The sequence below is a fragment of the Dioscorea cayenensis genome, chromosome 5 (genome assembly GCF_009730915.1).
Source record: "Dioscorea cayenensis subsp. rotundata cultivar TDr96_F1 chromosome 5, TDr96_F1_v2_PseudoChromosome.rev07_lg8_w22 25.fasta, whole genome shotgun sequence".
In the NCBI taxonomy this organism is placed as follows: domain Eukaryota; kingdom Viridiplantae; phylum Streptophyta; class Magnoliopsida; order Dioscoreales; family Dioscoreaceae; genus Dioscorea; species Dioscorea cayenensis.
The window spans coordinates 32,259,623-32,326,142 of NC_052475.1; the positions used below are offsets into that span (position 1 = coordinate 32,259,623).

At 43.6% G+C, this 66,520-nt stretch overlaps 2 long non-coding RNA genes and 1 pseudogene across 2 annotated transcripts; 2 read left to right on the forward strand and 1 right to left on the reverse strand.

The window, feature by feature from the left end:
• The first annotated feature begins 20,044 nt into the window (after window positions 1-20,044).
• LOC120260755 lies at window positions 20,045-29,386 on the forward strand. Its single transcript, XR_005536488.1, has 4 exons — window positions 20,045-20,200; window positions 21,041-21,111; window positions 21,357-21,415; window positions 29,330-29,386. It is a non-coding gene; the product is annotated as an uncharacterized LOC120260755 (long non-coding RNA).
• Window positions 29,387-37,389: 8,003 nt separating this feature from the next.
• Window positions 37,390-42,364, forward strand: LOC120262003. The gene is made up of 2 exons (XR_005536681.1): window positions 37,390-37,661; window positions 41,970-42,364. It is a non-coding gene; the product is annotated as an uncharacterized LOC120262003 (long non-coding RNA).
• A 4,467-nt stretch (window positions 42,365-46,831) lies between these two features.
• Window positions 46,832-48,302, reverse strand: LOC120262264 (annotated as a pseudogene).
• Window positions 48,303-66,520: the final 18,218 nt, after the last annotated feature.

A 66,520-nucleotide genomic window follows, 5' to 3' on the forward strand; every position in this document is an offset into this window, starting at 1 on the left:
CTGGGCCCTGGGCCTGGGCCTGGGCCTGGGCCCTGGGCCTGGGCCTGGGCCTGGGCTGGGCCTGGGCCCTGGGCCCTGGGCCCTGGGCCTGGGCCTGGGCCTGGGCCTGGGCCCTGGGCCTGGGCTGGGCCCTGGGCCTGGGCCTGGGCCTGGGCCCTGGGCCTGGGCCTGGGCCTGGGCCTGGGCCTGGGCCTGGGCCCTGGGCCTGGGCCTGGGCCTGGGCCTGGGCCTGGGCCCTGGGCCGGGCCTGGGCCTGGGCCTGGGCCCTGGGCCTGGGCCTGGGCCTGGGCCTGGGCCTGGGCCTGGGCCTGGGCCTGGGCCTGGGCCTGGGCCTGGGCCTGGGCCTGGGCCTGGGCCTGGGCCTGGGCCCTGGGCCTGGGCCCTGGGCCTGGGCCTGGGCCTGGGCCTGGGCCCTGGGCCCTGGGCCTGGGCCGGCTGGGCCTGGGCCTGGGCCCTGGGCCTGGGCCCTGGGCCTGGGCCTGGGCCTGGGCCTGGGCCTGGGCCTGGGCCTGGGCCTGGGCCACTGGGCCTGGGCCTGGGCCTGGGCCTGGGCCTGGGCCTGGGCCTGGGCCTGGGCCTGGGCCTGGGCCCTGGGCCCTGGGCCTGGGCCTGGGCCTGGGCCTGGGCCTGGGCCTGGGCCCTGGGCCTGGGCCTGGGCCTGGGCCTGGGCCTGGGCCTGGGCCTGGGCCTGAGGCTGGGCCTGGGCCTGGGCCTGGGCCCTGGGCCTGGGCCCTGGGCCTGGGCCCTGGGCCTGGGCCTGGGCCTGGGGCCTGGGCCCTGGGCCTGGGCCTGGGCCTGGGCCCTGGGCCTGGGCCCTGGGCCCTGGGCCTGGGCCCTGGGCCTGGGCCTGGGCCTGGGCCTGGGCCTGGGCCTGGGCCTGGGCCTGGGCCTGGGCCCTGGGCCTGGGCCCTGGGCCTGGGCCTGGGCCTGGGCCACTGGGCCTGGGCCTGGGCCTGGGCCTGGGCCTGGGCCCTGGGCCCTAGGGCCTGGGCCTGGGCCTGGGCCCTGGGCCTGGGCCCTGGGCCTGGGCCCTGGGCCCTGGGCCTGGCCTGGGCCCTGGGCCTGGGCCTGGGCCTGGGCCTGGGCCCTGGGCCTGGGCCCTGGGCCTGGGCCTGGGCCTGGGCCTGCAGGCCTGGGCCTGGGCCCTGGGCCCTGGGCCTGGGCCTGGGCCCTGGGCCTGGGCCCTGGGCCTGGGCCTGGGCCCTGGGCCTGGGCCTGGGCCTGGGCCCTGGGCCTGGGCCCTGGGCCTGGGCCTGGGCCTGGGCCTGGGCCTGGGCCTGGGCCTGGGCCCTGGGCCCTGGGCCTGGGCCTGGGCCTGGGCCCTGGGCCCTGGGCCTGGGCCCTGGGCCTGGGCCCTGGGCCTGGGCCCTGGGCCCTGGGCCTGGGCCTGGGCCTGGGCCTGGGCCTGGGCCCTGGGCCCTGGGCCCAGGGCCTGGGCCCTGGGCCTGGGCCCTGGGCCCTGGGCCTGGGCCTGGGCCTGGGCCTGGGCCTGGGCCCTGGGCCTGGGCCTGGGCCTGGGCCTGGGCCTGGGCCCGCTGGGCCTGGGCCTGGGCCCTGGCCTAGGGCCCTGGGCCTAGGCCCTGGGCCTGGGCCCTGGGCCTGGGCCTGGGCCTGGGCCTGGGCCTGGGCCTGGGCCTGGGCCTGGGCCTGGGCCCTGGGCCTGGGCCCAGGGCCTGGGCCCTGGGCCTGGGCCCTGGGCCCTGGGCCCTAGGGCCCTGGGCGGCCCTGGGCCTGGGCCCTGGGCCTGGGCCTGGGCCTGGGCTGGGCCTGGGCTGGGCCTGGGCCTGGGCCCTGGGCCTGGGCCTGGGCCTGGGCCTGGGCTGGGCCTGGGCCTGGGCCTAGGGCCTGGGCCCTGGGCCTGGGCCTGGGCCTGGGCCTGGGCCTGGGCCTGGGCCTGGGCCCTGGGCCTGGGCCTGGGCCTGGGCCTGGGCCTGGGCCTGGGCCTGGGCCTGGGCCTAGGCCTGGGCCTGGGCCCTGGGCCTGGGCCTGGGCCTGGGCCTGGGCCTGGGCCTAGGCCCTGGGCCTGGGCCTGGGCCTGGGCCCTGGGCCCTGGGCCCTGGGCCTGGGCCTGGGCCTGGGCCTGGGCCTGGGCCCTGGGCCTGGGCCTGGGCCTGGGCCTGGGCCTGGGCCCTGGGCTGGGCCTGGGCCCTGGGCCTGGGCCCTGGGCCTGGGCCTGGGCCTGGGCCTGGGCCCTGGGCCTGGGCCCTGGGCCTGGGCCTGGGCCTGGGCCTGGGCCTGGGCCTGGGCCCTGGGCCTGGGCCTGGGCCTGGGCCCTGGGCCTGGGCCTGGGCCTGGGCCTGGGCCTGGGCCCTGGGCCTGGGCCTGGGCCTGGGCCCCTGGGCCCTGGGCCTGGGCCCTGGGCCTGGGCCAGGGCCTGGGCCTGGGCCCTGGGCCTGGGCCCTGGGCCTGGGCCCTGGGCCTGGGCCCTGGGCCTGGGCCTGGGCCTGGGCCTGGGCCCTGGGCCCTGGGCCCTGGGCCCTGGGCCCTGGGCCTGAGGCCTGGGCCTGGGCCCTGGGCCTGGGCCTGGGCCCTGGGCCCTGGGCCCTGGGCCCTGGGCCCTGGGCCTGGGCCTGGGCCTGGGCCTGGGCCTGGGCCTGGGCCTGGGCCTGGGCCCTGGGCCCTGGGCCCTGGGCCTGGGCCTGGGCCTGGGCCCTGGGCTGGGCCTGGGCCTGGGCCTGGGCCTGGGCCTGGGCCTGGGCCCTGGGCCCTGGGCCTGGGCCTGGGCCTGGGCCTGGGCCTGGGCCTGGGCCTGGGCCTGGGCCTGGGCCTGGGCCCTGGGCCTGGGCCTGGGCCCTGGGCCTAGGGCCTGGGCCTGGGCCTGGGCCCTGGGCCTGGGCCTGGGCCTGGGCCCTGGGCCCTGGGCCTGGGCCTGGGCCCTGGGCCCTGGGCCTGGGCCTGGGCCCTGGGCCTGGGCCTGGGCCTGGGCCTGGGCCTGGGCCTGGGCCTGGGCCTGGGCCTGGGCCTGGGCCTGGGCCCTGGGCCCTGGGCCTGGGCCCTGGGCCCTGGGCCTGGGCCCTGGGCCTGGGCCTGGGCCCTGGGCCTGGGCCTGGGCCTGGGCCTGGGCCTGGGCTGGGCCTGGGCCTGGGCCTGGGCCCTGGGCCTGGGCCTGGGCCCTGGGCCTGGGCCTGGGCCTGGGCCTGGGCCTGGGCCTGGGCCCTGGGCCTGGGCCTAGGCCTGGGCCCTGGGCCTGGGCCCTGGGCCTGGGCCTGGGCCTGGGCCTGGGCCTGGGCCTGGGCCTGGGCCTGGGCCCTGGGCCTGGGCCTGGGCCTGGGCCTGGGCCCTGGGCCTGGGCCTGGGCCTGGGCCCTGGGCCTGGGCCTGGGCCTGGGCCTGGGCCCTGGGCCTGGGCCTGGGCCTGGGCCTGGGCCTGGGCCTGGGCCTGGGCCTGGGCCCTGGGCCTGGGCCTGGGCCTGGGCCCTGGGCCTGGGCCTGGGCCTGGGCCTGGGCCCTGGGCCTGGGCCCTGGGCCTGGGCCTGGGCCACAGGGCCTGGGCCTGGGCCTGGGCCTGGGCCTGGGCCTGGGCCTGGGCCTGGGCCTGGGCCCTGGGCCTGGGCCCTGGGCCCTGGGCCTGGGCCTGGGCCTGGGCCCTGGGCCTGGGCCTGGGCCTGGGCCTGGGCCTGGGCCTGGGCCCTGGGCCTGGGCCCTGGGCCCTGGGCCTGGGCCTGGGCCCTGGGCCTGGGCCTGGGCCCTGGGCCCTGGGCCCTGGGCCTGGGCCTGGGCCCTGGGCCTGGGCCCTGGGCCTGGGCCTGGGCCTGGGCCTGGGCCTGGGCCTGGGCCTGGGCCTGGGCCTGGGCCTGGGCCTGGGCCCTGGGCCTGGGCCTGGGCCTGGGCCTGGGCCTGGGCCTGGGCCTGGGCCCTGGGCCTGGGCCTGGGCCTGGGCCTGGGCCTGGGCCTGGGCCTGGGCCTGGGCCCTGGGCCTGGGCCTGGGCCTGGGCCTGGGCCCTGGGCCTGGGCCTGGGCCTGGGCCCTGGGCCTGGGCCCTGGGCCTGGGCCTGGGCCTGGGCCTGGGCCTGGGCCTGGGCCTGGGCCTGGGCCTGGGCCTGGGCCTGGGCCTGGGCCTGGGCCCTGGGCCTGGGCCTGGGCCTGGGCCTGGGCCTGGGCCTGGGCCTGGGCCCTGGGCCCTGGGCCTGGGCCTGGGCCTGGGCCTGGGCCTGGGCCTGGGCCTGGGCCCTGGGCCTGGGCCTGGGCCTGGGCCTGGGCCTGGGCCTGGGCCTGGGCCTGGGCCTGGGCCTGGGCCCTGGGCCTGGGCCTGGGCCTGGGCCTGGGCCTGGGCCTGGGCCTGGGCCCTGGGCCCTGGGCCTGGGCCTGGGCCTGGGCCTGGGCCCTGGGCCTGGGCCCTGGGCCTGGGCCTGGGCCCTGGGCCTGGGCCTGGGCCTGGGCCTGGGCCCTGGGCCCTGGGCCTGGGCCTGGGCCCTGGGCCTGGGCCTGGGCCTGGGCCCTGGGCCCTGGGCCTGGGCCTGGGCCTGGGCCTGGGCCTGGGCCAGGCCTGGGCAGGCCTGGGCCTGGGCCTGGGCCCTGGGCCTGGGCCTGGGCCTGGGCCCTGGGCCCTGGGCCCTGGGCCTGGGCCTGGGCCTGGGCCTGGGCCTGGGCCCTGGGCCTGGGCCTGGGCCTGGGCCTGGGCCTGGGCCTGGGCCTGGGCCCTGGGCCTGGGCCTGGGCCTGGGCCTGGGCCTGGGCCTGGGCCTGGGCCCTGGGCCTGGGCCTGGGCCCTGGGCCCTGGGCCTGGGCCTGGGCCTGGGCCTGGGCCTGGGCCTGGGCCCTGGGCCCTGGGCCTGGGCCCTGGGCCTGGGCCTGGGCCTGGGCCTGGGCCCTGGGCCTGGGCCTGGGCCTGGGCCTGGGCCCTGGGCCCTGGGCCCTGGGCCTGGGCCCTGGGCCTGGGCCTGGGCCTGGGCCCTGGGCCTGGGCCTGGGCCTGGGCCTGGGCCTGGGCCTGGGCCTGGGCCTGGGCCTGGGCCTGGGCCCTGGGCCTGGGCCCTGGGCCTGGGCCTGGGCCTGGGCCCTGGGCCTGGGCCTGGGCCCTGGGCCTGGGCCTGGGCCTGGGCCCTGGGCCCTGGGCCTGGGCCTGGGCCCTGGGCCTGGGCCTGGGCCCTGGGCCTGGGCCTGGGCCCTGGGCCTGGGCCTGGGCCTGGGCCCTGGGCCTGGGCCCTGGGCCTGGGCCTGGGCCTGGGGCCTGGGCCTGGGCCCTGGGCCTGGGCCCTGGGCCCTGGGCCTGGGCCTGGGCCTGGGCCCTGGGCCACAGGCCTGGGCCTGGGCCCTGGGCCTGGGCCTGGGCCTGGGCCTGGGCCTGGGCCTGGGCCCTGGGCCTGGGCCCTGGGCCTGGGCCTGGGCCTGGGCCTGGGCCTGGGCCTGGGCCTGGGCCTGGGCCTGGGCCTGGGCCCTGGGCCTGGGCCTGGGCCTGGGCCTGGGCCCCAGGGCTGGGCCTGGGCCTGGGCCTGGGCCCTGGGCCTGGGCCTGGGCCTGGGCCTGGGCCTGGGCCCTGGGCCTGGGCCTGGGCCTGGGCCTGGGCCTGGGCCTGGGCCTGGGCCTGGGCCCTGGGCCTGGGCCTGGGCCTGGGCCTGGGCCTGGGCCTGGGCCTGGGCCTGGGCCCTGGGCCTGGGCCCTGGGCCCTGGGCCTGGGCCCTGGGCCTGGGCCTGGGCCTGGGCCTGGGCCTGGGCCTGGGCCCACTGGGCCTGGGCCTGGGCCTGGGCCTGGGCCTGGGCCTGGGCCTGGGCCCTGGGCCTGGGCCTGGGCCTGGGCCTGGGCCCTGGGCCTGGGCCTGGGCCTGGGCCCTGGGCCCTGGGCCTGGGCCTGGGCCTGGGCCCTGGGCCTGGGCCTGGGCCTGGGCCTGGGCCTGGGCCTGGGCCTGGGCCTGGGCCTGGGCCTGGGCCTGGGCCCTGGGCCTAGGCCTGGGCCCTGGGCCCTGGGCCTGGGCCCTGGGCCCTGGGCCTGGGCCTGGGCCTGGGCCTGGGCCTGGGCCTGGGCCCTGGGCCTGGGCCTGGGCCTGGGCCTGGGCCCTGGGCCTGGGCCTGGGCCCTGGGCCTGGGCCTGGGCCTGGGCCTGGGCCTGGGCCCTGGGCCTGGGCCTGGGCCTGGGCCTGGGCCTGGGCCTGGGCCTGGGCCTGGGCCCTGGGCCTGGGCCTGGGCCTGGGCCTGGGCCTGGGCCTGAGGCCTGGGCCTGGGCCTGGGCCTGGGCCTGGGCCTGGGCCTGGGCCTGGGCCCTGGGCCTGGGCCTGGGCCTGGGCCTGGGCCTGGGCCTGGGCCCTGGGCCTGGGCCTGGGCCTGAGGCCTGGGCCTGGGCCTGGGCCTGGGCCCTGGGCCTGGGCCCTGGGCCTGGGCCTGGGCCCTGGGCCCTGGGCCTGGGCCTGGGCCCTGGGCCTGGGCCTGGGCCTGGGCCTGGGCCTGGGCCTGGGCCTGGGCCTGGGCCTGGGCCCTGGGCCTGGGCCTGGGCCTGGGCCTGGGCCTGGGCCCTGGGCCTGGGCCTGGGCCTGGGCCTGGGCCTGGGCCCTGGGCCTGGGCCTGGGCCTGGGCCCTGGGCCTGGGCCCTGGGCCTGGGCCTGGGCCTGGGCCTGGGCCTGGGCCCTGGGCCTGGGCCTGGGCCTGGGCCTGGGCCTGGGCCTGGGCCTGGGCCTGGGCCTGGGCCTGGGCTGAGCCCTGGGCCTGGGCCTGGGCCTGGGCCTGGGCCTGAGGCCTGGGCCTGGGCCTGGGCCTGGGCCTGGGCCTGGGCCTGGGCCTGGGCCTGGGCCCAGGGCCTGGGCCTGGGCCTGGGCCTGGGCCTGGGCTGGGCCTGGGCCTGGGCCTGGGCCTGGGCCCTGGGCCTGGGCCTGGGCCTGGGCCCTGGGCCTGGGCCTGGGCCCTGGGCCTGGGCCTGGGCCTGGGCCTGGGCCCTGGGCCTGGGCCTGGGCCTGGGCCCACTGGGCCCTGGGCCTGGGCCCTGGGCCTGGGCCCTGGGCCCTGGGCCTGGGCCCTGGGCCTGGGCCTGGGCGGGCCTGGGCCCTGGGCCTGGGCCTGGGCCCTGGGCCTGGGCCTGGGCCCTGGGCCTGGGCCTGGGCCTGGGCCCTGGGCCTGGGCCTGGGCCTGGGCCTGGGCCCAGGCCTGGGCCTGGGCCTGGGCCCTGGGCCTGGGCCTGGGCCTGGGCCTGGGCCTGGGCCTGGGCCTGGGCCTGGGCCCTGGGCCTGGGCCTGGGCCCTGGGCCCTGGGCCCTGGGCCTGGGCCTGGGCCCTAGGGCCTGGGCCCTGGGCCCTGGGCCTGGGCCTGGGCCTGGGCCTGGGCCTGGGCCTGGGCCCTGGGCCTGGGCCCTGGGCCCTGGGCCTGGGCCTGGGCCTGGGCCTGGGCCTGGGCCCTGGGCCTGGGCCTGGGCCTAGGGCCTGGGCCTGGGCCTGGGCTGGGCCTGGGCCTGGGCCTGAGGCCTGGGCTGGGCCCTGGGCCTGGGCCTGGGCCTGGGCCTGGGCCTGGGCCCTGGGCCCTGGGCCTGGGCCTGGGCTGGGCCTGGGCCTGGGCCTAGGCCTGAGCCTGGGCCACTGGGCCTGGGCCCTGGGCCTGGGCCCTGGGCCTGGGCCTGGGCCTGGGCCTGGGCCCTGGGCCTGGGCCTGGGCCCTAGGGCCATGGGCCCTGGGCCTGGGCCTGGGCCCTGGGCCTGGGCCCTGGGCCTGGGCCTGGGCCCTGGGCCTGGGCCTGAGCCTGGGCCTGGGCCTGGGCCTGGGCCTGGGCCTGGGCCCTGGGCCCTGGGCCTGGGCCTGGGCCTGGGCCTGGGCCTGGGCCCTGGGCCTGGGCCCTGGGCCCTGGGCCCTGGGCCTGGGCCTGGGCCCTGGGCCTGGGCCCTGGGCCTGGGCCCTGGGCCTGGGCCTGGGCCCTGGGCCTGGGCCCTGGGCCTGGGCCCTGGGCCCTGGGCCCTGGGCCCACTGGGCCCTGGGCCTGGGCCACAGGCCCTGGGCCCTGGGCCTGGGCCTGGGCCCTGGGCCTGGGCCTGGGCCTGGGCCCTGGGCCTGGGCCTAGGCCTGGGGCCCTGAGCCCTGGGCCTGGGCCTGGGCCCTGGGCCCTGGGCCCTGGGCCTGGGCCTGGGCCTGGGCCTGGGCCCTGGGCCTGGGCCTGGGCCCTGGGCCTGGGCCTGGGCCTGGGCCCTGGGCCCTGGGCCTAGGGCCCTGGGCCTGGGCCCTGGGCCCTGGGCCCTGGGCCTGGGCCTGGGCCTGGGCCTGGGCCCTGGGCCCTGGGCCCTGGGCCTGGGCCCTGGGCCCTGGGCCCTGAGCCCTGGGCCTGGGCCCTGGGCCTGGGCCTGGGCCTGGGCGGGCTGGGCCTGGGCCTGGGCCTGGGCCTGGGCCCTGGGCCTGGGCCTGGGCCTGGGCCCTGGGCCTGAGCCCTGGGCCCTGGGCCTGGGCCTGGGCCCTGGGCTGGGCCTGGGCCTAGGGCCCTGGGCCTAGGCCCTGAGCCTGGGCCCTGGGCCCTGGGCCTGGGCCCTGGGCCTGGGCCTGGGCCTGGGCCTGGGCCTGGGCCTGGGCCTGGGCCTGGGCCCTGGGCCTGGGCCTGGGCCTGGGCCTGGGCCTGGGCCCTGGGCCTGGGCCTGGGCCTGGGCCTGGGCCCTGGGCCTGGGCCTGGGCCTGGGCCTGGGCCTGGGCCTGGGCCTGGGCCTGGGCCCTGGGCCTGGGCCCTGGGCCTGGGCCTGGGCCCTGGCCCTGGGCCTGGGCCTGGGCCTGGGCCCTGGGCCTGGGCCTGGGCCTGGGCCTGGGCCTGGGCCTGGGCCTGGGCCTGGGCCCTGGGCCTGGGCCTGGGCCTGGGCCTGGGGCCTGGGCCCTGGGCCCTGGGCCTGGGCCTGGGCCTGGGCCCTGGGCCCTGGGCCTAGGCCTAGGGCCTGGGCCCTGGCCCTGGGCCCTGGGCCTGGGCCTGGGCCCTGGGCCTGGGCCCCAGGCTGGGCCTGGGCCCTGGGCCCTGGGCCTGGGCCCTAGGGCCCTGGGCCCTGGGCCTGGGCCCTAAGGCCCTGGGCCTGGGCCCTGGGCCTGAGGCCCTGGGCCCTGAGCCTGAGGCCCTGGAGCCTGGGCCCTGGGCCTGAGCCTGAGCCTAGGCCCTAGCACTGGGCCTGGGCCTAGGCCCTGAGGCCTAGCCCTAGGGCCTGGGCCCTAGCCCTAAAGCCCTAGGCCCTGAAAACCCTAAAAGACCCTAGGCCCTGAGCCCTGAGACCCCCATAAATGATGTTGATTGAATAGCAAGTGCTTCTCCAATTTTTGTAAAATTTTAATTAAAGCTTAAGCATATTAATCTTGAAACGTAATGTCTTTGGTTATCCTGCTAAAGTTTTAACACATTATGATTTAATCTTTATTACATTTTAATTGAAAACAAATATTTTTTTAAAATTTTGATTAATACCATGCTTACTGAATTACCATTGTTTCTAATAAAAACATAAGTTAAATGGATATTTGAAAATTAATTTTTATTGTTATTACTTTGTATTTTATGATCTGTTTATGCATATAATAATAAAAAACCCTAATTATCCTCTCTCTCTCTCTCTCTCTCTCTCTCTCTCTCTCGCTTTGTCGGCGCAGGAGCTGCGGTCACCGCCTCCTCTCTCTTCTTCCTTCTCTCTCACTTGCTCGCCGCTGCCTCTTCTGTTCGAGAAAGGAGTCACCACCACCTCCTCATCTTCTAACGGGCATCACCTCTGCGACGAGGAAGGCGCGCGCTCTTGTGGATTGTGGAGATCTGGGTGGCGATGATGAGCAACAGTTCATCCCAGCACCAACCTTTTGGAGTGAGTAACAAGAACTTCTTTGATTCCCAGATAGCCTTTGTTTTCTTAATTTAGGGTTCTTGCTTGAATTCATGCTTCTAGATCTTCGTTTTTGATCCATCGGTTTCAAGAAAGATCTCGTAGACAGGGGTTTTATATTCCAATCTTGGTTCCATAGTTGATTGGTTCTTGTTTTCATGGTTTGATTGTGATTTAACCTATGAATTATGTGTTTTTTTCTTAGGGTTTGACATTAACCCTTGTATCTCCTCATTGCCTTTTCTCTCTCTCTCTCTTCTGTATTCGCTTTTGTTGTTCTCATGCCTGGATCTACATCATAATCTTTAATCCATATTATCATGGAACTGAGCCTAATCTTGGTTCCATTGCCTCTGTTGGTATGAGATTGGTTCTTATTTGTAGGGTTGGGGTTGTACATTAAGGCTTCTGTTCTTATGTCTGGATTTAGATCTGACTCTTGATCCATTTATTGAGAAATATAGCAATGGGGTATTAGATTGCGTTTTATTTAGAAGGTGCTGTGAATTTGTGTACAAAACTCTATAAACCATGACCCATTATATTGATTGTTAGTGTTTTTATGTTATCCTTTCCTTTTCTTGATTAGGGTTTTGTTGTGTGTCTTGATCTTGATTGCAGAGGCTTGATCCATTATCTCAAGGTAGAGCAAAGGGGTATTGGACATTGTTCTTGTTTGTAGGGTTTACACGGTCGATCTTGATTCTATTTGTTGAGTATACCCTCTTAACCTTCCTTTTTCTTGTCTAGGATTTGTGTTAACATGCCTGGATTATCCATTCTCTCAAGAACAGTTTTATAAAATAGACATTAGATATTGTTTTTGCTTTTAGGGTTTGGAGCACCTATAACTCATGATTCCATTTGTTGTTCTATCCTACCCTTAAAGCTCCTATTTTATATCTTCATTATTGCATGCCTTTTGAAATACTTTGTTTGTATGTCGAGTTATATCATCTGAAAGTCAACTGTAGAAAACCCCAATATTAATGATTTATTACTATGTTTGTTGAGGTTTTTAGTCTGTCTGTGTCATGTGTTTAATCTTTCACCAATTGTTTGTTTTGATAAATTTTGCCTATGTCTGATTGATTGTCCTTCTTTAACTAGACAATTGAATAAGTTAACTACAGGCTAGACAATGTTTACGTATAGTTTAGCAATTTAGAGAACACTGGATATGTCCTTTATTGATTACAAAACATTCATATCCAAAATTTCTTGGGTCTTTATGAAGTTTTAAATTCTTAATAGCTTTCAAGATGCCACAATCATTTATGCTCATGGGATATATCCTGTAAGTTGCACTTGTTTCTCACATGATTGTTTGATCAAATCAGGTCAGGTTCCATAGTTATTTCCTTATTTGGCTCAAGAGCAAGAACTAATCTCTTTAGCATAGTTTTATATAAGATTGCTTGACAGAATTCGGGAAATACAAAGTACTATAAACTTAAAATTTGTGCAATATATATATATATATATATATTTTTGTGGGTTGGAGCATAAATTGCCACCCAATCTTGCATGCTGATTTTTCATTTTCTTCCTATTGGGCCACAAAAAAAAAGTTGTATTTATCCAATAGTATGCCATATTTTTCTTTTTTCGTCCCCATATATGCACATAGATCCACATAGCCGGCCGAGTAAAGAGGCGCCTGAACCTATTTATTTGACCCCAACTTCAGACAAGTGAAAAAAGAACAATGGTGAACATAAGGCATTTAGGTTTACCTTGAATATTGTATGGAACAAGTTCGTATCTGACTTTCTTATTTGTTGTTTTGTGCTAATTGATAGCGGATATAGTACTTCAGTTTTTAGTGGACTTACTTTGCCTTTTAATCCAAATAAATATCTCCAGTTTTTAGTTGTAATCACCGATTTTGGTACTTAAAATCTACTATATAAGATCACCTTCAATACACAGTTTTAATCTTCGGTTTTGACACTTTAAATTTACTATTCTTAGAAAAACCTTCAGTTTTTAGTATTACCCATGCGTTTTTTGTACTTTAAATTTACTATTCATATATCACCTTCAGTTTTTACTTTTGTTTTTTGATTTTTCCTGTATCCGCTTATTATTTGACGAACTTGTTCAAATTCGTATATTGTCAAACAAACGTCAAACTTTATATGCAATATATATATAACTATCATTCATTCAACATACAATGACAGTGGTCAAAAAACAAAAGAAATGGGTATAAAACACATGGTTAGTGTGCGTTTACTTCATTACATGTAGCCCTGTTATGCCCAACTTTGTGGCATCGACTACAATGTAAGTCACGAACACCAAATCCTTGTGATTCAATCCTCTTTTTTCTTGGTCGTCCGGGTCCCTTCTTTGAGATATGTGGACGAATACAAAGATGTCGATCCTCATCCATCGGTTTGTCGTGATCCGGCACAGGGAATATTGGACTCTAATAAGCTTCTTTGTACAATGCCATTGTGTGGTAACCTTCCACGGAACGGTGAATGTTTACATTGGTTTGTAAGATTGTACAGCAAGCATGGTTACAAGGAGACCATACACCTCCCACCAACGACAAGAACAGGATCTATGACGTAAATCGACATAGTTGACCTACTTGTCCATGACTTCAAAAATATCACCATCAGATCGGCCTATTACTAAGCATCTGCTTTCTTCAATAGTTTTTTCAATATTCTTGTAAATCTTCGGGCAAAGATAGGTTTCCCATTTCATGCTATTCTCGCACCACTTGTACATTAGGTTCATCATCTTGAACCTACATTGGTGGGAAGTACACATGAGAGAATAAACACTACTACTGCGAATATAACAAAAAACCATGCCAAAGCCACAATATTAAACACTATGCATAAATAAGGAACACTAAAATAACTATTGTCTGCAAGAAATACAAAAAAGGAACAACCTTAAAACTATACACCAAAAGCAAATACAAAATAACAAAAGTGCAAAGTACTCATTACGGTTTAAAACCACATGGTGAAGCCAAAAATCAAACATTTAATATAGATACTACATGAGAATGTTTGAAAGTAAATATATTCAGCTGAAATAGAACGATAATTGTGCACAGTATTCTAATTGAATTATTTCTATACATACCTTATCGCGTCGACCATGTTACAGACATGTAGATGTCGTGCCTCCTTAATCCACACATTGAAAGACTCTGCTACATTCGAATACATCTCGCCTTAATGTTGTTCTCTAAACAAGTAATTACACCAATGCATCATGTCCGACTTTTGAGATAACCAATTTTGGCCTGTGTTGATGCCGCTGACAGCGCACCCACAGTTGCATCATACTCTGAGGATGTACATGCATATGCAATCTTAACAATCAAGCTCCAACACTCATCTTTTAATCCTTTCCTTAGGCAGCCATTAGCCTTCAAAAAGTTTGCTTAGAGATGTCGCAAACAGTACCCATGTGGGGCAGAGAGGAAGACTTTGGCAATAGCATTAACATGTCCCTTATAATGGTCTGAAATGAATGTAATGATTTTGTGGTAGTCATCTTGATCATATATTGTATCACCCAGAATGGAAATGAACCACGTCCAGTTATCGTTAGTTTTCATCATCAACAATAGCAAAAGCTAGATGAAATAGACCTTCATTACGGTCCTTTGTGGTTGCACCTAGTAGGATGCCACCATATTTACCTAGCAAATGGGTGCCATCGAGGAATAGCATAGGTCTACAACCACACTTAAAACCTTGAAGAGATGTATGAAAGCAAAACCCACGCTTAAAGCGTTCTCCATCCCTCTCAATGATAACGATGCTACCTGGGTTGGTCTCGGAAACCTTACCTACATACCATATCAACAGATCATAACTTGCAACGTCACTTCCATAGAGAATTCCCTTTGCTACCTCTTTACCCATCCAGGCATGTTTGTATGGTAGCCGAACGCCATGGTCACGCAATATATCACGTTGTATGTCTACAGCCGGTATAGAGAACAATCTCGTAATTTTCTCATTACTTACATACTAACCCATTTTTTAGAAGCCCTCGGATGAGATGTTGTGTCGATACCCCCACCACATGTATGACTATTTTGGGTTGTTTTGATTCTAAATGTGGGAAGATTGCTATCTTTTGAGGCGTGGACACGCCATTGACATAACTCGGCAGCACATGTGACAGTAACTCTATCTTTATCATTTTTTATAAACCTGAAGTTGAAATTGCGGTTGATGGCTAAGTCACATAATGCATCCTTGAATTCTTGTGCATTTTCGAAGAGTTGCCCAACCATGAAAATTTGAGCTTCTGATCTTGTGAAGAATTACTTATAGTTATGGCTCCTCCATGTGTCACTATTAGTGTATTTTGCGATATTGGTGCCCTTGTTATATGCATTCGGTAAACAGTTAGTAAAATAAATAAACAACAACAATTTAAAACTGAATAGTTATGGCAAATAAGCTTCAACAATAACAAAAACTAATGGCTACAAAATAAAACTAATACCAAACAAACGATACTATACCCAAACACATATTAATGACCACATATGCGAAAACGAAACATAATGCAAATCCTTGCCACATTATACAAAAATGAGTGCAAAACCAAAAAGAATAAGATATTTGGTGAAGTAGAGATGGCCTCCGTTGTTTCATTCACAGTGCTCTACGATCATGTTCACCATGGTCTTTTTGAATATATGATGAACATTATAGATGTTCTGAAAGTCATCCTCTGAGCTAATGGAGCACATTGTCTTGTGTTCGTCTGGGATTATATACTTTACTCGCACTGTAGGAGGTTCGAGAGCCCAATATGTGCATATCTCCTCAAATAATATCTGTCATCCAGTAAAGACATTGAAATCTAACACATAGTTATCCCTTTTATACTTTGCAACTATTTGCACAACCGCAAGCGCACGGTTTTGCCAAGTAGTAAATAAGTATCGATCCCACGAGGACCAAGTATGATTACCAACCTATTGCAACAAGGGGTTATCTAGACAATTAAAAAGGTGGGAATTGGGAACCACAAGAAGCAGGAAATAAAACATAATCAAGGCTGCAGAAACACAGGGTTGTGGATTACACTTCAGGTTAAAATAGACTTAGGTTTGGGAACCCACCACAAGATGTAACATGAATAATGTGTTTGATCAAGACTAGATTTGGGTAGATATCTTGAAGGGCATTAATCCTAAGTTACTTGTCACTCTCTTTCAAGAGATAACAAGTTAGGTCTTGGTAGGGCCATCTCCTACTTTCGTGGTAGATAAACCCTTTCAAAACCTGAATAAGTATGGTGATTAAGCAAAAGACCCTCAAGAATTACCTTTCAGTAAGTTCAAGGTGATTAATGAGGTTCCAAGGCCTAGGTTACCCTTTCAGTTAACCTAGATCTCTAAGATAGGCAATTAATGCTTTCACAATTACAAGCTATGCACTTAATCAGAAAAATCAACTCAAGAAATCTACCATTATGCATAAAAGATCCATACAAAAAAAGTATCAACACATCACACACTCAACACCTTGGGCTAATCCCAAACCTAAGTAAAGTTCTACACACACATTGTCTTAGTTACAAAAGAAAGATAGAAAGAATGGAAGTTCTGCAGGAAACAACATAACAAGGTTGAGAGGACTCCCTATGACGTCTACAGGGGTATGATCTTCAATTTCCAGCTCTCCTCTCCTTCTCCAGCCTTCTCAAAGTCTTCAGAGCTTCTTTTCTTCTTTTTCAGCCGCCAGCTCCTTTTTCTCCTTACTTTCTTCTTACCCTAAAGCCCATTTTCTGGTCCTTTTATAGCCAAAGATGGAAGCTGGGCCCCAGTCACTTTACAGACCACAGATAGGTTGTGTTTCTTCCCAGTCTCCAGGGTTTCTCAACCAATTCTTGCTTTCTGAAATCAAAACAACTAGAGAGAGAGAGTAGTTTGTACAAAAAGAGAGGAGAAATCACTATGAAAACTAGGAAAAATGCATGATATTTAGCTAAATGCATGAGATAACAATGAAATTTGTAAGTGCAACAGCAACACTGTAAAACATGTCCATGAAGGCCCTACATTAAGAAAAACCACTATAGATGAAGGATCGATGAACGTGATACCATGAACGTTATCGTTAGTAAAACATATTAATAAGACCAAGATATGCACCTTGATGGGGATCTAAAAGATACATTCACATGTTCTTTGGGATAGAGCTTTATCAAGTTAGGTCACCGCCGAAGAACAGATGAATAAAGATAGGTGATAAAAGAGAAGGACCACTCCAAAGCCAAGGCCAAGGTGGAAAAAAAAAATGAAATGAAAAAGATGCAAGCTTCTCCAGCAAAACAAAAGATAAGGAAGAAGACTTTTGAGGCATGTCAAAGTACAAGCAACATGCTGCCTTGACAAGACATGGCGGCAGATTTCCCTCCCAAAAACAAAGGGTAAAGTGGGGTTTTTCAAAAATATAAACAGGCAAAGATGACAGAAGGGACGAAATGAAAATGATTGTAAAAAGGAGAGACTGCAGGGTACACTATTTGGTCAAAGGGATTTATTGGGATAAGCAAAAAATTTCAGGGATTAATAAGTAATTTTCTCTAAAACTTATTTTAAATTTAACCGGTCACTTACAATCAATCAATATTTTTTTAATAAATCAATCAATATATATCAATTATTTAAAAAAAATCATGATATTTTTAAACTTGAATAATATCTTAACTCCATTCACCTCAACAGGGCAGATTCATAATTGAATAGCAATTTTTAAGTAAAATCTCGCCGTACATTATTCATCTCTATCGCGATGGAGGGTCCAAATTGAATCCTTTTTGCTTCATAGGCAGTCCTTCGCGAATCGCAATTCAAACACCTTCCGCTTCCGCGCTCTCTCCATGCCTTAATAGCTTGCTTCTCAAGCCAGAAGTAATCAAACGGCTCTGGTTCGTGATTAAACGACAGCTGTTGGATAATATCTAACCGTCCATTATTCATCTTTTGGGCGGTTCAAATTGTATTCCTCTCGGCTTCAAACACACGCGTCCGTTAACGCGTCCGTTATTCATCCCTCCTCACCATCTCCATGTTGAGGAGCAGCGAAGCGTAATGGAGTAAATCGCAGAGAGGGAAGTCGAATCTCTAGTGAAGTTCTCCGAAATCTCTCTTCTTTTCCTCTACATTAGCTTCGCTATCTTCCTATCGTTTTGTCTCCAATCAGTGTTTTGGGTTGTTCTAATTTTTATCGGAAATCAGAAGACATAGAAACCCTAATCTGACCTCCTTTCTTGCCATCTTCATTATAGATCAATTGCATATGATCTTGAACGACCTCTAGAATGCAGTTTTCTGGTAGATGTTGGCTTGTTTTTGGATAGTAACCAAGCTATTTTGCAAAAGATGTGATGGATTTCAAGGCTTCTTTCTCATTTGATCGCGTAAATAAAACTTCAACATGAAATCTTGGATGGTTTTCATTATTTTTGTTCTTAAATTATATAAGTTATGGTATTTGCTTACATTTTTTCTTCTTATTATTATGGTTCCATGAGTCCATTTGATGATTGCTGTCTTTCCATGGTCCCAATTGTGGTATTTTAATTTCTTAATATATGTGGAAAATTTTCATACAATTTACTCATTCTTTTGAGAAAAAAACATGTTATTAAATGTATTGCTTGGCTAGTACTGTATAACAATATCTGCATTCTTTTCATAATCCACAAATGGTTTTTCTGGTTTTAGATCAGCATATATTTCTGGTGCATATTGGGTTTTGAAATTAACACTTTCTCTGTGAGATAATAATTTTGTTTTCAGTTTTTACTGAAATTAATCTTTGATTTCCAAATTGTGTCAAGTTTCTATTATGTCAGATGCTAAAATAGAACCTGTTTGTGTAATAATTCTTGTACCATGCTAGGGTTAATTATGTTTTAGTTGTTGCAATATTTATATCATCTATACAATCTTTTTTTTTTTAGTGTAGTGGACTGTTACTCATTTCAGGAGCATGGACTTGATTGCTTTGCATGGTTCACTAATTTCTGATCCTTTACAAGTGTACATAGCATGCATCATCATGCAAGCTCATAGGTAGGAATATTTCCATCAACTATGCCGTACCTTTATGAGCTATATTTATCATTGTCTGTAACCAGGTTCAGTTTGTGTCTGTCATTACTAGTCTTTTTTCTAGCATATGATTTATTCAAAATCCTTTGTGAATTTATAGTTGGAATGGCATAATATGACTCCAGTGCTTGTCAACTATTTGTTATGGAAGCTTGGGAAGATGGACATGGTGACTTACCTTTAGTTGAACTTGATTTGTGTCTTTTAGCAATCACCATTATAATACTGATAATCTATACATATTTCTCTGTAGTTCATGTAATTATTATTCCTCTTCTTGACTTCATGTCTGCTACTTAACTTGATTTACTGCCATGTTAAATCTATATTACTCTTCTTTTTAAAGCTATCTACATCATATTGGAGAGATATAGATTTGCTTTGCATGCATCAACTTTTACTGAAGTATCAAGCAAAGCCCTTTGTCATATATGCAAGCACTAAAGCTGAATAATCTCTGCTGTCTGCTTTACAACAAGGAGGTTTGTACCTAAGGACCTGATTTGCACCAAAACTCAGATATGTATGTGGTTGTTATCTCAAAATGGAGCAGGTGGAATTGAGACCAGTGAAACTTATTTGAAGCTCGATATTTAGCTATGAACAAGCAGGGCATAGGTATAGTGTGTCTAGTGATTATTGAGTAGAGCATTGTTGTTCGTATCCAATACCAAACTTGATTTAAAATTAATATAACATTCTGATTAGTATCTACTTGCATGATACCACTGTTAGATATACTTGCAGAAGTGGTTGCTCACAATTTTCCTTTCATTGCTGCTTTGAAATTCTTTTTTGATGTAGGTTGTTATATCTAAGAGTTGCCAGGATGGATGATGGACTGAATGTCAGGAAGAGAATTTGCTTTGTAGTGGAAAACTAGTCCTAATAAATCATGTCTATTTAGTAACTTATGCTTATTAAATCCATGTAATCTTAATACAAACATATTTAAGAAGAAAACATACTGTAATTGTTAATATATATTCTCTCTATATCAAAATCCTGAAAGGTCTTGATTTTAATGGGAAATAAATTAATGTTGCCTGCCTCGTTCTATAGACCAGGATGTGCGCAATGTCCTCGGTCTCTGATTGTGCTGCAAACCCAGAGATGTTAATATATTCTTTTTATATCAAAATCTCGAAAGGTCTTGATTTCAATTGGCAATAAATTAATCTTGCCTGCCTCGTTCGACACTCCAGGATGTCTGCATTGTCCTTGGCCTCTAATTGTACTGCAAACCCAAAGATATTATTACTACCAAAGATAAACAAAGATCAAAAGTTCTGTGCATGCACTTCTCAGAAAATAGCAATGGGAAAGGAGATGGAAAAGCTAATAAAGTGAATGAGAGAGAGGGAAGTGATTGAAGTCACACAAGTCTGCTTTGTGTGACTGCGATTGAGCGAATGTTTGCGTTGTATCTGCTATTTCTGGATTTGATTTGATTTGGTAAAAAACTGTTTCTTGCAATGCTTTATGTCTCTTTCATAGCTTAACTCTATGGTGAATTTAGGAAGTGAGGTTCATTTATGTGCCGGTGAGGGGCTTCTTGTATGCTGGAAAACAAGAGGCTTGTTGAACTTTTGAACAAAAGGAATGTGGTGACACATCAATCACCATCGAGGGTATTATGTAGATCTTACTGATACTTCTGCTACTTCTCTACTTTGTTTGTAACATCTGTTACTCGCTGGATCCTCTATTTGAAACTTTGCATTTCTGACATCTGCGCATGAAGGCAAATTTCTTAAGGTTGATGTCGCTGCTCATGTGGCCTTGCAGGTTTTTCAGATTGACAAGCACCCAACTCATATGGGAATTGGCTGGGAAAAGGAACAGTTTGTTACCTAACAAAATATGCTATATACTCAGATAATTATTGAATTAACTAATTTGAATATACATTGCAGGTTCTCAGTTTTTGAAATATTTAATAAGGTATGGAAGTTTAATAGGGATCTAGTTAGTGAATTCAGTATAATGGAATAAACTTGTTTCTATAATATAATGCGTCACACCAATCAGAAGGCAGCCCTTGGAATTTGTTCAGCGTTCAAGGAGTTCTGTTTTCCTGATCAGGTTGTATTTGATACCAAACAAAATCTTCTATATACTCTGATAATTTATTGAATTAGCTAATTTGAATAGAAATTGCAGGTTCTCAGTTTTTGTAATGTTCAAGGTATGGAAGCTTAATATCATTTGGTTAGTGAATTCAGTATTATGGAATAAACTTGTTTCTGTAATTTAATGCATCACACCAATGGGAAGGCGGATCCTGAAGTCAGCCCTTGGAATTTGTACAGCAGTCAAGGGTTTAGTTTCCTGATCAGGTTGTGGTTCTTGCCCTATTCTTGAATTTTTATCTTCTCATTATGGTATCTTTTTGGCATCTCCATTATTTCAGTCTTATATTACTGAATAGTATTCTTTCCTTTTCCAAGTGTTCAGATATCTTTCTTCCTTTGCTTTGAAGAAGTTATGTCAGCTTTACGTGAGACTTTGAAGTCTGCATTAGTATTCTTTCCTTTTGGCATCTCCATTAGGTTTTAGAAGATGGGGATGACAATAGGGTTTTCTATCAAACTTCAAAGATGACAAACTTCTTCGTGATATTTATCATTAATTTTCTGGTCTTTTCTAGTCTTTATTTCTGCATCACCCTTTGAAATCTATCTTGCTTTAATTTTTCAAAAATTAAATTGGAAGGAAAATTTTAACTTGAGTGGACTAAATTAATACTAACTGAACTTAACATTTTATTTCCTTATTATTAATATTTATTAATTTTGATGAAAACTAATTATATTTAAAATGAATTTATTTAATAATAAAAATTTTTGGTAAATTGATTGGAGGTCTGGTTAGTGATTGAAAACAAAGCAAATGCCCTAGTGCTTCGAAATTTATTTTTCATCTATATGCTTTTAATTATTTTTTTTTTTACTTTCTTAGTCAGTTCTAGTTTAAATTCTTTTTCAATTTTATATAGTTGCCAACATCATAATGCAACGCTATAGTCTCAGTGGAATTAATTACGATTTTTGGAAATAAAATTGTTTATTTATTGGTGTTTTAAATTCTTCTTGCTGGCTTTAAGAATTATTATACCTACCTTGAGAGGGGAATTGGTAATGATTTTATAATTATCATTTTTAAATTCCTTTTTGCAGATAGGAAGAGGGCAATTATTGGGGATTTGGTGACTTATGTGCTTCAATTTTCTCCCTAGCTAATTAAGATGGTAAATTTTGTAGCATAATTTGATTTGGTTAATGCACTATGATTAGCATTTTTCCATATAAATTTATTTTGTTATTCGTGCCATCATTTTGTTGCACAATTTTGTGTTGTGGTTGTCAAGTGTTTTGAGTGTCATCTTATTCAATATGCTCTTGATAGCTTTTTGTCATTATCACCAGTTGCTCTTCGTAAGAGCTATGTGAGACACATTCTGACCGAGGACTCACAGCTTAATATAAATGGCAGGTCAGTATTGCTGCCAGTGGACACTTATGATGCGAATGTCAGAAAAATCCTCAATCATGGTAAGGGTTTTTTTTAAAAAAATAAATTAAAATTTTTATAATTAACCCACAAAATAGGGTATATTTACACAAACATGTTGTATTTCTCAAGCTGCATAAACATCATAACTGGTCCTAAATTTCAGGGAAAAGTATCAATGTTAAACAAGTTGAATTGTTTTATCATTTTAGAACATATTTAGTGATATTTTCCTTTCTAAAGGCTTAAACAAGATTTGCTTTGCATTGTCTGAAGATGATTTAAATTTCCTTCTGTTAGAAGTAGAGAGAATGAGAAAAGTGGAACAAGTCTATCACTAGAACCCATTACATGAGTGACCCTTTGGGTCTACATATAGAACATGATAAGTATAAATATACATCTATACATACATATACATGCATACATACATATACAATACAACAATACATCTAACACCCCCCTCAAACTCAAGGCGGATCGTGCGTCTTGAGTTTGGATAACATGAATAGATGGTGATCACGTGTCTGTGCCTTGGTGAAAAAATCAGCCACCTGGACCTCTGTACGAAGATAGTGAAGTGATACAGTCTGGGCACGTACATGGCATCGTGTGAAGTGTGCATCAACACCAATATGTTTGGTCAGCTCATGCTTGACCGGATCTGCAGCAATCTGAAGGGCACCAGTACTGTCACAGTGAATAGGAATGGGAGATGTGATCGGTACACCAAAGTCCTCGAGAATCGAACGCAGCCCAAAGCACCTCCCTGGACTGTGAGAAGCTAACGCACGAACTTCAAACCTCAGAGACTAGACTTAGCAACAAGAGGGTCGCTTTCTTGGTCTTCCAAACAACAAGAGAAGAGCCAAGAAAGATACAAGAATCAAACGATGTGAGACCCGATCATCGTGACAACTCGCCCAAGTAGCATCGTAATAGGCTCGCAATGAAGAGTGGATCGACGTGAGTAGAATGGACTCACTGAGATACAAGATTACCTGAAGATATCGCAGTACCCGAATAAGATGAGCATAATGAACAGAAGTGGGTGCTGCAACGAACTGACTGAGGATGTGAACTGCATGGGAAATGTCTAGACGAGTAACGGCTAAGTAGACCAAACTGCCAACCAGATGTCGATAGCGGGAAGGGTCAGATAAGGGAATCCCATCAGAGGCATGAAGCTGCAAATATAACTCCATCGGTGTAGCAGCAATACGGGTATCAGTCAAACCAGAGCGAGCAAGTAGGTTGTGAGTATAACTGCCGAGAGAGACGGTAACCATCCTGGATGAGAAGTAATCTCGATACCCAAGAAGTAACGGCGGACCCTAAATCAGCCATCAAGAAGGTCTCACATAACTTCGCTTCACAAAAGTAATGTGAGCGAGTCATCACCGTGAAGTATCATATCATCGACATATAGAAGAAGAATGGTCTGTCCACGAGAGGAAGAGTGAATAAAGACTGCCGGGTCATGTATGCTCGGAGTGAAACCAGTAGCCTCAACTACTATACTGAACCGCTCAAACCATGGCCCTGGGAGCCTGTCTGAGACCATAAAGAGCGCGGCGAAGACGACAAACAGACCCCGAAGGCACCCGAAGGCCAGGGGGAGGAGTCATGTAAACCTCCTCCTTCAAGTCCCCATGAAGGAACGCGTTCTTCACATCAAGCTGATGAAGAACCCAACCACGAACAGTAGAAACAACAACCAAAGTACGCACAGTGTGCATGTGGGCTACTGGGGCAAAAGTCTCCTCATAGTCACGGCCATACTCCTGTTGAAAGCCACGAGCAACCAAACGCGCTTTATAGCGCTCGAGAGACCCGTCAGAACGAGTCTTCACACGGTAGATCCAACGACAGGTGATGGGAACGGCATGAGAAGGAAGGGGAACAAGATCCCACGTATGAGTCCGAGTCAAAGCTTCAAGCTCCTCTGCCATGGCAGTCCTCCACTCAGGTAGTCAAACTGCTTCTCGGTAGGTACCTGGCTCAAAGACATCTGAAACATTGGTGCTAGTAGAAGCATAACGGGCAAGGGGATGTAAAGTAGAGTGATCGCGTAAAGAATAAGTGTGAGAATGTACCTCAGGAGCTGGATCGATAGTAGGAGAGGTGTCAGAAATAACCGGCCGAGATGGAGGCTCTGCGGGATCCCGACGGTGGTATGTGAAACGAACAGGTGGGTGAGCAAGTGGAAGCGAGGGAGGAGGGGAAGACACTGTAGGAGACTCAACAGATAAAGGAGGGGAAGAAACTGCAGGAGACTCAGTAGATAAAGGAGGAGAGGGGTCAAGGGAGGAGTGAGAAAGAAACTCAGCTGGAGGGTTGAATGATGAAGGAGAGGAAGACACAGGAGAAATATGCTCAGCCGAAAGGGTAGGAAAAAGGAAGGATAGAGGGACAGAGGGAGATGGGGACTCAGTGGAAGAAGGAGAAGCATAGAAAGGTGTGGATTCATCAAACGTGACATCACGGGAGATGCGAATACGACGAGTGACGGGATCATAACAACGATAACCTTTATGCTCAAGGCTATATCCCAGAAAAACACATGAAACAGACTGGGATGTTAGCTTTGTTCTCTCCCGAGATGAAAGCAAAACAAAGCAGCGACAACCAAAAACACGAAGATGATCATATTGTGGAGGTGTCCCATGAAGACACTCACCTGGACTACGACCATTAAGGTGAGAGGAAGGTTGTAGGTTAATAAGGTAAACAGCAGTGTTGACAGCTTCAGCCCAAAAATGAGGGGGAAGAAAAGCACCTAGAAGAAGAGCACGTGTCGTCTCTAAGATGTGACGATGCTTACGTTCAGCAACCCCATTCTGAGGATGAGCCCCAGGACAAGATAACTGAGGCAAGGTACCTTCAGAAGACAAAAAGGCACGAAAGGCGTGAGAGGTGTACTCACCGGCAGAGTCAGATCGAAAGGTCTTAATAGAGGCAGAGAACTGGGTGTGGATCATAGCAGAAAAAGTGCGATAAATAGACAATAACTGGCTACGGTGAGGCATAAGATAAAGCCAGGTGAATCGAGTGTAATCATCTATAAAAAGAACATAATAGCGATGACCACCTTTAGAGACAAAGGGTGCGGGACCCCAAACATCAGAGTGAATAAGTTCAAAAGGAGCAGTAGTCTGAGATACACTCAAAGGATAAGGACGTTGGAGTTGCTTACCAAGTTTACAGCCAAGACAAACTACATCAGAAGGAGGAGAGACAGCTCCTAAAACGCCATGACGAACAAGGGACGACATACGAGACGGACATAAGTGGCCAAGACGATGATGCCACTTATGATGAGACTGAACGGTAGTATAACAGTGATGAACTGGTTCAGGTGAAGATGGAAGACGAAGGAAATCCAATGCATAAACTCCATTTTGACGACGGTCAGTTCCAATCACCGTCCACTGCGATCCTGCACACGACATGAGGTACGATCAAAGATGATCTGGCAATCATGATCAGTAAGCTGGCTAACAGATATAAGATTCATGGATAAACGAGGAACATGAGAGACTGAAGGAATCGAGAAATCACTAGAAGAGAAATGACCAGTAGAGGAAATAGGAAGAAGTGTGCCATCAGCAGTGCGAACACGGGTGACGTGAGATGGTGAATGGGAATGGTGCAGATGAGTGGCATCAGGGGTCATGTGAAGAGAAGCACCAGAGTCAAGAAGCCAGAGAGGACAGAAACTACCTGAAGCAGATGGAACAATCTGAGTGGAACTCGCATGTCCAGTAGAGGATGTAGAGTCTGCTAGATAGAACTGCTGGAACTGCCGAAACATAGCTAAAAACTGCTGATCAGTAGGAGACAATGCAGTAGGAGAAGCTCGTGTAGAGTGAGGTGTTGGAAGAAGAGGTGGAGTCGGTGAAGAAACAACAGTGTGAGCGACGTGCGGAAGCATAGAAGAAAATCGGGAGTCAACGAGAGTACTGACCCCCCCTGTGGAGGAACCCCGAATGTGGATTCCTCTAGTATGAGCAACAACAGATCCATAAACATCCATTTTTGTTTTGTTTTTTTTTGTTTTTTGTTTTTTTGTTTTTAAATCGCTATCAATGTTTTGTCATGTGAGGACAAAACTTCACATGAGTACAGTAATTGCCATAATAAATATATAGTATAATATAATTACTATGATTAAATATAATATAAAAAATATAAAGGAGATGATGGTGGGGTTGGCAGATGAATATATATATATATATATATATATATCAATCACAGCCAGCCACTATGCACCAAAAGAGAATTCTTGGGAATTGAATGGCCATGTGATGATGCTGAGATAACGCTCAGTAGTTGTTGAGAAGAAGATAAAACACATTGTGCGAGATCCAATGCAGGGATTTGAAATGTCACTTAAACCAAGGCTAAAATAATGCAAGAGAGGGATTTGTTGGCCCTTGAGATGTGGAGGAGGTTTGGTGGTCTGTGTGGAAGAGGAAGTCGGTGGTCTGTGAGGAAGAGGAAGTCGGTAATGCAAGTCGTGGATTTTTACAAGGAACAACGAAGCAAGAGGAAAGAAAGGGATGGGGTCGGCGACGGTGGTCGGTGGCGGTGGTCAGAGGATGGAGAACAATTATGACAATATATTGACAAGGGGAGGCTCGGGGTGAGAAGAAGGCCGGCAAGAGGGAGGGAGAGATAGCCGACTGTGCATGCAGTGTGAAAGAGAGAAGGTGGTGGCGGCCGGCGGTAGCCGGAGGAATCTAGGCATCTGATACCATGTTAGAAGTAGAGAGAATGAGAAAGTGGAACAAGTCTATCACTAGAACCCATTACATGAGTGACCCTTTGGGTCTACATATAGAACATGATAAGTATAAATATACATCTATACATACATATACATGCATACATACATATACAATACAACAATACATCTAACACCTTCCACATGTGAACAATTGTTGTATATGTTTTATTTCTCTAAATTATACCCTATTAGAGGGTGGATCATTTCTTATTATAACCAAAAATGCGTAACATTTTTATATTATAGTTGAATATTATTTGATTATTGTTGGTTTTTGAATTATAGTTTAAGCTAGGTTTTTTAAATAATAGATCCATTTATGCTCTTCAGCTAGATAAACCAAATATGAGAAAACTTTCAATTGCAAGTTTCAAGGACTTAATGATACGGTATATAACCTCAGCAATCACACCTAGAAAATCTAAACAGTCACAACTAGAAGAAGGCATTAAGCTAAGGAAACTGATTCATTAATTAACTAAATTTGGCATACGTTTGCTATTCACAATGTGAAATTACCAAACTACCCCTGACATTATAAATTCATGAAAATACAATTTTAATTCTTAGACTATTTCTAAATCTATACTATGTCAAATAATAGTGTCAGACCTTGTTCTCACTTTATTACTATTGTCATTACTAATAGGTGTAAATATTAATGTTGTGTTAGTGTTTCCAATTAAATGGTTTCAAGTGGCTTTGATTGTTTCGTTATCTCAGGCTGCAGCTTTTGTGTCGGTAATTGTGGCTATTATGGGGATGACCAATAGTATAGTTGTGCAAAGTTATAGAACATTCATAAAACATGTTTTCTTGATGTTATTTTATCAATTCATGATTAGATACTATGGTAGGATATTTTGTGCAACAAGAACCAAGTTCATGGCTGCAGAACAGTCAACATTCATGATTGGTTTTCATCAAGTAGTGCCGATGCTTTTGTAAGGGCGTGTTTGGTTCATGGAAGTGAGCTTAGAAGTGATGGAAGTGTGTTGCACAACCGCAAGCTCACGCCTTTGCCAAGTAGTAATAAAGTATCGATCCCACGAGAACTAAGTATGATTACCAATCTATTGCAACAATGGGTTATATAGACAATTAAAGGGTGGAAAGTAGAAACTACAAGTAGCAGGAAATAAAACACAATCAAAGAGCACAGGAATGCAGGGCTGTGGATTAAGAATTAGATTAAAATAAACTTAGGTTCGGGAACACACCACAAAGTGTGAATGAATGATGTGTTGGATCTAGACTAGATTTGGGTAGATCTCTTGAATGGGTAGTTATCTTTAGCTACTTGTTACTCTCTTTCAAAAGATAACAAGTTGGTTTTGATAGGGCCATCTCCTACTTTTGTGGTAGATAAACTCTTCTCAAAACCTTAATAAGAACAGTGATTAAGTGATGAACCCTCAAGAATCACCTTTCAGTAAATTCAGGGTGATTTAAAAAGTTCCAAGACCCAGGTTATCCTTTCAGTTAACCTAGATCTCTAAGATAAGCAAGCAATGCTTTCACAATCACAAGCTGTGTAACTTAAATCAGAAATCAACTCAAGAAATCTACCTTTAGGCACAAAAGATCCTTACAAAAAGTATCAACACATTAAACAAACGCTACCTTGGGTTAATTCCAAAACTTAAGAAAGGTTTTACACACACATTGTCTCAATTACAAAGAAAAATAGAAAGAATAAGAGTTTTGCAAGATGCAGCACAACAGGGCTGAGAGCTCCCTATAATGTCTACAAGGATCTAATCTTCAGTTTCCCGGCTTTCTTCTCCTTCTTCCGCCTCTTTCAAAGCCTCAGAACTTCCTTTTTTTCTTTTCCAGCCGCCAGCCCATTTCTCCCTTCTTTCTTTCCCTAAGACCCTTTTTTCTGGTCCTTTTTTATAGCCAGAGATAGGAGCTGGGCCCCAGATAGCTTTACTGACCACATGTACTTTTCGCAGACCACAGACGAGTTGTGTATCTTCTGAAAGGCTGATTCATAGTCTCCAGGGTTTCTCAGTCAATTTCAGCTTTCTACAATCAAAACAACTAAAAAGAGTAGTTTGTACAAAAAAAAGGAAAAATCATTATGAAAACTAGGGAAAAATGCATGATCATTAGCTAAATGCATGATGATAACAATACAATCTGTTATGTACAACAAAGTGGCTCACTTCCGGACACTTCCATGGTTTAGTTGGTGGAAGTGAGATTAGAAGTGGGAAGGTCCACTTCTAAAAATTGTCACTTCTGGGTTTTGACTTCTGGGAAAAATTTCCGGAAGCCCGAAAGTCCAACTTCCGTGATTTTTTAAATTTTTTTAAATATTTATTAAAGTGACACCAAAACTCCCACTTCCGCAATATACGTTGTTGTGATGACCCTCCCCATCCGAAAACCCTAATCTCGCTGTTATACTTCTTCGTCTCCTTTTTGCTGCCTTTTTCTCCTCATCTTCTCATAGTTTCTCAAGGGTTAGATCTACCTTCAAACCACCATTAAAGTTTTAGATCATGTACATATTTCATGTTTATGAGGGTTTTTATGATTATTGTTTAATTATATGGATATTTCATTTGTTTCAATAGATCTCATCAGATCTCATTAGATCTGAAGGTTTTTTTTATTCCGTGTTGATGTTTTTTTTTATTTTTAAATAATGTTATTGGATATGATAGTGGTTGTTAGATGCTTAGATATTTCATTTGTGATTCTCTCAATGGATTTTCATTAAATCTTAAGTTATATGTTCATTTGTTTAATAGATAATGTTGTGATGATTTCGTATATTAATATTGATGTTGTTGATGTTTCCGCATTTTTAATAAAATTTTAGGTATGGGATGGTAACCTCACCACTATGAGAAAGTGGTGATTTTATACCTACTGTCATGCCAACCAAACACATGGAAGTCTTGAACTGAGAGTTCCAAGCTTTCACTTTTATAAACCAAACATTGAAAGTGCGACAGAAGTGCATGACTTCAGTGTGCAACCAATTAGCAGAAAGTTACACTTCCATGTAGAAGTGGGACTTCTACCAAAGTGGGAGTTCCTAACTTTCTGACTTCCATTCCACTTCTATAAACCTAACACCCCCTAAATATCAACCTGCTCCTTTCTTTCAGTGCTGTTATTTTTATCAACTAAACTTTGATGGTGGACTTTACAGGCAGGCAATTTCACATTTCTTGTGTTACTTGCACGAATTTGGGAAGGCATTTATACAGGTCTTATTTTTAACAGCAACCCATCTGTGTTATTTACTCATCAATTTCAACTATAAAACATCTTAAGCAGTTCTAACCTTTCCAGCATTAGTTACACAGCGGACAGTGCTAGGCTACTGGGAGGAGCCATAAATCATTTTTTTAGCTATGAACATCCTTCAAAGGTTTGGTGGAATCTTAAAGTGCTTTTATTGTGTTGGTCATGAATTTCATATTAAATTCTTTTCACTCTATATATTACTAGCCGCATGTGTTCCATATACCCTATAATCTACACTAATCATTATGACCTTGATTTCATGATAATTTCCTCATTCCTTTTAAGTAATTGGTAGTATAATGTTTGAACAAGCATTCTCTGCTATATAAAACAAATAGATATCATATTTTTGTCTCTCCAGCAACTGCTCTGTGTGGGATTTCATAGATCTGCATATGATATATTTAATTATAGGTTGAAGACTTGACTAATTACCAATTTAGTTAGTAGTAGACAATTTTGCCTACTATGTTTTTCTGGCGCATAGCCACTGATCCCAACTTTCCATTATCTTGGAAGCATTTAAATGTAAATTATGAAAATAACCACTAGATTAGACACTATTGAAGTAGTAAAAACAAAATACATTTGCTAATTATTCTGTTCACAGTGATTTATTGTTGATAACACTGTCTATTGATTGTATTCTTTTCTCATTTATTCAATTATTATAACAGTTTCAATCGTAATGAAAATAAAATTGAGTTGGAGATGCTAATAAATAATTAGGCGGTTATGAATTTGGTCTGGAGTCTGGGGCTCTAAGAAATTCGTTGGTAGAGTATTTTCCACAATTTGTAAGGTACCACTGAATGCCTGCCATATAGTTAATCCAGCTATCCAGTACCCTTGTTCACAATTTCACATATGCCATGTCAAAATTTGAAAATGATGATAGTGGATAGAATAATTAAGATCATAGCATTCTTCTAAAAAATTGATATGGATACTTGTTCACTTGTACATAAAAATCTTGTCTGTGTTTTATTAGTTGCAAGGTCTAGTCTAGGATGATTGCTAGTTAAATATGTGGCATGATGTATTAAACATGTTTTGGATATGACTGTCATCATTAAAATTAATAAATTTTCTTTCATGCACATAATCTCTCTTAAGTTTCTTCTACTTTTTTCTTCGGAATCCATCATGCATTCCTAATCACAATCATTACTATCAGACAGCATGAATGCAACTTCATCATTGTTCATGTCAAGCTTGCATCTATTTTTGTTGTAGATTCACACCTCCTTTACTTGCAGCTCCCATCCATGTTCCCTAGGTTTATAAACAGTGTACAAGCTAATGACATATCACCTAGATTATCTTTTACCTTGTTCTTTGGGCAAATCTTTAGTTTTCCATAAAAATTTATTCAAGCCTTGGCAGTTATGTCATCCATTCCTAAAACAATCCCATATTGTCAGGATTTTACCTAGCATTTCCATTTTGGATGCAATGAGTTTATCTATATTCTAAATCACAACTTTACTCTTGAAAAGAATTAATTCAATGCGGTTGAAATTTTTCTGAGTAACATCTGTTAACTGTCATAGCTATTGTAGTGTTTCTGAGAATAATTGCACAAATTTTGAAAACATTTATCTTTTTAAACAGGTAAATTGGCAATGTTGCTTTGGTCTTGTGATGATTTCTGCTATTCTGAAAAGTTCGCCTTTCTGTTTTCCTTTTTATGTTCAATTTTTATTCTATCTCAATTCTAAGGCTTGTGCTCAGACACTCACTTCTAAGCTATGGTGAGCATAATAATATACAACTACATAATTTGCCACTTCTATTTGTCAAATAATAATGTTTTCTTTTATATGGCTGCATTGTGTAATACTTTCGGGCACTGTAAAGTGTATTCTTATCACATGCCAAGTTTTTCCACTGTATTTGTCACATCTAAGTTATTTGCGTGCCATTACCATTTTTTTTTATTGGTCCATCAAGATTTGATCTACTGCATTATTCTAAGATTTGTTTGAGAACAGGGACAGTTCTTATTTTATCTTCAGTAGCATTTGCTGTGAAGAAGTTGAAAATAAAGATTTTATTAGAATAATAGAAATTTGCAGTAAGTATCACGATTAAATGAGGTTAGTGGATGGGCTAGATCAATTTTTAATATTTTTGGTATGAAGCCAAATCTTCATATTTATGCTATTAGATATGCAGAAAGAACATAATAATAAGTATAGGAGCCATGTCGGACAACTAAAAGAATTTATATGTTGAATCTAAAATATTTGCATTCTTAAGGAAGATTCTTACTTTATGTTCAATTATTTTTATTATCTTGATCTTCCAACTAATTTTTACTTATGTTAATTCTTGTGTTTGGTTTAAGCAATTTTATGTTTCATGGAAGAAATAATCTGTTTTGTATGACCAAATGTTTGCTTTAATATCTTGTTGAAAATAATTATATGGTTGTTTCTAAAATGATTTGTTGGCATGCTTGTTTTGACTTGAAACTTTATAGTTATCTTTTGTTTTGATAATGTTTATGTTTATGATAATAAATATACTCCTCCAGGTGTGCTTAAAATGGTCGAGACAGCCACTTCAATTTTGGAAACATTAAGGTTTAATAAGCTAGTAGACTCTAGGTTGATTGCTCAAGCAAGGCATTTTGGCTAAGGAACAGCGATTGACTTGAAGATCCTATATACATGTATATGAACATACTGTTAGAGAGTGAGAGGAAGAGAGAAATGCTTGAACCATTGATCTCAATGGACAAGCTCATGTATAAATAGATGATGAAGTGTACAGGTACGTATAGTGTACATGGTCTATACTCGGGATATACATACACATATATACATGTATCTAACACTCCCTCCTCAAACTCAAGACGGATCATACGTCCGGAGTTTGGATAACATGGAAAGATGCTCGATCGCGAGTCTGCGCTTTTGGTGAAGAAGTCACTACACGAACCTCCGTGGGAAGGTAATGAAGAGACACCGTCTCGAGAACGAACATGACATCGAGTGAAATGGGCATCCACTCCAATGTGTTTGGTCGACTCATGCTTGACCGAGTCGACAGCAATCGAAGGGCCCCAGTGCTATCACGATGAAGGGGAATAGGGAGGTCTGCAGTATCCCAAAGTCCTAGAGGATCGAGCGAGCCAAAGCACCTCCCTGAGCAAGTAGAAGCTAAAGCACGAACCTCGACCTCAAGATCGACTTGGCTCATCTGACGTCGCTTTCTTAGTCTTCCAAACAATGAGAGAAGATCCAAGAAAGATACAGTAACCAGTAACAGAGAAACGATCATCAGGGGAACTAGCCCAAGTAGCATCAGAGTAGGCCTGTAGCTGAAGAGTGGAATGACGTGAATAGAACAGACCACGAGATGCAGTACCACGAAGATAGCGCAGTACTCGGAGAAGATGTGCATAATGAACAGAAGTAGGAGCTGCAACAAACTGACTCAGAATATGGACTGCATGAGAAATGTCAGGACGGGTGACGACAAGTAAAACCAAGTCGCCAACAAGATGTCGATATCGAGAGGATCGGGTAAAGGAGTCCCATCGAAGCTCGAGGCGCAGTGAAGCTCCATGGGTGTAGCAGCAATGCGAGTATCAGTCAAGCCAGAGCGAGCAAGAAGGTCAAGAGTATATCGCTCCTGAGTAAGACGGTAGCCATCAGACTGAGAAGTGATCTCAATACCCAAGAAGTAACGAAGCGGACCCAAATCGGTCATCAAGAATGTCTCACGTAGTTTTACGCTTCACAAAGGCAATGTGAGCGGGATCATCTCCGATGAAGAATCATGTCATCCACATAGAGGAGAAGAATAGTGCGTGACGCGATATGAGGAATGAACAAAGACTGCCGAATCATGGATGCTCGAAGTGAAACCAGCTAGCCTCAATAACAGATCTTGAATCGCTCAAACCGAGCCACGTGGAGCCTGCTTTAAGACCATAAAGAGCACGGCGAAGTCGACAAACGATCCCCTGGAGGCACCGAAGACCGGGAGGAGGAGTCGTATAAACTTCCTCCTTTAAGTCACCATGAAGAAACGCATTCTTCACATCAAGTCGATGTAGGGTCCACTCTCGGCAGCCGCAACCAGGCAATCAACGTACGTCATGATGCGCATGTAGGGCTCAGGGGCAAAAGGTCTCCTCATAGTCACGACCATGCTCCTGCTGGAAACCACGAGCAACCAAGCGCGCCTTATAGCGCTCGAGAGACCCATCAGAACGAGTCTTCACCCCAGTAAATCCAGGGCGTGTAATCGGAGTAGCATGAGAAGGAAGGGAACTAAATCCCAAGTATGAGTCCGAGACAATGCATCAAGCTCCTCGACCATGGCGATGACGCCACGCAGTGATGTCATCGCCTACATGTAGGGTACCGCTCATGGACATCTCGAAACACTAGTGCTAGCGAGTAGCATAACGGTTAGAAGGATGTAAAAGTGGATCGATCACGTAGAATGTAGGTGTGAGAGGGTACCTCGGGATCGGGATCACCCGATGAGAAGGAGTGTCGGAGAGGACCCATGGGAGGTGAAGATGCTTTCGCAGGTTCCCGGCGATGATAAGTATAACGAATAGGGAGGATAAATCGAGAGGAAGTAATGAGGAATCGACGGATAAGGAAGGGGATGGAATAGGGGAAGTAGTGGAGCTGGGGAGTATCCTCGATGGATGAGAGAGGAAAAAAAGGAAGGAAAGAGGAGCAGATGGGAGAAGTAGATGTAGTAGAAGGGGAAGCATAAAAAGGAGTAGTCTCATCAAATGTGACATCTCGAGAGATGCGAAAAGCGACGAGTGACTCGGGTCATAACTAACGATAACCTTTGTGTTCAAGACTATACCCCGGAAAAAAACACAAAGAACCGACCGGGTGGTGAGTTTTTGTCCGCTCCCGAGGTGAGAGTAAGACAAAGCAACGACAACCAAAAGCACGAAGGTGATCATAACGAGGGGGAGTTCCATGTATGGACTCACCGGGACTACGACCCTGAAGATGGGATGATGGTTGCAGATTAATAAGGTGAGCGGCGGTGAGACAGAGATCGGCCCGAGTGAGGAGGAAGAGATGCACCAAGCGGGGAGAGCTCGAGCTGTCTCTAAAATGTGGCGGTGCTTGCGCTCGGCTACCCCATTCGAGGATGAGCCCCGGGGACAGGGATAGTTGAGGCAAGGTGTCCCTCGGAGAGACAAATGGAGTACGAAAAAGCATGGGAGGTGTATTCTCCGTCAGAATCAGACCTAAAGGTCTTGATAGAGGCAGAGAACTGAGTGTGCACCATAGTAGTAAAAAGAGCGATATATAGATAAAAGTCGACTACGATGATTCATAAGATAAACCAGGTAAATCGTGTGTGATCATCAATAAAAAAATAACATAATATCGATTGCCACCTTTTAGATACAAAAAGGAGCGGGACCCCAAACATCGAGTGAATGAGGTCGAAAAGGGCCTAGTTTGAGGCCGACTCAATGGATAGGGGACGCTTGATGCTTTGCCAAGTTCTGACCAAAAACAAACAACATCGAAAGGAGGAGAGCTGCTCCTAGGGACACCCTGATCGACAAGAGAAGACATACGAGACCGACTACAAATGACCAAGAGCGATGATGCCGCAGATGATGTGATATAGTAGCGAGCATAACAATGAGAAGCGGACACTGCTCAAGAGGAAAGAGCGAAGGGAATCCAGTAGTCATACTCCACTATAGCGGTGCCGACTCAATCACCGCTCCATCGTGATCCTACACACGACATGAGGTCCCGGTCAAAATGACTGACAGGTCATAATCGAGTGAGTTGACTAATGAGACATAAGGTTCGTGGATAGATGAGGGACATGAGATACGTGAAGGGACGGAGAAAGCACTAGTGGAGAGATGACCCGAGTGGAAGAGGCAGGGTAAAAGTGTGCCATCGAGCAATGCGAACACGAGTATGAAGGGAAGAAGGATGAGAATGGTGAAGATGAGTGGCATCATGTGTCAGTGAAAGCTAGCACGAGTCAGAAGCGAAGAGGGGCAGGGGAACTACAGGTGGGTGGAGTAACTGAGCCGAACGTGCTCGACCCGAGTAGAGATGTCGCCCGAGATGCATCTGGCTGAAACCGACGAGCATCACCAATAGCTACTGGCGATCGGCGGGGAGAGAGACGATGGAAGTCGATCTTGAGTGCGTCCCGAGAAGGAGGTGTGGGAAGGGAGTGGAGGAGTCGGTGATGAAGTCGTGCGGGGAAGGCCTCGCCGCTTCTTCCGCGATCACGCTCAGTGTCCCACATTGCCACAATAGTGGCAAGTCACGATCTTCTTCGACCCGGTGAGAAGACCGAGAAGCAACAAAAAGTAGAAGAGGACGAGATGTAACGGGTGAAGGAGGCGAGGGAGGACGAGTAGCAGCAAGTGCACTGCCCCCCCTGGGAAGGAAGCCCGGAGACGAGTCTCCTCAGCACGAACAATAGTGAATGCCTCATCTAAGGAGTGTGTGGTAGGGGCATGTAACAGCTGGGCCCGGGTCGACTCAAACTCGGGGACGTGAGGCGCATAATGAGCAGCGTAGCATACGTCGTGACTCCTCATGGCAACGGCGAGCGGTGCATGCCTCATCAGTACAAGTAAGGAGCTGAGCAGTGTGGGTAGGACAGTGAGAGGGTGTAAGGGCATCAATCTGGCGCCATAACCCACAGAATCTACTATAGTAGTGATCAACAGTATCCTCCCCTTGATGCAGAGTGTCAAGGGCCTGATATAAGGTATAGATCGCATGCTCGATCGGAACTACGATACGACGCTCCAAGTAGCTCCACATCGCACGAGCAGTAGGTAGATCTGCAATATGGGTGCGAATATCAATGGTAACAGTCTGACAAATAATCATCTGCGTCGTAGAATCATCGACAATCCACTTCTCAAGCTGTTGCTCATAAGCTTTGAGAATGGCAGAATCAGTGACTGTCGGAGCTGCTGGAGCAGTAGAAGTACCGTCAACATGGGAAAGAACACGAATGCCATCAAGAATGGGCTTGAGAGTAAGCCGCCATGGAATATAATTGGTGCCATCAAGCACCACATCAGAGTGGGAGATACTGCGGTGACAGACATTAGGAAGAACTCCACTGAGTCCGTACAGGTCCATTTTAAGATGCTCAAATTAACTTACAATCAGACAAAGGAAATAAAAAAAAAAATAAAACAATTCTCAAACAAGAGAATAACACCAAAGACAATAAATAAAAAAGAGAGGAAAAAGGGGATATGGTCGGCTGACCAGATCTGGCCAGGGAGGCGCTTTTGGGGCAGGGGCGGGCCGAGCCGGGTGAGGGCGAGCGCCAGGGCGCAGGTAGCGCAGGGGGCAGGCGGGCGAGGCAGGGGCGCGGGGGCGCAGGCGCGCAGGCGCTGGGCAGTGGGCGCTGGAGCGTGCGGGTGCGAGTGCGCTGGCAGCGTTTCTGGTCAGCGGCAGGGTGGCACGCAGGGCGAGGCAAGGGCGCAGGCGCTTGCGCTAGCGCGGCAGGGGCAAACGTGGTCGGAGATAGGCATGGCCGGAGCGGACGGCGGCGGTCGCCGGAGAAAGAGTGGCGGGGTTCAACGCCACTGCAACCTAGCTAATCTGATACCATGTTAGAGAGTGAGAGGAAGAGAGAAATGCTTGAACCATTGATCTCAATGGACAAGCTCATGTATAAATAGATGATGAAGTGTACAGGTACGTATAGTGTACATGGTCTATACTCAGGATATACATACACATATATACATGTATCTAACACATACATACATATATATGTATATATATATATATATATAACAGCATATCTAAGGGTGGGAAAAAACTAAAACTCAATTTAAAACCATTAAAAAGAACTGAAAAATTGGTTTACTTACTCAACTAGTTTGGTTTTAGTTAGTTTTAATTTTTCAATTCTTCATATTCTTGCCCTAAGTAAATCTAAGGATTGATTGTTCAAGTCGTCCCTGTCCTCCTCATCTCCTGGATGGTGGTCTTGCACATACTCCATTCCCTCTCACAATGTTTCCTCTGCAAAGTGCAATACCAGGGCTCTTCCTTCCCTGTCGTTGACCTTGACCGGATGAGGTCTTCCATCCCTCCATCAATCAGTTTTTCTCTCCTTCCAGCCTTGGAGCAGTAAATGTAAGAAAGGTCCTGATGCTCCCCGTGCCAGTTGGAAGTGCCCCGGAAAAGAAACGAGTTAGGATGCCAATATTTCAGTCTTACTGGGTTGGTTTTCTTTCTTTTTTTTTTTCCCTCTTTTTGTAAGTGTGCTTTTCCAATGCCTTTTTTTTTTCTTCTTTTTCTTTTCATGCAAATTTTATATAGCTTTCTATGCTAAGTGGCAAACAGTTATATACTAGATTAGTGCCATGATGTTGTGGTCAACTTGATTTAATTATTAAATGAATCATATGTAGAATTTCAATAGCCGATTTTAGGAAAACTGACGTATAGCTAGTATGGCTAGCGATTACTTGTCACAACATTCCTCTAAAGTTGATGCTAGCAAGCATTTTTGTGATTATGAGGCTGTAAGGTTGACTTCGTGGATTGCCAAGATATCTTTTACTCTTACTCTTTCTTCTTCATGTTCTAATTGTTCTTCTTCTTTGTGTACGTTCTTTTTCTCTTTCTTCATCATGTTCTTCATCTGAAATTTAATTTGTTTTTCATGTTTAATTTGTTTTTCTATTTATTCCAATTTTGTGCTTTTTTCTTTGAAAGGATGGGTTCATTTTTAAATTTTTTTTGTTTCTAAAATTATTATTTTCTTTGAAAATTAAGTCTTCTCAGTTTTTTTTTTTGAAGTTTTCCCTGTTTGGGCAATTCTGTCTTACAAAATTTGTTGCCACTTAAATTTTTTTAAAATTTGTATTCCCTTTTCATCATGGCCATCTCCATGTTTTTTTTATTTTTTAACCATTTTCACCTTTAAGTTTTAGGATATTTTGATTCTTTTTTTGAAAATCTCCCCTTTATAGTTTGTCCCTAATTCTTCAATTTTATGCAAAAGTTTTAATATCACTTTTGACCTGTCTTTTTTTATTTTTATTTTTTTGAAATTATTGATATACTTAAGTCACAACTGATATTTAAAGTTATAATGTTATAAAAATGAACATAGGTAGGTTATTCTTATATGTAAATGTTTGTGTTTTTTTCTTGACTTATGCATACTTGCTTATGAAGCCTGCCTAAAGTTTTTATTGGAAGTATTTTGTTTTCTACTGGTTATCTAGGATGTTATTTTTATTTAATAAGCCTACAATTCTATTAACTTTATTGTATTTTTCCCAACATAACAGATATGTTTTGCTCATGAGTTCTTTATTTGTTGTCATGCACACAATGATCAACATATCTGATTTATACATTTGTAGAAGTGAAGCTATCATGATTGCGGCTTTTCACTTTAAATAACTCTTAATATCGTCTTTAGTTGTATATTGATCACCTGTTTTCTTTTAGATAATATTGAATTTTTGATGTGTTCTTTATTTCAAAAAATTTATTATATTTCTCACTTGATTATTCCCCATATTCGTATGATCTAGCTGTTGTTTGGTTGTATATGATATTGTATATTTGACACATTTTATTGCATAAGTTATTATCTTTATATTGCAGTTAGGTTGTAAGCAATGTTTGTAAGGATGTTTCACATAATTATGGGAATTATATTGTCAAAAACGTTGTACTTTCATTGAGTTCAAATGAAGAGTGTTGGTTTTGGCCATGTGTTCACTAGTTTTATTTATAACCATAAACTGACAGACTAGTTAGTTGTGACATTATTTGGCCACATATTTTTGCTATATATTTCATGAACTATATCATTGTTAAAATTCATTTGAACTAAGACAGGTGCCACTTGCTTAACCTGAATTTACATGCTATTTTTAGTGTGTTGTCCAATGTGTACCTCTGGTTGATCATGATTATTTACTTGTATAGGAGCAGTTGTTGGCTATTTTATAACTTGTAGCTTTGTGGCCTTTGCATATAAAGTGTATTAAGTTTATTAGGAAATCTTAATTTTATTGTTTAATGAAAAGTTTCATTTTATTCCCCTATCTAAAACATTATATTTTTACTTTCATGAATTATTTTGTAGAGGAAATCTATTGAGGAATTATTTTATAAGATATTGGCCACTGTCCATTGTCTAAAACTTGACTACTAATATTAGATTATTTGTGTTGATTTATTATTTATTGTTTATTATTGATAATAGTTTGATGATATCTTTCGAGCAACTTTGTTCATCACGTAACGGAAGGGCTCCATAAAATTGCACCTCACATGATGATCGTATGTCGTACTCTTAAGTTTTTCTTTGATATGTCATAGATGAATTGCTTTCATCTTTTATTACTACCAAGTTGAAATTCAAACTTTTTCTTGGCCTCGAAGTGGTCATCAGAAATCTAAGATAGGAATCATGCTTGGAACTTTGTGACAAGGTAAGACCTTAGAAGTTCTTGCTCCAAGTAGTTATAATTGTTTAAAAGTATTGTCAAATGCTTGAACTTCTTATTTAAATAGTTTCTCTTTCTATGGCCTTAATTGTCTTATGTTTCTGGTGAGATTTGACTCTTGGTCACCATGGATTTTTATGTGTATGTTTATTATTTAAAATTAAACCATTAATGAGCTGTTGAATAATTGTTAAAAATAGTTGCTAGATTTGTTTAATTTGTTCAAATTGATGTGCTGATTAAAAATTTGTAATTTTTTTCCCAGACTATAATATTTTTGAAATATTTTTTATACAAAGTGTTCTTGATATTTAACTGGAAGCTAAGGTAATGTAATCAATTTCCTTTTTAAAATTCAGGTGGGTTTTTGCGAGCATTGATGCCTAGGTAAAATTGCAAGTGGTTGGTTAAGTAGTTTTGCTCCAAACACTCGATTCACTTTGTGTTTTGTATATCAATTTTACTCAAAAATTTGTTTATTATGATCCACATCTATATTTTTTACCCAACCAATAAGTAGTTGCTAACATTTTGTGATGCGGTAATGGACTCACTTATTTTAGCCATTGTGATTATTATTTATTATTAACCAATCAGTAGTTGCTAGCATTTTGTGATACCGTAATAGACTTTCACTTATTTTAGTCATTGTGATTATTATGTATTGTTGCGTATCTTTTTCATCAATGGCATGTTTCATTGTCCTTGGTGATTTTTTTTTTTATTATTTCATAGCTTTTTTTAATCAATAACATGTTTTTTAGTTTTTCAATTCTATTATTGTGGAACCTACAATAGAGGTTTGGTTTTTAAGCTGCAATAATATGTATGTGGTAAATGCTTATCAACGTAGTTTTTTTATGTTTACCTCAGGTTGGTTTTTTATTTTTTTAATTTGTTTTTTTAATTTTTGACAATTATGACCAACGTATTTAGTCAAGGGTTCAGGCTACAAATCCGTGAATCTTAACTCAGTATTACAAGGTTCAGGTTACAAATTCAGATCCCACAATAGAGAATCCATTACCACAACTGTGTTTAGTAAGATTTGAACTCCAAACACTTTAAAAACTCACACCACACTTTTCATAGTAGGGCTAAGGAACAAGTAAGTTATTGTTTTATTGCTTTATGCTTGCTAGCAAAGCTTGCCTAAGATATTTATAGTTAGTCAAATTTTGTTTTCTATCCAATATCTATAGGTTTGTTATTTTTATTTTTAAAATTATAATATTATTATTTGGCGCTCACATGATCATACCTTTGAAGGATAGAAAATTAATTTTTCTATAATATTTTTTAATATCTAGATAGACATAGGTATGCTACTATTTGGTGCTAGCATAACATTTTGAGGAAAATAAAATTGATTTTCCTATATTTTCTTCTTTTTTTTTTATAATTAGACACACTTATTTTTGAAGAATACTTTCTCATTGGAATTATACTTATTTAATAGATACGGTTTTTTAATTTTTATAGGATGTGGCATTGAGTATATCAGATTCTTTTGTTGAGTATTAAATAGCTACTCCCTCTATTCCTAAATACATATCGTTTAACTATGTTGCACAAGAATTAAGAGTATCATTAAATTTTTCTAAAATTTAACATAAAAATCAACCAAATTACTAAACTATCCCTCTCTTGGAACCATATATTTTTCTTGAGACTATAAATATGACTCTCTTCATTTATATAACTTAGGAAATTGAAGATGGGTAAGATTGGAAAAAAAGAATAAATATTGCCTTGATATTATTAAACAACAACTATTTTGGAATAAATTTTTTTTTCTTAAAACGACATATATTTAAAAATGGAGGGAGTATATGTACTATGTAGGCATATGCTTCATCTAGTCCCTTTAATATGTGTTAACCGTAGTTAGAAATTTTTGGCATGGAAGACAGTTGGAAATTTAGTTGCATTAAAGAGGGCCAATAGCTCTAGATTTAATGTGAGTTGTTTATGAAGGGCAAAAAAGGTGTAAGTTCTAATTTTATATGAACTTTTCAAAGTATCATGCATATATAAATTGCTTTTTATTTTGAAGATCTCCTATATGTGCTAAGAAATGACAACAAATGCTGAATTTCTCGAAGGATATTATGTTTGATGAACATGTGCATGCACATAAGGTAACTTCTTTCTTTCATTATGCATATTTGCTTTTGAAGCCGGATTGAAGATGGATACGAAACTAAAATTAGTTTCTTTTAAATATCTAGATGACTGTAGGTTTGTTATTTTTACTTAAAGAATTATCCTTTTACTAGTTGATTCTCATATTATCATATTTTTGGAGGGGCTGATGTTGCCTATCATTTGCATAACATCAAGTGGTTGTTTCCAAGCATATGCAAAAGAGCCAAGGTAATGTGAACAATTATTGGTGACAATTCTTGCTTATTTATTTATTTATTGCAATGGTAAGCGAGTTCATGACTACACGATTGATCTTCGTCAAGTAGGGATGATGTTTTCATAAAAATCAATCAACTTTATCTTTTGGTGCTTTTTTTTTTTATCAGCTAAGAATTGATGGTAGACTTTACTGGCAGGCAATATTACATTGCACAAATTTTGGAAGGGCATCCTTACATAAGGTCAGTTGTTTTGATAATACCACATCTATGTTATTTATCCATCAATTTCAACCATAAAACATCTTAAGTAGTTGTAACCCTTCCAACCTTAATTTCACACAAATTGCATTGGGCTACTAGGAGAAGCCGTAAATCATTTTGTTAGCTAAAGTACTCAAATATGTCAGTTCTTATGTTGCAGTTCAGTAATTTTTAATTAGTTGTATTAAATGGTAATCTAGTTGTATGCATCGGGCTAATTATTTCCTAGTCAACTTAGCATATGCATATGTCTGGTTAAAATCTATTGTTAGAAACTTCATATATGGCTCTCTTTACTCCAGTGATCCTTGAGTAGTTCATATAACATATTTTGCTAATCTAGCTGTGATTTGTGAGAAACTACCAACTAGATTTGTGAGAAACTGCTTTTAAAAACATCATGTACGGTTTGGTTTTTTACTTTGATGATCCTTGAGTAGGTATATAACATATCTCGTTAATTTAGTTGTAATTTCTAAGAAACTACTTTAGGAATATCACATATGGCTTATGCTCTCGGATGATCCTTGACTAGTGTACATTACATATGTTAAATTTCACCAATAATTTGATGTAGAACATACATATAGGATAAGTTAGTAACTTTTTTTTTTTTTGGTAATTTGCTAAAAATGCCTTATTAGGTTGTGGATAGAATTTTATCTTTTGATTTCATAATTTTCTACAAATGGTCATCCTTATTTTGATGCTCAAGGAACAAATGCATTTAGAAATTAAAAACGCAAGTCTTCTTGGGCTTTTTGAATATTAATTGAATATTTTTTAGTATTTATTTAATGTAATTACTAATTAAATATAAGCTAAAGCTAAGATAGGGTTGTAAACTTGAACTCTTTTTCAGCTATTGCTAAATATTTGGGAGAACATATATCTATTATTTATAAGTGATATGATCATTTATATTGTGGACTTAAAGTCTTAAGTTGCTTTTCCTATATATCCATGTTTTGAAATAAAAGCATAGTTTATTCTAATGCTTTTTATGATTATATTATCAATCTTATGGCTCGGATCACATTAGACATGGCCCGCGCTTTGGGTATATCATTCTTATTAATAAATCTCCTAATCAACTGGTTTGATTTTCTTCAATTTCTCCTTTGAGTCATTGTTTTCATCTTTGAATGATGATGATGAATGTGTGTGTTGTTGAGAGCTTCCCCTATTCAATTCACATGTCATTGTGTTTGTATACCTCTAGTTAGCTAGAGAAAAATCTTTTGTAACCCTATTATTGATATAGTGGAAGTATTTTAAGTGGCTTTAAGTAGTCATGTGGTTTTTCTCTCGATTTGAAAAATTTCCCATGCTAAAATTGGCTTCTTGCATTGGTTATCTGTATTTGTTGTCTTTAGAGGTCATTATATCATTCTAAATTACAAAGAAGTGTTATTTTTGAATTTGCAAGAGTTCTGTTGTCATAAGGACATCATACACTTGCATAGGAGGCCGCACAACTCATCCTGGGAGAGACACGGGCAAGTGTGCATCCACATATATCAAGTATACATCCGGATAACATCACCAGAAAAGCGTACGGGCTACAATGTGGCCGCACAAAAAACCATATAGAGTTGGCAGAGGGGTGTGTGGGTAGGTGTGCGCCTGTATACATGACCGTATACTTGCCATCATAAAATATCGATTTTCTTAAACCAAGCGAAATGTATAAATGGAGTAACATATATTTACATAATAGGGTTCCTCTTTGTCCTTTACTTCCCAAATTTTAAAATTTGGAGGTTAAGGTTTAAGAGTTTAGAGTACAAGTTTAGAGATTTAAGGCTTCAAGTTTATTGTTTAGGGTTTAGGATTATAATTTAATAATTTAGGGTTTTTGTGTTTAGGTTTGGAATTTGCTGTTAATTTTAGGATTTTGGATTTAGAGTTTTGGCGTGTTTATTATTTAGTATTTTTAGGGTTTAGGGTTTTGTAGAGTTTTATATTGTTTAAGGCTTTATACGATTAGGGTTTAAGAGAGAAAGAACGATATAGTTGCTAATGTGCATGTTAACTTGGCATCTACATTATTTATCGTTAATAAAAAAAACATTTATTTCTGTGGTTTTTATTACAATGGGTACTTTTTATATTAATTTTTGGGCATTCAATATTTGCATGGAAATGTCGAAAAACATTACATGTAAAAAAAAACATGACATTGGTATCACATCCTTGAATAATTTTATTGTTTCGTCAAGGCTTCAAAATTATCTCCTCCTTATAGAACCCCAGGGAATCAAATCTCATGAGATATATCTATTAAAAAAAATTAACTTTTATTTTTGGGTTATTTATTGCAATAGTTACTTTTTATATCAATTTTTGGGTATTTAATATTTGCATCGGCATGTCGACGTACCATTGGTATAACATTCTTGAATAATTTTATTGTTTGGTCAAGACTTCAAAAATACCTCCTTTTAAAACTCAGGGAATCAAAGATCATGAATTAAGTTCTTGTTTTTATGGCAACTTAGGTATAGTGGCAATCATTTAAGTTCTATGTAGTTTTCAATGGGGGTGTTCACAACTATAGCCTTGTTTGGATTGTCTTATCAAAAAAGTGTATTTTTTTAGTTTAGTAGAAGTGCTTCTGAAAAAAGGTGCTTCTCCAGAGTAAGTTAAGCACTTTTTGTATTTTCTGTTTGGATTAGCTTTTATGTAGGAACAGAAGCTGTAAAAATAAGCTAAAAAACAGCTTTTTTCATAAGCTGGTCATGACTAGCTTTTGAAAAAAACTGTTTTTCAGCTTTTTTTTACAGCTTCTGCTTTTTCAGAAAAGCCAATACAAACAATATTTTTGGAACCCAAAAGTGCTTAACTTATAAAAAAACACTTTTGGGTTTTCCAAAAACCAATCCAAACAAGGCCTATCTCATTGATGACTTAAGCTAATTGGGGTGATGTGTGGTTACGGTCTTTTTTTTACTTATTTTTTTTTATTTATTTCATTTTAAATATTTTTTTTTTATCTTTTTTACTTATTAATTGGGGAATCAAAGATCATGAATTAAGTTCTTGTTTTTATCCAGGTTGTCAAAACCGAACCGGCCCAGCCGGTTCGACCGGAAAAACCGGGAATCGGCCATGAGGCCGATCCGGTTACATGCATTGACTCGGCCACATAATAGCTCGGCCAAAAACCCGATGACTCGGCCGATTAACCCGGAAACCGGTGACCCGGCCGGATCAAACGGGTTAAAAATACTAACCATGGTGAGAGGAGATGGTGTGCGGCCGGAGTAAGTGAGGGAGTTAGAGAGAGAGGTGCGGCCGTAGAGGGTGAGAGTCCCGATAGAATCATTTAGTTTTTTAAAATATTTTATGTTTTTAAAAAATAATGATATTATATTAAATTAAATTCCAAATATTAAATTTATTTGTATTTTACATATTTTAAAAACAAAATCTATATAATTAAACTTTTAAAAATATTTAATTGTGTTTTTAATTATTAAAATATGTTATATTATTTTTATCATTATTAATTATTATAATATTTTTAAAATATTTTATTATTGACTCCGGTTCAACCTGGTCGAACCCATCGACCCTTAACCCCTAGGCTTGGCCGAGTCAAAGCCCGAACCAGGTCTGACAACCTTGTTTTTTATGGCAACTTAATTTAGGGAAACCCGTTACAAGAGAAAAAACAAAAGAAGAGTTGCAAAAATTTGACAAATTTTCCTTTCGACTTGTAGCTGCTGAAGGCTAACAATTCATCTAGACAAAATAATCCCCCATAAACATCCCAGACCAAATAACCCACCACCATAGGAAGAAAAAAAATAAAGTTCCTGCACAAATTTTCCTTACGACTTGTAGCTGCTGAAGGCTAACAATTCATCTAGACAAAATAATCCCCCATAAACATCCCAGACCAAATAACCCACCACCATAGGAAGAAAAAAAATAAAGTTCCTGCACAAATTTTCCTTACGACTTGTAGCTGCTGAAGGCTAACAATTCATCTAGACAAAATAATCCCCCATAAACATCCCAGACCAAATAACCCACCACCATAGGAAGAAGAAAAATAAAGTTCCTGCACTCCCAATTCTAAATATCTGACTATAGGATTAAATCTAGGAAACGTATGAGCTTAAAAGCACCATCCCTAGTGAAAGGCAAGCAGCAAGCTAACCTTAAATAACAAAGTAGTTCCAAGTGGTTGCGGCTACAACTTACAAACCAACAAAAGTTGCAAAGCAAAATCGTTCTAACTATATCAAGATAGCCGGCGAAGGCCTGCAGCCTTACTCGATTCCGGTAAATTGATGTAAATTTCCAGGTCAATATGAAAGATAAAAATTAAAAACATTAGAAGCAATGCAAACTTTGCAAAGTTGATAGCTTGCCTACTAGCAAGCGGGGGATGTAGGATGATAAATGTGAGAAACATAACAAACCAAAGGATACTTAAAATAAAACAGACACCACTGGAATCAATCTGTTTGAGCTTGATCTACAGGAGCCGCGGCGGGTGCAGTTGAAGTTCGGGCGAGAAGCCAATTGAGGATGTCCCCGAAAACGAGCTCCACGTTCTCTTCAGGTTCACCGGTGAGCTGGTGCCACATCTCCGGGTATATCCGCAGCGTCTTGTCTCTGCTGGCGGCACGGCGGTACAGATCCTCGACGCAGGCTGGGTCACACACCACGTCCTCTGCTCCGTGCACGATAAGCAGTGGTAGCGTCACCTCCTCGAACTTGCCTTGCACCTCCCGGCACACCCTCATCAGCTCCTGCGCCGTGGCTGCTCTGGGCCACCCCAGCTTGCGCCTGGGGCTCGCCAGTGCCAGCTTCCGCTTCCAGTCCACCTTGAAGGACAAGTCCGGGATGGAGCCCCTGGTAGGCACCACCCGCCACGTCGGGACCAACGTGGCCACGATGGAGAGCAGGTGCTCCAGGGGCCACGGCGGCTTGAACTTGGAGCTGATACCGCACATGGCCCCGTTGAGCACGAGGCCATCCCAACCTCGGCTTGGCCCCCTCGCAAGTGTATAAGTAGGGCGATGGCTCCGCCGAGGGACTCGGAATACATGAAGCATGGCAACGAGGACGGGTACCTGGCCCGGAACGAATCGAAGAAGGAGATGCAGTCATCTACAACTGGTTCGATGTCGGGAATGTGGGCGATAAGCCCCTCCGAAAAGCCATGGCCCTGATGGTCCAGGGCGCACACAGCGAACCCAGCCTTGGCGAAGTAGACGGATGTGAGCTGGATAAACCAGCTTGACTCTCCGGTGAATCCATGGATCACCGCCACGATTCCGATGATCTCGGCGGGGGGAAGCGGCGTCCACCATTGCGTGAAGATCCGGAGACCCTGCGGATTAACGAAGGACGAAGAGGAGTGGCTCACCGAGTGCCGGGCGTAGAACTGCGATGGGGTTAAGTCCCCGAACGGGCTCCGTTCGTTGGCCTCGGCCACCGGGTGCGGCATCTTCCTTGCGTTGCTTTGGGATTGGGACTTGGAACTCTTAACGAATTCGGGGAGGATGCTTGAAATTCGATTTCGAATAAGATCTCGATCTCGATTTCGATTTCTATCTCATCATCTATCCGTATCTCCTTGCCCCCTTAATTGCCTTTCTATCTAGAACGCTAAGACTCCTATAATAAGGTGATCTATATATCTTTAATCTATTTGCTTTCTTGTCTATCTAGATTTAGTTGAAAGTTGAGCATATCTCGCCTATAAATTAAATTTTAGAATATCAATGCTATGCTGGTGGTTTGAGTGGCACCAACCACCAAACTTTATTTTTCCCTTGTGTTGCTCTGGTTTGTTTGCAGCTATCTCCCTCGATGATATCGAAGATGGAGCAATCATGCATTTATTCCCAACTATCTACCGCAAGAAGGCACTAATAGCTCATCCCATCATCCCAGCTCGTCCCAACTGCTACGTCAAATCAATTTAGGCTAGAGCTAGTGGACTTGGTTTTTGTTACGGGAGACCACTGCCCAGCACGAGCGTGACGCATGACCAATCTAAATTTTTTTAAACGAAACAAACAAAATAAAACATAAGAAATTGTTAAATATAACAAATATATATAATGCTAGGTAATTAAAGTAATTAATTGCATCAGAAATAACTTTCTCTTTCTCGGGTCAAGAACAAACATTGAATACTCAGGCCTAGATTGATAAATTGAAAAAAAATTATGTAAATAAAAAGAACAAAGAGGGCGGGGCATCTTGAACTTAGAAGACTTTAACCTACCATTACTTTGCAAATGGTGGTATTCACAAAATCATACAGTTCAATTACTTTCAAACCTCTTCCTCTTTGAACTTTTATAGTTGGCCGCCTAGAAGAAAATCGTTCTTTACCTCTCCAAACAGAGAAGCTATTTATTAACAACTAAAACAAGGAGGAACAGAGCTACAGATTGAGATAAAAAAACCAGGAACAAATTAAAAGTTAAAGCCAAAACTTCTAAACGATTTCATGATCCAGAACGGAAGGTCTTTACCAAACAAAAACAAATTAAGATGTTGATGAAGCGAGCCATACGAAGCAAGATTTGCTACCGGGTAATCATCAAAAGAGGGGATGATATGAATTTGAGGATGACCGCACATATCATGGAGGAATTTCAAATTGTTTACTTGTGCTTCGATTCTCTAAGACGTGATGTGATCAGAGCATTGGAGGAGCTGGATGACTGCAGCATGGTCGCAAAGAATATGTCTCACGGGAATGTGAAGATCCAAAGCAATTTGGATAGCAACTTCAACAGCAACAAGCGCGATTGTGACGCTGTCCGAGTATTGGCGGGAAGAGCTACCAGCAAGGGAAATTCTATAGTTAGCTGATGAAAAGAAGAAGCCAACTGAATTTACCTTGAGAGTGTGATTTGTTGTTGCATGAGTGAACAAGAAATTATCGTCGGCTGAGGAGAAGTTGGACAATAATAATTTTCTACCCATGAGCATAGAATTACTCCAGGAGTATTCGTTAACATGAGCAGCAGCCTTGAGAACAATGTTAGAGAAGATGGGACGAATATCTCTGAAGATGTAATCACAACGACACACCCAAATGAACCAAGCACTGGCGGCAATTAATGCTAAACTGTATGTAGAATGCCTGTGTTCAATGACCCAATTGCCTGAGGAAAAACCATTAGTGAAAGAAATAGATGTATTAAACAGACTATTAACTTGATCCCAAATTGCTTGAAATCTATCACACTGACGGAACAGGTGATCAATGGTCTCACGATGGAGACCCAAAAAACACAAGGGTTATCAGGGCCAAGATGAATGCTGTGAAGGAATGCAGAAGTTGAAAGCCGATCCCTTAAGCACAACCAGATAAAGTGTTTAATTCTAGGAGCAACAGGAAAATCGTTCTTTTGGCAACAACCTTTCCAAACTATACGGGATCTCTAAACTTGGTAAGTTTATAAGTTGTTGTTGCTATTCAAGGGCTTGGGCCCATGATATCTTATTCATGTTATGATAGAGGCCCAGTTCTTTTACACAATGTAATATATATATATATATATATATATATATATTGCTTCTGGACGAGTAAATTTTTTGGTAGGTTACCTATCTTATGACTTTTTTCAAAAAGGTATCCCACCTTTAATTTGTATCAAAAAGGTATCCAACGTTGTGTTTTTATTTCAACGGCAGGTGACCCTGACCAAATCCGGTCATTTAAGCTGATGTGGCCGTTGAGGGCATTGTTTTGTTGTCACGCCAGCAAAGCCACATCACCCAATAACCATGTGGACTTCACCCTGGACTACCCTTTCATCTGAGAAGAGGAGGCCGGGCAATATGGATTTCCATTATTTCTCCACCGAAAAAACAGATGCAATTCCTCTCATTCGACAAGAGAAGGCCGGGCAATATAGATTTGGAGAAGGAGGAGGGTCGAGTGATTTGAAGGGAGAGAGCACAAAACCTAGACTGCAAGGGAAGGAGGAAGTTGTTTTTGTTTTTTTTTTCTTGTTTGTTTTAATTCTTTTTTTTAGGGAGCAAGATCATATTGTTTAGTCCCACAATTTTGTCTGTAAAATCATATTGGTTGATTCAATCTGCGGGCTTAGCATGGTTGATGCTAGAATGCTGGTTGCAGGTATAGATTTAGGGTATAGATTTAGGGTTCATTGTGTAATGTGTTGTCTTTCATATTGATTAAGTTTAAAATAACTTTGATGTACCACAACAATGAGGGTAGGATTTCAATGAATGGATGTGTTTGTGTTTTGAATTTGAGTATGAATTTTATTTTGGTCTGATGTTATACTGACAAAAAAAAACCAAATATTAACTCACTCCAACCTAAATGCATAAGACTCATCTTCATTTGGATTGAATAAATTGCACAAAAAATTTTAAAGATTTCACTTGGACACTGCAAAAACAGCAGGAAAAAAACTGGAGAAAATTGCAGTGGGATTAATTTGGGTATGGACACCATAAAATCTGGAGAAGAAAAACTGGCTGTTAAGTATGCTATTCTATAATGAAAGTGGGTATGCATTTTAATCTTTTTTGTATGAACACTACAAAAAACTGGAAAAAAAAAAAAAGGTGAATTGAAAAGCTGTATCTGCTATTGATTCAATGGTAATAACTTTTTTTACAAAATTGTGTGCTAAGTCTACAGAATTCTAACCCTCTCATCTGCAGGTTTACATAATACCAAGCATGCAGAATTCTAAGTCTGCAGGTTTACAAAATTGAACTGTTTCCAGAATATTGCAGTTTTTACAACATACATGGAACCAATGAAGCACCAGAATTCTATACAAAATACATAGAACTAGTAAGACTGCAGTTGCATAATAAGTGTGCAGAATTTTAACCCTCTTATCTGCAGGTTTACATAATACCAAGCCTGCAGAATTCTAAGTCTGCAGGTTTACAAAATTGAACTGACATTCTGGAAACAGTTTTTCAAAATATTGCAGTTTTTACAACATACCTAGAACCAGTGAAGCACCAAAATTCTATACAAATAACATAGAACCAATAAGACTGCAATTGTAGTTGCATAGTAACTTTCTCAAAAAAAAAACTGGTAATTGGTCAATGGCCTCCAACCCCTGGTGGCAACCGGATCTTCCCTCTTCTTGTCGAGACATCCGGGTGCATCTGGATCCCCCCCCCCTCTTCTTTGTTTTTTTAACTTGAGTTGGTTGTAATGGTTTGATTGTTTGTCTTTGTCTATCTTGAGTCAGCTCGGAAAGTAGAATTAATCCAATCTATTAATAATAAAAAATTGCAACAGTATTCAAAATATTATAAAAATAATTAACTCACTTTTGCTTTTTTGTTAACCCTAAATTGGTCTGCTTTTATCACCTGACTGCATCCTGCAGATCTCTGTGTATGTGCATTGAATGCCTGCAATTGAGCCATTAGAGAACTAATCAGAAATTAATTACTACAACACAAGTTACAAAATAGATTGAGAGGATCACATACCTGATCATCCACTTGTGAATTTGGCAATTGTGTGGCGGGTGATTTTCCATATGATGCACCACAAACATGAACTATAAAAAACAGCAGTGAAGCACATAAATGTGTCATCAGACTCATGGACAGCTTCAATAGTAATTAACACAAACAATGCAAATTCTCACCTGTGACTGATTTGGTGTATCTATGTTAGATGAATTTCCCTTCTGTCTAGAAGGGAAGTCGACAACATGGAACCTTTTATTGTGGCCTTGTGCACCACAAACACTGCAAGTCATCCTCATACCTTTCTTACTCACATTTCCCTTGTTGTAGCCACTTGTTTCACCAAACTCCCTTCTCCTAAGCATGGTTTTCCTGCCCTTTCTCTTGTTTATTGGATGTGGTGGGATGATGGGAGGATGATCCTCTCAATCTATTTTTGAGCCATTAAAGAACTAATCAGAAATTAATTACTACAACACAAGTTACAAAATAGATTGAGAGGATCACATACCTGATCATCCACTTGTGAATTTGGCAATTGTGTGGCGGGTGATTTTCCATATGATGCACCACAAACAGGAACTATAAAAAACAGCAGAATGAAGCACATAAATGTGTCATCAGACTCATGGACAGCTCCAATAGTAATTAACACAAACAATGCAAATTCTCACCTGTGACTGATTTGGTGTATCAATGTTAGATGAATTTCCCTTCTGTTTAGAAGGGAAGTCCACAACATGGAACCTTTTTATTGTGGCCTTGTGCACCACAAACACTGCAAGTCATCCTCATACCTTTCTTACTCACCTTTCCCTTGTTGTAGCCACTTGTTTCACCAAACTCATACCTTTTTTACTCACCATAAAATTCTGTTAGAAACCTAAATCAGAACAGTTTACTAATGTACTTATTGGATGCAAATTGAATCAAATAAATAAGCAATTCATCTAACAACAATTTAATTAACATCAAAGCAAATAGTTATACACAGATTTAATAAAATTCTGTTAGAAACCTAAATCAGAACAGTTTAACAAAGAACTAATGTACTTATTGGTTGCAAATCCAATCAAATAAATAACAGGAACCAATGATACAGATATGAAAGCAAATACTTATACACAGATTTAATAAAAGAATGTTCCTCACCTTCTATCTGACATGAATGCCCAATCTTGGTTGTCAGTGATCCTCAGATCCTGTTTCAAACACTTGTAGAAACTTGGTCCAACTCTCTTTGGTTTCTCTGTTGACCATAAACCATGCTATGGGATAGATGCAGTCATTGCCATCTATCCCAACAGCAGATAATAACTGGCCTCCATATAATCCTTTGAGCCAGCATCCATCAAATGACACAATTTTCCTGCAGCCTGCCAGGAAACCAGCCCTCAGAGGGACAAGACATACATACATACCTTGAAACACTCCTTCTTCACTGCAGTCAATGATGATAGTTGATCCAGGATGTGTCCTCATCAACTCCAACCTATAGTCATGCAACATGTGGATCTGTGTCTCATCACCATCAATGATCCTTGAAAACAACAACCATACACAAAAAACATAGAAGTTAGAAGACATGCGAAGGTTAATACAACAAAAGATTTATAAAGAAAAAAAATAACCTCTGTGCTAAACACTTAGCCCTGTATGCCTTAAGCCTGCTGATTTCTACTTCATGATTTGTTTTCACAGATTGTATGATCCCAGTTATTTTCCAAGATGGATCTGCCCTGAACTACTCTAAATAATGCCTTGCAATCCAATCTGCACTGACATGCCTGTTATTATGATCCCTAGAGCACTCATGCTCAAGCACACCTGTTTTAATTTATACTGTGGCTTTGTCCCTCACCATGGGTGATGCCCACAAGTAGAAAGGGCAGCCCTTCTTACAATAGGCCTTGCATTTCTTCTTGGTGTTTGGCCTAAAATTCATCACATCAATTCTTAATCCCATAATTTCTGACTGCCTCCTTGAACTGTTTGAAATCTATGAATTTCATACCAATTCTAAAATGAGGGTTCTCCATGTCAACATCCCCATTAAATTCAGGATATCTACACTTGGGTGGAGCTAAATCTTCCTCATCTGTGGAAGATACAGACTGTTAGTTGTCTGAATCACCATAATCACCCTCATCATCAAGGTCAGCACTAGCATGCGCTTCATACTTGCCTATGGGTTTCTCTTGTGACCTATCTTCATTCCCCAGGGGTTCATCATCAGATTTATCACTGAAACTATAATCAAAGTAATGGAAATCCCACTCCTCATCAACATTCTTTTCCTTCCCTTGACCACCAACTATAATTTCCTCCAATTTTGCATCATCCATAATATCATCTCCATCATCTTCTACATCTTTCAATAGCCCCACATTTGCATGATCATCTTCTGTTGTCCCAATGTCATGATCTGAAGGGTGGCCACCACTAGGAAGATTGATATACACCCATGTCTCCTTAGTACTCCCAACGGACGTGGCCATGTCTAAGGCTTCTAAATCAGTTTTTATCTCCTTATAAACCCCCACACCATTCCTTCCATCCAACCATCCAATTGAGAAGCCCTCTACATCCAAAACCAAACTCCTTGGCCATGCTAACTAGTTCTAGTCTAGATATTTGGTCGACAGACAATAATCTATGTAACCCGAAAGAAACCCTTCTATCTCATCCAATCTGTAATGAAGCCTTATTGTGAACAATTCAGCATCTGGCACTGTAATAAAGCATGCATTTCAGTAAATTAATTAAAAACCAACTATATAGACACAATCTAAAACTGAAAAACTAGGAAGTAATTAAATCATATGGCATATATCATTTGGCCACAATCAATTGAAGAACAAACAAAAATCTGATTTGAAGTGTAACAAAAAGCATTTTTCTGCTCAATTATGGTAGGGTAATAACATGTACATAAAAAAACAAGACATTTATAATTGAGACTACAATTGAGATTAGCAATGGCCACTTAAATATATGTAGACAATAATAAGCATCATAGTTAGTCACCAGAATGGGATTCAAAAACAATAAAACCATAACAACCTAATTATTCCACACAACTAAGACCCCCATTGACATTAACACACTAAAAGAAAAGGAGCAGGACAAACTAATAACTCAATTGAATATGCAACTAGAATAGACAAAATGGGGAACTGATTGCCAAGACAAATGATTGGGGGTAAGAAAGTTTCCTATTTTTTTCAATCGGTTGGGAATTAAACTACAACACAATCACTCGGGTAAATGGCATCAACAGAATGGCATTCAAAAACGATAACAACCTAATTATTTCACACACCACACAAAAAGAAAAGGAGCAGGACAAACTAATAACTCAATTGAATATGCACTAGAATAGACAAAATGGGGAACTGATTGCCAAGACAAATGATTGGGGGCAAGAAAGTTTCCTATTTTTTTTCAATCGGTTGGGAATTAAACTACAACACAATCACTCGGGTAAATGCCATCAACAGAATGAGATTCAAAAACAATAAAACCATAACAAAACCATAACAACCTAATTATTTCACTCAACTAAGACCCCCACTGACATTAACACACTAAAACAATAGGGCATCAACAATGCGATGTACATTTAGGCGTATATAACCACATCGAAGCTTCTTGAAGCCACTGTTCATCACAACAAACACAAGCATCACATCTACTGAAAAAGAAAATGACTTACAGTAGTCCGGTGCTTCCTCACCCTCACGCCGAATCTCCCAGTTAACCGCCATCTACGTTGGAGAGCCAACTGAGCTTCAGCCGACAACACTCCTTCACCCGGTTCACAGTTCGCACAAAACCCTAAGCTTTGTCTATCGCAATCTCCGCTCGGTCAAGACAACGAACCCACTGTTCAAATTCGAGATTCCCGCGAAAGGGCTTCTCTGATGCGTGGCACAATGGCTTCATCTCACTCAGCCTATCTTTTGTTTTGATAGGGTACAAACCAAATGACTCAGCGGCTAGATGGAAGCCAGGTTGGAATACACCAGATGACTCAGCGGCCACATCAGCTTAAATGACCGACTTTGGTCAGGGTCACCTGCCGTTGAAATAAAAACACAACTTTGGATACCTTTTTGATACAAATTAAAGGTGGGATACCTTTTTGAAAAAGGGCATAAGATGAGTAACCTACCAAAAATTTTACTCGCTTCTGGACATAGTGTTTTCTGTACAGTTTTTTAGTTAAGTGAAATGCAAAGCTGCAAGAGCTGTGAATCTCCTATCCAGATCTGATTTTTTCTGTAGAAAGCTTGTAGATCTACATGGTATCAGAGAGTCAGAAGATCAACTCGGGTGTCTCTTGATCTTGGTTTCAGATCATTTTGCATTTCTTTTGTCTTCCATTTGTTCCTCTTTTCTCCACATCCATGGCAGCCCAATATTCTCAAGATTCCTCCATCAGTGACATAGCAAACCCTTTGTAGCTTCATCCTTCGAATAATCCCATAATGGTCCTTGTCTCCATGGTTTTCGATGGCTTAGGGTTTGGATCTTGGAAGCGTGCCATGATAATAGCTTTTTCGGCGAAGAATAAGATAGGGTTCATCAATGGGGACTGCAAGAGGCTGGAGAAGACTTCTCCAAATCTGCGACATTAGGAGCAATGCAACAACATGGTGATCTCTTTGATACTTAATGCCTTAGCCAAAGAAATATCTGAAAGTGTGTTGTATTCAACCATGGCAAAGGAAATTTGGGATGAATTGGAAGAACGATTCGGTCAATCTAATGGTGCCCAACTATTTTAGATACGAAAGGAGTTGACTCAGATATCTCAAGGTTCAAACTCTATTGCCACATATTATACAAGAATCAAAAAACTTTGGGATGAGATCCAGGCTTTACAGTCTTTTCCACCATGCACTTGTGGGGCAATGCAAGCATGTAAGACATTTGAAGAAAATCAAAAGCTAATGCAGTTTTTTATGGGTTTAAATGAAAGCTATACTGCACTGCGAGGTAACATCCTTATGCTTAAACCTCTTCCCTCTGTCAGTCAAGCATATGCAATATTAATGCAAGAGGAGAAACAAAGAGAGATGTCCTTTAGCAGTCAATTTAACCTTGAAGCCGCATCTATGAATGCTGGTAAGACATATAATGCGGGTAGAGGTTCACAGAAGGGTAGAAGCTTTGGACGAGGCAAACCACCTATTTTTTGTGATTATTGCAAGAAGGTTGGACATACAAAGGAGAAATGTTACAAGCTACATGGATTTCCAAGTAGAGATCTGAGACTGAAAAGTTTTGCTAGTCAAGTGCAACCAAATCCTGCAAATTTTGGTCCTCAACAAAGTCAAAACAGTGACAACCTTTCTGGTGTTCATGTTCCTGAGTTAACCATGGAGCAGTATACGAGGCTGATGGATATCTTGAATGTGAAAGGCAATTCTGGTGCTTCTTCTCAAATTACTAATTCAATTAATGCTGCCAATTTTGCTGGTAAAATTCTTGAACTCCCTCATAATATTGTTAGCTCATGTGCATATAGTAATAATTGCAAGCAACTTAATGATTCACAAATGCATTTAATAATAGATTCCAGGGCAAGTAACCACATGTGCCACAATGCCCAAATGTTCCTCACACTCACCAATTTCCCTAGACCTTTTCCTATAACTTTACTAAATGGAAAAACAATTTCAGTTATACAGTTTGGTGATGTCAAAATTGTTGAAAATCTAACCTTAAAGAATGTTCTTCATGTTCCTGTTTTTCATTATAGCCTGTTATCCATTGGAAAATTAACCAAACAAATGCATTATGGGGTCATGTTTACAGCTGATCATTGTATATTGCAGGGCCTTTTTCTGAAGAGGCCACTGGTGATTGGTAAAGCTCACAAGGGCTTATATTTGTTGCATCTTCATAATAAGGCTGCTTTATCCTGTTATTCTACTCATGCTTGTCTTGGTAATGCTCAACTTGGTTGTAATCCTTTTTCTTTTTCCTCTCAAAATGATCTTTTGTCAGACAATTCACGTAACATCTCTAGTAGATCTGTTTTTGGTTCTATGAAAATTTGGCACCATAGACTTCGTCATATGCCTCTGAGTAAAATGAAACAATTGAAATTCCTTCATGACAGTATAAACACTTTTAATTCTTCATTTACTTGTGATGTTTGTCCACGAGCTAGGTAGCATAGGTTGCCTTCCCCTCACAGTCAGATCAACACCAACTCAATCTTTGAATTGATTCATGTCGATATATGGGGTCCCTATCATACTCTTACTCACCAAGGTTATAGGTACTTCCTATCAATTGTTGATGATTATAGTAGAGCCACCTGGTCACATCTTCTTAGCACCAAAAGTAATGGTTTTTCAGTCTTGAAAACTTTCATTAATATGGTTCAAACTCAGTTCAATGTTAATGTCAAAACCATAAGAACTGATAATGCTACTGAGCTAGGAACAAATCATGAAACCAAACTTTTCTTGGCTGAAAAAGGAATTCTACATCAAACATCTTGTATCTACACTCCACAACAAAATGGAATTGTTAACAGGAAACACAAACATTTATTAGAAACAGCTAGAGCTTTGCTATTTTAATCCAATTTACCTTTAAAATTTTGGGGGGAATGTGTTCTAACTGCTTCATATCTCATCAATAGATTCCCTTCTAAACTTTTGCAAGGAAAGACTCCTTATGAGCTTCTTTTTGGGACCAAGCCAGCCTATTCTCATCTTAAAGCCTTTGGGCGCTTATGTTATGTGTCTCCTTCTAGGAAAAATAATGATAAATTTCAACCCAAAGCCAATTCTTCAGTTTTCATAGGGTACCCCTTTGGTAAAAAGGCATATCTTGTCTTGGATATCAAAACACACCAAATTTCTATCTCTAGAGATATAATTTTTCAAGAAGACCTTTTTTCTTTTCATGATGTTAATTTCACTGAACCTTCTTATCTCCCTGCAAGTACTCATGATGTTTTTCATCCTCAATCCAATGAAGTACCTTCAATTGGACCAATTTCTTCATCTTCTATTGAGCCAATTCCCTCTGTGAGAAGATCTAACAGGACAAGGTCAATGCCTACCTATCTTCAAGATTATATTTGTAGTAGTACCAATACCATTTCACCCTATTCATTTCTGAATTGTTCTCACACTTTAACAAATCATCTTTCTGTACCCAATCATATTTGCTTTAGTGCCATGAATCCAAACAATCAAAGGTTGCTTGCTTCAATTACTTCTATACATGAACCTAACACTTATGAAGAGGCAGTTCTAGAACCAATTTGGCAGGATGCAATGCAGCAGGAATTTGATGCCTTAAATGCTAATCTCACTTAGGATTTGGTTGAATTACATGTTGGGAAAAAACCCATTAGTTGCAAATGGGTATATAAAATCAAACATCATGCTGATGGAACAATAGAGAGATGTAAAGCAAGACTTGTTGTTAAAGGGTTTACACAAAAAGAATGAGTGGATTATAGAGAAACATTCTCTCCAGTAGTAAAGATGACTACTGTGAGAAGTTTGATTGTTGTAGCAGTTAAAAAGAATTGGAAAATGTTCCAATTAGATGTTGACAATGCTTTTTTACATGGAGAATTGGATGAGGAAATATATATGACCATTCCCCAAGGTCTTGATGTACACAATCCAAACATAGTTTGCCAACTAAGAAAATCCTTGTATGGTTTAAAACAAGCTTCAAGATAATGGTATTCTAAACTTTCAGATGTTTTAAGAACTAGAGGATATCAAAACTCAAAGAATGATTACTCATTGTTCTACAAAAAATCAGGGAATTCTGCAGTGTTCTTAGCTGTGTATGTTGATGAAATTCTAATCACCTGTAATGATGAGCAAGAAATAGATGCCTTGAAGTCCTTTCTTGACACACAGTTTAAGATAAATGATTTGGGACCTTTACATTATTTCCTTGGAGTTGAGGTACTCCAAGAAGCTACTGGTCTGATCTTAACTCAACGCAAGTTCACTCTAGATCTTCTTTCTGAATTTAAATGTGGATCTCATGCTGTTTTCTACAGCCCATTGCCTGCAGGTTTAAAACTAAGACCTGATGAAGGCAATCTACTTAAGGATCCTGTCTCATATAGACGTTTAATAGGAAAGCTTAATTATTTAGCTTATACCAGGCCAAACATCACATTTGCAATGTAGTTTCTAAGTTAGTTCATGTCTAAGCCTCGGAAATCTCACATGGAAACAGCTTTGCATACACTTGGATATCTCAAGCATAACCCAAATTAAGGTATATTGATGAATGCAGATTCATCTTTTGAACTAACAACCTATTGTGATTCAGATTGGGCTGCCTGTCCCAACACCAGAAAGTCAGTCAGTAGATTTTTTATTTTGCTTGGCAAGACTCCTCTATCTTGGAAATCGAAGAAGCAACAAACGATTGCTTTATCTTCTGCAGAGGCCGAATATAGATCCATGAGAAGGGTTTGTGCAGAGCTTGCGTGGTTAACCAGATTGTTAGATGAGCTTACTGTCTCTTCGATTCTTCCTGTGCCGCTGAAATGTGACAACCAAGAAGCCATACATATAGCCATACATATATTACTTTTGGATATAGTGTTTTCTGTACAGTTTTTTAGTAAAGTGAAATGCAAAGCTGCAGGAGCTGTGAGTCTCCTCTCCATATCTGATTTTTTCTGCATAAAGCTTGTAGATCTACAAAACTACTTTACAATCTCTCCCGTCCTATATAGATCCAATAGTTCTAGAAAGAATTAACAAGTTTTCAACACTCGAGTAGGAAACTGGTGATGGTAAGCGTTGGTGGCTCACATCAAACAACTATTTGGCCCCAATGATTTGTGGGCAACCCTTTTCAATGATCGCAGAACCCCTTGGATTTCCATTAAAAGCTTCTCCTAAGGTTCCCCTCCCTTATTGATCTTCTTTCGAACTGCATCAATTATTAACATCCAACCTCTCATCTCATCCTTACCAACCCTTTCTAGCAATCAGGAAAATGTGAGATCCCTGTCATTTGAAAACAACAAGTCCTTTTCAGTTTGTTCCTCATACCACTTCCTCTTAGATGGAGGCCTTTGCTGCCCCTTGAACTCCATTTTTTGGAGATAAGGTTGTCCAAATAAAGTAATCTTTTTTTGCTAGCTTACTTGGGACAGCATAGTACTTACACTCGATAACCTTGTAAAATGAGGTTGAAATCAATATGGGGTTAATATCTTGAGCAGGTACCCGAACTTTGGTCAAATTTCACTTTGAACACTGAACTTTAATTTGTATCATTTCAATCATCTGACTTCAATTGCATTTTCACCGGGAGGATACTGAGAGCATTCTGGTATGATTTTACCTATGTGGCGGCCGGAAATGTTGTGTCAGCATTAGTATGTTGCGTTAACATGCTTATGTGTCATTGCCACATCAACATTAACTGCCATGTAGTCCATCCCCAACGCTACTTCAGAAGCCACCTAAGCCCTTTAAACATACCTTTCGTCCCCACTGTTTCCATCTTCTCCCCCTTTTCATCCTTTTTCCCTTTCTTCTCCACCCGAGTGAAACCCCCTTGCATTGTTTTCTAAACATAATCTCATGCTTAACAACAGCGCTAGATCGCTTTTCTTCTCCAAATTGAAACCAGTTAAGGTTTTCATTTTAGTGTTTCCCCTGTGCGTCATTGTAGCTCTTACAGGCTCCTTTTATTTGGTAATTGAGTTTGATTTGGAGATTTGGAAGCATGATTTTCTTGTGGGTTTTTTTTTTTGTTGGATGTCGTGTTTTGGAAGTGATTTTTTACTCCGGTTTTCTTGAAAGATCTAGTGCATATTTTTGCTAGAGTTTTTTTGAGCTTACATGGTTTCTTGTTTGTTTTTGTTGATTTTTTTAATCCAATTAAACCTTTTCTTTGAATTCTTCTTGCATTTTTATGTGATTTTTAAGTGATTTGTTAGTGAGATGATTTTTTTTCACACTTGCAGATTTTTTTTTTCTTTGTCCCCACCATGCAGCTTGCTAATCAATGTATTGTACTGTTTTCTAAGGTCATAGACACTGTCTTCCTTTTTGAGCCGACACTAGTAGCTCATCTATTAGAGAGTCTCACATAACTACCGGTGAACGCCAAAGACCTAGGGAGAGCACTTGGCACAACATGGAAGTTGACTAGGCGATTAGGCCACGATCAGGGGAACCACCAAGTTACCGTAAATTGTCTTGTTAATTGAATTAAAGATTGGTTTTAGGGTTATATTTTAATTTTAAAACCAAAAATCCACCAAATTACTGAAATGTTCCTTAATTATGGTAATGCCTTACACTTCCCAATATTTTGATGTAATTCTAGTTTGAATTTGTAGAAAAAAAGCATGTAAAAATTAAGTCATGGCTTGTGAACAAGAAGAATGTACCATGGCTTGTGAATTTCAGTTACTGATATGATGTAAAAATTAAATGTTACCAAATTAAGTCAACAAGAAGAATGTACACATTCTTAATTACCAAATATTCATGGCTTGTTAATTTCAGTTACTAATATGATGTAAAAATTAAATTTTGTTTAACTTTAATTATGAGAAGTTTGCCTTATATTTTTTACATGTGAAATCATTAATAACTTTGTTAACTTAGTATATATCTAGTGTTGAAGAGCACAGACACATATATATATATATATATATATATATATATATATATATAATAAGTATTGCTATATAGTCCCTTATTTGTTAGAGTCTCTGCATATGAGGTAAAGGGTCATTTGAAGAACCTAACAGTCACTTAAAGCACAGGATATGTTCATATATATTAATTATATATCTATGAATAACTTGTCATTTGGAGCAGTTTGTATGTTAGTATACATATTATTTTTATTAGCATTGATCTGATTTATTAGCAATTTAACACTTTTATTTCAGCACCCAACACTGAGTACTTCACAGTAAAATTGTATCACACATTTGGTGGCGTGGACAAGTTCAATGGCAGTAGAATAAAAGGATATGCTGACTACTATTGCACCGATAAGATGTCTAAATTGGAAATTATAGGCATGGAAAAGGAAATGGGATTACATGTGGAAGGAATTAGATTCTGGTGGTTAGATCATGGGAGTAGCACAACGGTTTGAGAGAAATTAAGGATGATGTGGATGCTTTGAGAATGGCAAAGAGTGTGATCTTCCGTACAACAATAACTCTATATTCCAAGGCAAATGTGGCAGGAAATGTAAGAGGGAATGTAAGTCAAGTAAATGTAGAACAAAATGTAACTGGAGAAAATATAGAAGAAAATGGAGTGGATGAAAATGTGCAACAATGAAATGTAGGAGATAATACAACTGAAAATTTAGAAGAAGCTAATGAAGAACCTATAGAAAGAGATGATGCTATGCAAGATGAGAATAGTGACCTATATGATTCAGAACATAGTTTTCAAGGTGAAGAGGAAGATGTAGCCATGGACAGTGGGGCAAAGGCACAAGGGGATGGAACTTCAGGAGTAGAAGGCCATGGTGAAGAAATTAGTGAAAATGAAACTGGTTATGGTTCTTCTAATGAATTCCATTCATGTTCTTCAACATATAAGGAAAAACTAGAACCAAGAATGCCCAATTATGCAGAGTTTAATGAAGACTATGATATGAAGAATCCCTATTTCAAAATAGTAATGAAATTCAATAGTTTCAAGCAATTCAGGGAGGCTGTTAGGAATTATGGTATCAAGAACAGAGTTGTTATGAATTTTAGGCCTAACAACAAAAAAAGGTGCAAATCTTATTGAAGAAAAGGATGCCCTTTCTATCTATGGGTTTCACCTATGGTGAAAGACAAGAGCACAATCCAAATCAAGGCAGGTATTTTTTAAACATGAATGTGTCCGAGACCATAACATTAGACATGTGAGTGCACAGTGGATTGCAAAGACATACATGGACCAATTTAGGATAGACCATTCATGGTTTATAGCAAGGATTATTCAAGCTGTTAAAAGCAATTAGGAGGTTGACATAAGTAGACTCAAGGCTTGGAGGGCAAAATCCATTGCAAGGAGGTAAGGTTTCACTTTATTTATGTAACTATGAAATTGTAAGAGTAATTTGCTTACTTGTTTTCAGTGTCTGACTTGTTATTACCTCATTTTTTTATGCATGTTCATGCTAAAAGTTTCTCGATGGTGATGAGAATTACCAAATGAGCAAGCTATATGACTATAGGCTTAAGTTGTTGAGGACACAGTTAAGGTCAACAATCATGTTTAGATGCAATCAAGACCAATTTCTAGGTATGTATGTCTGCTTAGGACCACTGAAAACAAGGTTCCTTGCAGGATGTAGACATATCATCAGCTTGGATGGGTGCTTCCTCAATGGTTTGTTTGGAGGGTAGTTACTTTCTGTTGTGGGAATAGATGCAAATAACTGCATCGATTTTATAGCATGGGTTATGGTTGGTAGAGAAAATTATGACAACTGGAGCTAGTTTTTAGAGCTGTTGTCTAGTGATCTGCAAATAACCAACAATTATGCTTGGGCTTTCATGAGTGACAAACAGAAGGTGAGTTAAATTATTAGTGATGCAAATATCTTCTTTATATTTAAGTATACTGATTTAGTGTAATGTGTCTCTTGGTTTCTTATTTATAATCTTATTTTGTGCCTTGTTTCTTCTTGGTTGATAATGATCCTGCTCATATAAAAATAAAAATAAAAAACTAAACATAGGGCCTCATACGTACTTTAGAAAAATTATTTCCAGATAGTGAAAACAGATTTTGTGCAAGACACATCCATACAAACTTCAAAAAAAAAATTATTTAGGAAAACTCCTCAAGAACCAAATGTGGAAATGTGCTAGGGCAAGCTATATTCCTGCTTTTAACAAGGAGATCGAGATCCTAAAAATAATGTCTACAAAAGCACATGGGTTTTTAAAGAAAATATATCCCAAGCACTGGAGTATATCACATTTCTAAACACAATATAAGTGTGGCATGCTTCTCAATAACTTGTGTGAGTGCTTTAATAGTCAGATTTTGGATGCCAGAACCAAAGGTATTATTACAATGAATGAGGTCATAAGGACAAACTTAATGATTAGGATCCAAAGGAGGAGGGATGCCATGCAAAAATGCACCAGCATGCATTGCCCTAGGATTTTAAAAAATTTAGAGAAAGCAAAATAGTTGAGTTGGTCATACACAACAACCTGGTCAGGGGGAGATGAATATCAAGTTTTGGTAGGTGATAAACAATTTGTAGTTATTAACAGAGCGAAAACATGTACTTGCAAGAGATGGCAATTAGTAGGAATCCATGTTGTCATGCAATATCTGCAATCTATTACAACAAAGACAAGCCTGAGAATCACCTAGATGACTGTTATAAGGTGTCCAAATTTTTGGAAACATATAGCCACATTTTACACCCTACATAAGAAAAGGATTGTTGGCCTATAAGTGATCAAGGACCCATGATTCCACCGGAACCTATAAATAATAAGAAAGGCAGGAGAACATTGAATAGGAGGAAAGAACCAAATGAGGTAATTGGCTTCAGCAAGGCAAAGGTCCGCATGAAATCAACAAAGTAGCACTAACCTTCAAGTGGATCAAGCTAGTAGATCATCCAATGCCAAGGATGTGAGAACTGTAATTTTTTTTTAATTAAAACTACTATGTTCTTAGTTTTTGTGTTTTAATATGACTACTCAATTTATTAATTCCATTTTTTTTGTTAGGGCTTTGCCAATGTCCCTATGGATGCAATAGATCCTAATGCCCTGGAGAAGCATTTCCATGAGGTGTGTGTATGCATATCTAGTTGCTATTCTCTAAAAAACACTAAAACAAAAAATCTATAGAAAATCCAGAATAGTTTGACCTAAGAAATAATGCAAATATGGTATTGTCCTTTACATTTTACAAACTAATTTGTGTTTTATGTGCACCAGTAGGTTGATATCATGCTTAGAGCCACAGATGGTGTAGGACCTATAGTAGGTGCAGATGAGCAAGCAGAACATGTGCTACAAGTTAGAGTTAATAAAATTCTAACTTTCATCACAAGGCTCAATAGGTAATAGACAAATAAATAAATTTGATTTTGGACATTATATACTATATCACTTGTTAATTTTTCAGAATGTTAATTGTAATAACAAAGCATTATCTGCAAGTTATAATAAAGTTTCAACGTCACTTGCCATCATACTCTGAATTTTTAGGACTAAAATGTGCTTTATGTACACCATCAGGTTGATGGCATAAATGAAGCCAGAGAGAGTGAGGAGCCAACAACAATTGCACATGATCAAGCAGAGCCCATGTCACAAGTGAGCTTTCATAAAATTAATCACCAGAACGCTCTTTGACAAGCATCACAAAATTGAATAAATATGACTTTGAATATGGCAAGTTGTTAATAATACTGAACAAGCTAGCTAGGTCTCCACATTTCCTCAACACCAATTGAAAGTACTCGGAGTAAAAATATATTAATACAAGGG